This window comes from Bos taurus, chromosome 5, assembly GCF_002263795.3.
Source record: "Bos taurus isolate L1 Dominette 01449 registration number 42190680 breed Hereford chromosome 5, ARS-UCD2.0, whole genome shotgun sequence".
Taxonomy (NCBI): Eukaryota; Metazoa; Chordata; class Mammalia; order Artiodactyla; family Bovidae; genus Bos; species Bos taurus.
The window spans coordinates 103,214,429-103,273,581 of record NC_037332.1 but is presented as its reverse complement, the minus strand read 5'-3'; the positions used below and the strand labels follow the sequence as shown (position 1 = coordinate 103,273,581).

At 51.6% G+C, this 59,153-nt stretch overlaps 2 protein-coding genes and 1 pseudogene across 4 annotated transcripts; 2 read left to right on the top strand and 1 right to left on the bottom strand.

The window, feature by feature from the left end:
* Positions 1–16,637: 16,637 nt before the first annotated feature.
* On the bottom strand, positions 16,638–21,953 carry RBP5 (retinol binding protein 5). 3 transcript variants are annotated; one of them, XM_015471309.3, is made up of 5 exons: positions 21,725–21,953; positions 21,170–21,250; positions 20,687–20,865; positions 17,459–17,560; positions 16,638–17,004 (listed from the first exon to the last, which is right to left on the bottom strand). In XM_015471309.3, the coding sequence occupies exons 2-5, from the start codon at positions 21,240–21,242 to the stop codon at positions 16,951–16,953; spliced, it is 408 nt and encodes a 135-aa protein (XP_015326795.1). In that variant the 5' UTR covers positions 21,243–21,250; positions 21,725–21,953; the 3' UTR covers positions 16,638–16,950. The 3 variants fall into 3 exon arrangements, with proteins under 3 accessions (XP_015326795.1, XP_005207216.1, NP_001094662.1); XM_005207159.5 differs by having other exon boundaries at positions 21,170–21,292; positions 21,753–21,953; NM_001101192.2 differs by having other exon boundaries at positions 16,654–17,004; positions 21,753–21,920.
* A 1,031-nt stretch (positions 21,954–22,984) lies between these two features.
* Positions 22,985–52,930, top strand: CLSTN3 (calsyntenin 3). The gene is made up of 18 exons (NM_001075425.2): positions 22,985–23,307; positions 25,694–25,816; positions 26,253–26,448; positions 27,887–28,095; positions 28,352–28,501; positions 29,008–29,193; positions 30,332–30,613; positions 31,404–31,516; positions 34,602–34,764; positions 35,637–35,693; positions 36,380–36,537; positions 36,663–36,811; positions 43,497–43,723; positions 44,005–44,175; positions 45,166–45,311; positions 45,605–45,740; positions 51,762–51,964; positions 52,058–52,930. The coding sequence occupies exons 1-18, from the start codon at positions 23,244–23,246 to the stop codon at positions 52,196–52,198; spliced, it is 2,874 nt and encodes a 957-aa protein (NP_001068893.2). The 5' UTR covers positions 22,985–23,243; the 3' UTR covers positions 52,199–52,930.
* Positions 52,931–58,076: 5,146 nt separating this feature from the next.
* Positions 58,077–58,780, top strand: LOC112446624 (TP53-regulated inhibitor of apoptosis 1-like; annotated as a pseudogene).
* The last annotated feature ends 373 nt before the right edge of the window (positions 58,781–59,153 follow it).

Here is a 59,153-nt window from a genome sequence, read left to right as displayed (position 1 = left end):
GTAGGATGGCTCCTTCTGAGATAGCCTTTCGCCTTTAACCAGCAAGACTTCTCCCTCCCTGACCTCCTGCTCATTCTGTAACCAGCCAGCCTCTTGTACACATTGAACTTTATGACCACCCTACCTCCCGCCTCCCCAAACATGTCTGGGCGGGGGTGGGGGGCGCGCGCACTGAGGGAGTCCTTGAATCCCGCCCACAGGCCCCTGACACTGCTTGTCCAGCAGGGCGTGTCGTAAAGCTGATTCCTGGTAGGTCACCGCGCAGGGATTCTTCCTGTTAATTCAAATACCTGCAGGCTCCAAAGCTCTTAAAAACTTGAGGGGGTGGGGCAAAAAAAAAAAGTCTAGCGGAGTAATGGAATTTTACCTTTATGCTAGAAAGGAGAAGAGAGTCCCCAAAGTATCCGTCTGGTCTAACAAATAAACCACAGTCTCACAAGTACTTATGCTTTCTGGAAACGGAAGAGGTTAATTAGTTAATTTACTATTATTTTAGGGACCATTTTAAAAATCTTTATTGAATTTGTTACAATATTGCTTCTGTTTATGACTCAACTAGTAAAGAATCTGCCTGCAATGTGTAAGACCTGGGTTTGATCCCTGAGTAGTGAAGATCCCCTGGAGAAGGAGGCTACCCACTCTGGGATTCTGGCCTGGAGAATTCCATGGACTGTATAATCCATGGGGTCACAAAGAATCGGACACAACTGAGCGACTTCCACTTTCACTTTTCTGTTTTCTGTTTTGGTTTTTTGGCTGCAAAGTATGTGGGACCTTAGCTTCTGGACCACGGGTTGAACGTGCACCCCTTGCATTGGAAGGTGAAGTCTTAACCTCTGAACCACCAGGGAAGTTCCTGAAGAAGTTAATTTAAATATCGGTTTCAGAGGAATAAGTTATCAATGGCTGACCAGAGTTGCAGCCTTTCGTTTGTTTGTTTTGGGGCTGTGCTACACAGCAGACAGGATCTTAGTACCCCAACCAAGGCTTGAACCTGTACCCCAAGCAGTGGAAGCCTGGCATCTTAACCATTGGATTTCCAGAGAATTCCTGAGTTGCTGCCTTTTAAAGTTTATAGATGCCATTGCACTGTTCCTATTGCAATCATCTCTGAAGTCTGAATATCTTAAAAATATTCCTCCATACAAGTTACACTCCCAAAGATGACAGAAGTATAACAGAGAACAGGATTACCTATCTTCACTGAATGTTCTTGATTCACCCCTTTATCAGGATCAACTCTGTGAAGAAGAATCATGTCTGATTTTCTGCAACTCCAGGATAAGAAGGATTATACTCTCATCTTCCTGAGATTTATTTCATGAGCATTTGTGGGCTTGCTTTCTAAAACCAAGTACCAGCATTTCATTATAGAGTATTTAGAGGGGAAAAAAAGACAGCTTAACATGTTCAAAGGAAAAGAGAAAGTTAAATGGATATTGGACACACTGTGTTTTCCATCTTCAGGTGGGAGAATGGTCCTTTCCCTCCAAGCGGAATGTGAGGGCTTGGCCCAAGCGAGGCTGTGGGACTGTGTCTGGGGAAGGCTAAAGGAACAGGTACAGTGGAAAGTTCCTGGAAATATAGTGATCGTCAGCATGACCTTAAAAAAGTCTCTAGAGTAGATACTACTGCTGTCTGACTCAGGGGTAAATATTGGAGATGGTTTATTTTTATTCTATTTTTTGGCCCTGCAGCATGCAAGATCTTAGTTCCCCAACCAAGAATCAAATCCTGGCCTTCCTGGGTTGGAAGCTCAGAGTCTTAACTGCTGGAGCACCAAGAAAGTCCTGAAACCTGCCCTTTTATTGATATATAACTCTTAGGGTTACAAGGAGCACCTGGGAAGCCAGAGACACATCCACAGGCATGAACAACAGTACCGGCCCATGAGCCATCTGGTGGGAAGAAACCAGCTGAGGCTCCCGTGGGGGCTGGGGATCCTCCTCTAGTCTTCCTTTGGAGCGTCATTCCCTGTTCCCTTGGACAGTCTGTGTGGGCTGGGTTGTACTCTGCTCCTAAGCTTGTGCTCCCTTCCTAAGAGCAAGATTTAGTGGAGTACCTTGGTTAGCCCATCGTTCCTGGAGACATTCTGGAGGAGAGGAGGACAAGGCCCTTGAAAGAAAACCCCAAAGCAGGCAGAACGCCAATTTGCATGGGACTAAAAGCCTTCTTGGGATGTAGGGCTTTCAGTTTTAAAACTGGGGAAATTCTGGATGAACCAGGACAGCTGGTCACTCTAAATGGACAGGGGTAAAGTGCCGGGTGGAGACTGGGTGGGAAAGCGGGCAGGGGACCAAGAGGGTGGAGGGGAGTGACCTCTCCTGCAGCTGGAGTCTGGAGAGGCCCAGGGCCTGGACATAGTCCCCATTTTGGTGAATCTGACCCTTTGCACAGGAGAACCTGACCAGGGCCCACCTGGATAGTGCAGCGGTAGTGTGTGTTGGGGTCAGGGGAGAAAGCCACCAGGGACTGAGGACTGAGAAGGAGCCTCAGCTGGTGACTGCAGGCCCATGTGGGACTAGGGGGGCTAGTGAGGCAGGCCCATGTGGGGCTGTTGGGGGTCAGCAGTTCCCCAGTCCTGCTTCCAGGATCACCTCCCCTCTCTAGGGCCTCCTCTCCAGCTGGCAAGGAGATAGAAGCAGCTGTTGCTCTGCAGTTTGTAACCTGGGCAGAAGAAGCAGAAGTAGCTGTCCCATCGATTATAGCAGAGATTTAGGCATGGGGGGTCCTCAGGGCTAGGAGTGGGGAGGTAGGGGAGCCTTGGGAAAGGGAGCAGGTCTTAGGGAGAGCAAGCATGTTTATCTTAATTTCTGCACCACTGGGTGCTTTTGCTCACCTTGACCTGCATGTGGGCACAGGCTGTGTGAGGATAAGAGGTGGGGGCCATAGCACTGAGCCTGACCCACCTTCCTGAGCTCCAAGCTCAAGTGCCTCATTCTCTTGCTGTGTGATGCTTGGCTCATAATCTGGTTGTAAGCTACTTGAGTGTCTCAGATATTTCTACATCATTCCCCTCAACAATGGGTGCTTGGGGGCAGGCTCCAGGAAACCCAGCTAGGACTAAAAGAAGATGACTTAAATTTGGGCTATTGCTCATCTCAAGACAGTCTACAGGTTGAGTGAACCAAGTTAACTGCCTACTTGAAAAAAAATCAATAGTTTTTGGAGGAACATCACAGAACCCACAGACTTTTTAATGTCCAGTATATAATCCACTCCAAATAAGAAAAAACAGGAAAACACAAACTGCACTCTAAAGAAAGACAACAGACCAGCCACTGAGATGACCCAGATGGTGGAGTCAGAGCCCAAGGACTTCAGCACACAGAGATGCAAAGCTACAGTCCATTGGATAGCAAGCTATGCTCCTTTGAAAGAAAAAAGACAGGAACACAAGCAGAGAAACAGAAACTTAAAATATAAAGCTGCAGAGAGGCAGGATATGAAATTAAAAAAAAAATCACTGGCTTAATAGAAGGATGGAGATGGTAGAAGAGTCAGTGACCTTGAAGATAGATAAACAGAAATTAACAGATCTGAAGGACAGAGAGGGAAAAAAACTTTCAAAATGAGCAGAAACTCAGGGGGATGATATTAAAAAAAAACCCTTTAAGATATATATTCTTGGAGTCCCAGAAGGAGAGGAGAGAGAGAGAGTGAGGCAGCAAAAATATTCAAAGGAATAATGACTGGAACTTTCCGGCTTTTGTGAAAGGCATATATCTTCAGGTTCAAGAAACTTCAGAAACTCCAATCGGAATTGAAAGTAAACAAAAAGGCACATCAGAGTCAAACTGCTAAAAACCAAAGATAAGAAGGGAATCTTGAAAGAGGCTGGACAGAGATAAAGGACACGCTGCAAACAGAGAACAACATTCTCAATGTCACTGCTTTCTCATCAAAAACCACATAGAAGCAAGCAGTGTTGCAGCATCTTCAGAACACCAAAAGAAAAAAAGTCCTCAGCTCCAAGTTACTTTGCCAGTGAAAATGTTCTTCAAGATTGAAGATGAAATGAAAGCATTTTCAGATAAAAGAAAACTTCAAGACTTTGTCGTGAGCAGAGCTGCTGTAGGAGAGATGCTCCAGTTTGTAGAGTTATGGGCAGGAATCAAGGTGAATGAGCTACTGGAGGACAGATCAGGAGAGACGCTACCCTGATGGCTCAGAGGGTAAAGAATTGGCCTGCAATTCGGGAGACCTGGGTTTGATCCCTGGGTCGGGAGGATCCCCTGGAGGAGGGCATGGCAACTCACTCCAGTATTCTTGCCCAGAGAATTCCGTGGACAGAGGAGCCTGGTGGGCTACAGTCCATGGGGTCGAAAAGAGTCGGACACGACTGAAGCAAGTTGGCACATAGTTGATTTATAGTGTTGTGCCAATCTCTGAAGAAATTAAGGAAGGCTATCAACAAGGAATGCTAGTACTGCAAAAAGAAACTAGAAACTATAAGGAGGAGTCAAGGAAAATTAGAAAATTCATTTGCCGAGACAGAAGCTGAGTTAAAGGCCCTGAATAGCAGAATGAATAATGCAGAAGAAAGACGAAATGATCTCAATACTTTTCAAGGGTACAGAGTTTGAGAAAAGTTGCCTAGAGCAACCACCAAAAGTAAATTTAAAAATAAGATAAAAAAAAAAAAAGAAGGCAAAGAGGTAGAGCTGAGGCCAATCTATGGCTTGAAATGAAACTCTGAACTCTAACTCCATTTAGTTTGGGAAGACTTGCTTCTAGTAGGGTGACCTATTAGAAATCATCCTGGTTTGTCTGGGACACGGGGCTTTCAATCCTAAAACGGATTCAGTCCCAGGCAGACTGGTGATTTCTTGTCTTTCAATCATCTATTCTGTCCCCCTTCCCTTAGTCAAATGTGAGCCCCCAAAGAGTAGAAGCACATTTGCTCTGTGGAGGCCCCCTCCCTCAGCAGGAGAACTGAATAAAGAAAACAAACTATGAAATTCTAAGTATACTATGTCCACAAAAATAGAAAACACAGGAACAGTCTAAAATAAATACCCTCTAATATACAGGAATAGTATATTAGAGAATAGGGCTATGGATGGTTTAAAAAAAATGTTACTCTGTTTAGTGAAATTCTTGTAATGTTACTAAATGACTTTGATAATCACAAAAGGACTTGGTAATTATGGAAGGACTGATGCTGAAGCTGCAGCTCCAATACTTTGGCTACCTGATGCAAAAAGCTGACTCACTGGTAAAGACCCTGATGCTGGGAAAGATTGAGGGCAGGAGAATAAGGGAGTGACAGAAGATGAGATGGTTGGATGGTATCACTGACTCAATGGACATGAGTTTGAGCAAGCTGCGGGAGTTGGCGATGGACAGGTAAGCCTGGTGTATGGTAGTCCATGGGGTTACAAAGATTCCGACATGACTGAACGACTAGACAACAAAAGTGATCATTGTGACCAGACAGCCCTTTCTAAGCCAGATGAGATTAGAAGAATGAGGCCATGGATCCTGAAGACAATGATAGACCTTGGCTCTGGGGGCATCTTGAATCCATGGGATTAATGGAGAAGAACTTTTGGTCCTTGGCTACCAGCTCAGGCCACACAGATCCTTTCAGTCCTGGGAGCTTATGCGGTATGTTCAGTTGCTTCAGTCGTGTCCTACTCTTTGTGACCCCACGGACTGTAGTCTGCCAGGCTCTTCTAGGTTTCTCCAGGCAAGAATACTGGAGTGGATTGCCGTGCCCTCCTCCAGGAGTTCTTCCAGACCCAGGGATAGAACCTGGGTCTCCCGCATTGCAGGCAGACTCTTTATTGCTGAGACCACCGGGGAAGCTCCTGGGAGTTTATATCGCAAGGCAAATCCTTGAGATATATCCTGCTGTCTTTACTCTGCCCTTATCTCCAGTTCTCACTTACACCTTCTGAGCCAACTTCTGCGTCTACTGAGTTGTGTTTCTCATTAACTGAGGAAGGCAGAGGGCTGAGGCAGGGAGGGGGGCAGTCTTTAAAGCTGTGGTGGGGGATGGAGACAGAGCAGGGGGAGAACATGGCCACCAAGGCACTAAGTACAGAGACTCATTTTCAGTTTGGATTTTTATTTTTGCTTTTATTTTTTTAAGTAAATAAATAAATTTACTCATTTTTGGCTGTGCTGGTTCTTTGTAATAGTGCACGGGCTTCTCATTGCAGTAGCTTCTCTTGTTGCAGAACACGGGCTCTAGAGCATAGACTCAGTAGCTGTGGCACAGGGGCCTAATTGCTCTGAGGCATGTGGGCTCTTCCTGGATCAGGGATCGAACCTGTGTCTCCTGCATTGGCAGGTGGATTCCTAACCACTAGACAACCAGGGAAGTCCTTTGGTTTTATTTTTGCAATTCCTGTTGGTGCTGCCACCTGCTGTCCTGTGTGGGGAAGGGCCCACGGGGGCAGGGATGGCAGGGTGGTGGGTGGAGGTGGGGTGCTGGGTTTTCCAGATCAGGAAGGTTTTTCTGCAGCCTTCATTAGATCTCAGAATTTAAAGAGGGTTTTGCTGTCTCTTGGACTCCAAACAACCTCAGAACACCCTGGGCTAAAAGGGTGGGGCAGTTTCCTGTCTTTAGACAGCTCGCCCTGGGTCAGGACAGGTTCCATGCCCAGAGTCAGGTGAGGAGAGGTACAGGAGTGAGGTGGAGAGCGGATGGGGCTAAGGAGGCTTGAGTCAGGGATCCTGGGCTTCTGTCCTTAATGGTCACTATAGATGTGGGCAGACCAGGGATTTAGAGGTAAGAGTGACTCTGCTGGACATGGCAAACCGACTTATGGACAAGGGTTGGGGGGAAGAAGGAGAGGATGAGATGAATGAAGAGAGCAGTGTGGAAGCATATACTCTACCATGTATAACATAGAGAGCCAATGGGAATTTGCTGTATGACTCAGGGAACTTAAACCAGGGCTCTGTAATAATCTAGAGGGATGGGATAGGGTGGGAGGTGGAAGGTGGGAGGTAGGTCCAAAAGGGAGGGGACATATGTATAGTTCAGTTCAGTTGCTCAGCTGTATCCAACTCTTTGCGACCCCATGGACTGCAGCACACCAGGCCTCCCTGTCCATCACCAACGCCTGGAGTTTACCCAAACTCATGTCCATTGAGTCAGTGATGCCATCCAACCATCTCATCCTCTGTCGTCCCCTTCTCCTCCTGGCCTCAATCTTTCCCAACATCAGGGTCTTTTCAAATGAATCAGCTATTCGCATCAGGTGGCCAAAGTAATGGAGTTTCAGCTTCAACATCAGTCCTTCCAATGAACATTCAGAACTGATCTCCTTTATGATGGACTGGTTGGATTTCCTTGCAGTCCAAGGGACTCTCAAGAGTCTTCTCCAACACCACAGTTCAAAAGCATCAATTCTTCTGTGCTCAGCTTTCTTTATAGTCCAACTTTCACATCCATTCATGACTACTGAAAAAACCATAGCCTTGACTAGATGGACCTTTGTTGGCAAAGTAATGTCTCTGCTTTTTAATATGCCGTCTAGGCTGGTCATAACTTTCCTGCCAAGGAGCAAGCATCTTTTAATTTCATGGCTGCAGTCACAATCTGCAGTGATTTTAGAGCCCCCCAAAATAAAGTCTGCTACTGTTTCCTCATCTATTTGCCATGAAGTGATGGGACTGGGTGCCACCATCTTAGTTTTCTGAATGTTGAGCTTTAAGCCAACTTTTTCACTCTCCACTTTCACTTTCATCAAGAGGCTCTTTAGTTCTTCTTCATTTTCTGCTATAAGGGTGGTGTCATCTGCATATCTGAGGTTATTGATATTTCTCCCGGCAATCTTGATTCCAGCTTGCGCTTCTTCCAGCCCAGCATTTCTCATGATGTACTCTGCATATACATTAAATAAGCAAGGTGACAATATTAGCCTTGATGTACTCCTTTTCCTATTTGGAACCAGTCTGTTGTTCCATGTCCAGTTCTAACTGTTGCTTTATGACCTGCATACAGGTTTCTCAAGAGGCAGGTCATGTGGTCTGGTATTCCCATCTCTTTCAGAATTTTCCAGAGTTTATTGTGATCCACACAGTCAAAGGCTTTGGCATAGTCAATAAAGCAGAAAGACATATGTACACTAATTCATGTTGATTAGCAGAAATGAAACCATTGGCAGAAATGAAACCAACATTGTAAAGAAATTATCCTTCAATTAAAAACAAATAACATTTTAAAAAAGAGTGACTCTGTTGGAGTTGGATCTGTCCTTCTTGCTCCCCTACCCCTGAGTCATCTCTGGTTTCAAGCTAACTTCCATAGCCTAAGGGTATTTGGGTGGGATTGAGTCAATCTGAGAGCTTCCCAGGTGGTGCTAGTGATAAAGAACCAACCTGCCAATGCAGAAGACTTAAAGAGATGAGGGTTTGATCCCTGGGTCGGGAAGATCCCCTGGAGGAGGTCATGACAACCTACTCCAGGATTCTTGCCTGGAGAATCCCATGGACAGAGGAGCCTGGTGGGCTATAGTTTATAGGGTTGCAAAGAATTGGACATGACTGAAGTGACTTAGCACATGTGCACACACACACATACACACTCATGAAACAATCTCAAAGGCAGGTCTGCCACTAGCCTTGCCCTTCTTGTCCACCTTCCCTACTTTGTCAGCTGTCTGTCTACAGTATCCACTGATCACACTCCTCCCCAGTTTAAAACTTTTCAATGACTTTTCTCTCTGATCCTCAAGATGGAGACCAAGCTCTTTCTTTATCAGGGCACCTTATTCATTACAGGCCCACAGAGGTACCTATCTATATATGTGGATGAGCTCTTGCTGGGGGGCAGAGCAGGAGAGCAGGCGCCAGGTAGGTGTTGGAGTTTTCAAGGCAGGTGCCCAGGGAGGAAGGGAGGCCATGGTAGACAGGGGCGTCCAGGAGCTGGGGTTGGCAGTGGGGGCAGATGGTCAGGGAGAAGGTGCCTGAGCATCCTTCCTGTTCTGATCCAGCAAGGGAGGCTCACCTCCAGTGTAACCCCACGCCCTTCATTGCTCTGAAGTGAGAGTTCCAGCCTTTGTCATGAGACCCCACCCCTGAAGCTGAGTTGTTGTTTAACTCTTTGCGACCTCATTGACTGCAGCACACCAGGTTCCTCTGTCCTCCCCTGTCTCTTGGAGTTTGCTCAAATTCATGTCCATTGCATCAGTGATGCTATCTAACCATCCTCTGCCGCCTGCTTCTCCTACTGCCTTCAACCTCTCCAAGTACCAGCATCTTTTCCAGTGAGTTGGCTCTTTGCATCAGGTAGCCAAAGAACTGGAGCTTCAGCTTCAGCATCAGTCCTTCCAATGACTATTCAGGACTGGTTTCCTTTAGGATTGACTGCTTTGATCTCCTTGCAGTCCAAGTGACTCTCAAGAGTCTTCTCCAACATTCCAGTTCAAAAGCATCAATTCTTCTGTGCTCAGCTTTCTTTATGGTCCAACTCTCATATCCATACATGACTACTGGAGAAAACCATAGCTTTGACTAGATGGACCTTTGTCAACAAAATGATGTCTCAGTTTTTAGTATGCTGTCTAGGTTTGTCATAGCTTTTCTTTCAAGGAGAAAGCGTCTTTAATTTCATGGCTGCAGTGACAGTCCGCAGTGATTTTAGAGCCCAAGAAAATAAAATCTGTCACAGCTTCCACTTTTTCCCTTCCACTGCTGGGTACCTTGCCCTTTGTTAGAGAGAGCAGTATTGTGGATGGAGGGTGTCGTTGAGATGGCTCGGCAGGTCCTACCTGGTGGCCTGGCTAATATTCACTCTGAGTCTTCATTTGGTTGTAGCGCTCTGGCACCGTGGTGGATCTGGCCTGGTGAGTGTTCAGAAGTCACAGTGTGGCTGGCCAGGGGGCTGCCTGTAGTCTCTGACCTTTGGAGAGAATACAGGGAAACAGAGCCATTAAGACACATTCCCTAGTGGCCTCCTCTTTCCTGTCATCAGATTTGGCTAAACCCACTGGCATCTACTTGGAGTCTTCTTCTGCTCATGTTTCTCCATCTCACCCTCCCTCTTTTCAGCAAAGAAGCATCTGGCTCTAGGATCACTGTGCTGGCCCTTGTGGGCTGGGGAGGATCCCAGAGATTTCCTACTCGGCGAGGTATCCCGAGAGTCCAGGTGCAGGAATGGCTCTTCCCAGACATGTCTGCGTGGATACCACCCCCACCCCCACCCACATTGCTGCTGGTCTTCGGGTCCTTGCCTCTCTGTCCTCTGCAGAATTTGTCAATAAGCTTCCCACCAGCACAGACGTGACTCTAGCTGAGACCCCCTCCCTACCTCTGGATGGGCATGCTTTCTAATGACGTGAGACTTACCAAGGTGGATTATGCTGTGCTATTGAAACCACAGAGTAAGGTCACACACCTGTCAAAGGGGCAGGGTATCACCTGAAGATGCTGGATGTTCTTTGTAACAATTACCTCTGGAAGAGGTGGGTTCTCAGATAGTGGTCCAGCAGGTGGGCCTCTAAGAGGAAGAACAGACAGGCAGGTCACCTACCTCCACTCTTTCTAGACTTCTGAGGACTGGACACTGAGATGTGGGCCCTGGTTCTGGGTGCTCAGGTGTCTGAGCTTAGGGCTAGGATGGAAGGGCCTATGACACTGGATATGGATATGGAGCCATAGCTTTTTGTGGATGGACAGGTTTTTATTGCCCTAAATCATCTTCCCCCAATTCTTAAAAAAATTTTTTTTATTTTTTAAATTATGAAAGTATGATAGCACATTTATAGGAGACTTGGAAAATACAGAACAATGTCACATGTGTTGCTGTTGTTCAGTTGCTAAGTTGTGTCTGACTCTTTGCGACCCCACGGACTGCAGCACACCAGGCTCCTTTGTCATGGGATTCTTCAGGCAAGCATACTGGAGTGGGTAGCCATTCCCTCCTCCAGGGGATTGTCTTGACCTAGGCAATGGCACCCCACTCCAGTACTCTTGCCTGGAAAATCCCATGGACGGCAGGGCCTGGTGGGCTGCTGTCTATGGGGTCGCACAGAGTCGGACACGACTGAAGCGACTTAGCAGCAGGGATCGAACATGAGTCTCCTACATTACAGGTAAATTCTTTACCACTGAGCCACCAGGGAAGCCTGAGAAAGAGCAAAGTGGGGGCCCAAGTGGCTTAAATTAAAAAAAAAATTATTATGGAAGAGCTCTTGACCTTAGATGTACCCTCTTAACAAAATTTTAAGTGTACAAGGGTTAGCTATAGGCACAATGTCTCACAGAAAATCCGAAATGTCTTTTATAATCTGGCCTCGGAAGTAACAGAGTATCCCCATTGCCATGTTATATTGGGCCCACAGACCAACTCTGATACAATGTGGGAAGAGACAACTCCAGGAAGGGAATTCAGAGAAGCAGGGATCCTTGGGGGCCAGACTGGGGGCTGGCTATCACACAAGTAGACAGATTATTTCATTTTATGCTGTTTCTTTTTAAAAAATTAATTAATTAATTAATTTTGGCTGTGCTGGGTCTTCCATCGTTGTATGGGGGCTTTCTCTAGATATGGTGCCAGAGGTCTACTCTTCTTTGTAATGCTTGGGCTTCTGCTTGCAGTGGCTTCTCTTGTTACAGAGAACGGGCTCTATGACGTGTGGGTGTCAGTAATTGGGGAGCATGGGCTTAGTTGCCCTGCAGTAAGTGGAATACTCCCCACCCAGGGATTGAACCTGTGTCCCCTGCATTTGCAGACAGATTCTTAACCACTGGACCACCAGAGAAGTCCAGAAGTAGACAGCTTATTTTAGTACAATAAATGCAGAGGATCACCTAGCAGGATGTCATTTTTGCTACATATGGTTGTATTTTACATGCGGTAACCTGAAGTCAGAGTGCCTTTCAGGGCTCTGACCCTTTCCTTCTCACTCTTAACAACCAAAACACTCTTTCATCCACCCCATCAAGGACTGCAGAGATCAAAGTATGACCTACAGGGACCAAACATGAGAGGAGACGGGGCTTTGGGAAGACAGCCAAGGGTTAAAAAAGGACCAAGAAGCTGTTTAAAAGGAAAGGGATGGGTAAGGAAAGAGGAGCCCCAGACAGGACGCCCTTTCCAACCTTGGGAGGGTAAACATAGCGAGAATCTAGGACTGCGGTCCCCCGCCAGCAGATCGTCCAAAGAGTTCAGAGGCTGGAGGTTTCAGTTCCAAAGCTCTTACCCCCTTGGGGGCTTTGTGCTGACTCTCAAGCCTGAAATAAAGTCCTTTAGTGAAGGACTCTTTAAACATAGTGTGTATGTGCCTGGGTTGCTAATGGGCAGGCGGTTCTGCTGTAGCCAGCGCCATCCCTTCCTTTGACAATAAGGAGTCTGTGGGCAAGGCTGCACTTGGACCTCAGATGATCCACTTCTGTCATACTCTCTGTCCTAGCTCCTTTTGTTTTCTCCAAGACTTTAACAAACCCTTATTCCAAACAGTGCCCCTTGTTGCATCTGTGCTGCTCACAAAGAAAGGAAGGGAGGGGAGTGGCAACAGAGGCAGGGGAGCCCTCCCCAGAGGAGTTGGGGAGTGCTCTGTGACCTAGCTGCCCTTCCCTTTTTGGGGTTCTCTCTCCATCTGGGACCTCACACATTAAGAATGACAACAGGTTCCTCACAGGTGGGTCAAAGACAGCAGTGGGCAAGGTTTGTCTGCAAACCGCTGGGAGGAGAGAGGAAGCCAAGGGGAGAGGCAGGTGTGGAAGGCAGGATGGTAGATGTTACAGAGCATGGAGGCTGAGCGGACAGGTCCTGTGAAGAGACCAAGGCTCAGCAGTGAAATAGTTTGCCCAAGGTCACACAGTGAGGCAGTGACAGCACCTTGGAAAGCCATGCTTTTAGGTTTGTCTTGCCCAGAACATGGAAGAGAGAAGGGCTGGCTCCCAGCAGTCCTCTAGAATGTGGGTGACAGGCCACACAGATGGGAGTTCCCTGGTGACCCAGCTGTTGAGAATCTGCCTTGCAATGCAGGAGATGTGGTTTTGATCCCTGGTTATGGAACTAAGATCCTACATGCCTTGGGGCAACATGCCGAAGATACAGAAAACCCCCTGCCACAATGAAGAGCCTCACAGCCATCCTCCCCCACCCCCTACCAATGGAAAACACACATCCATGGCTCATCTGCCGGGCCTGAAGGACTGGGTAGGCCCAGCACAAATGGAGGGATGGCTGGAGCCTCCTTCCTTCAGAGGATAACATTTGAGGGGAGGGAATGGGGCTAGAACTCTGCTCTCTCTTTTGGGACTCCAGGGTTTGCAGTGGCCTCTAAGGGTCCCCTGACAAAGTAGGGGTCCCGCTGAGTTACGGAATCAGCTCCAGGTTGGGATGCCTTTGTGTTCTGCAGGTGAGGACTTTCCTGCTGCTCTTTAAACCTGCAAGTCTGGGCACATGGGGTAGCTGCATGGAGATGGTGGCTAAGGTGAGGGGCAACTTGGGAGATACACAGTTTAGACTTTGTCATTCCTGCCCCCTGTGGAGCCCCAACCAGAAAGCGGAGTCTGATTTCTTGGGCAACGTGGGATTGTCTGCTTCAGGGCACATGCCCACTCCTGACCTCTCGGCCAGGTTGGTCAGTTTCTTCTGAGCAGAGGGATCTGGACTGACCTAGGGTAGCTCAGCTGGTAAAGAATCCACCTGCAATGCAGGAGACCCTTGTTTGATTCCTGGTCAGGAAGATCCCCTGGAGAAGGGATAGGCTACCCACTTCCTGGGTTCAATCCCTGGGTTAGGAAGATCCCTTGGAGGATGGCAAGGCAACCCACTCCAGTATTCTTGCCGGGAGAATTCCCATGGACAGAGGAGCCTGGCAGGCTATAGTCCATGGGGTCACAAAGAGTCAGACACAACTGAATGACTAAGCATAGCACAGAGAATCATTTGAGGTTCAGTTGCTTGTGACCATTCGGTGCTATCTGGGCCTGGTGGATGGGGAGGGGTCAGGGGCCTGGCATGGGGCTGGGTTAGAAGGGTGCAGTCACTCTATGTCACATGGAGATAAACATCCTTGATTCCTGATCATTTCCCTGGGCGCTAAGACTCTGGTCAACAAAATTAAAGCTGGTCTTGGGATCCACAACTTTGTGATCCTGGAAAGGCTGGGGTGGGACCACTTGTCCATAGCTGTTTTGCCCGCATCCCAACCCTTGCCTTCGCATCACTCACCCATCAGCGCCCCTGGTGACTAACTCCTCCATCTGAGAGTGAGTGGTTCAGCCTGATTTGAATGAGGGGTAGGGCCTTGGCATAGTGAGCCCATGTGAGCTGAGAACTGGACTGTGTGTGTGTGTGTGTGTGTGTGTGTCTGTCTGTCTGTCTGGCCAGAGCAGGGATGGAGTGTCTATCCAACAGGGTGTTGGAGGAGGGACTGAATTTGGTGGGTAACTGGCTCCCACTGCAGCAAGCAGCGCCCCCTGCTGCCCACAGGGGAAATAGCAGCCCGAATCTGGGTGGATCCACTTCTACTTGGAGGTACCCCGAAGCCGCTCAGTCCATCCTCCTGTGGCTTGTGTTCCTTTGGTGTTTATAGGCCTCTTGTTACATTCTGGCTCCTGGAGGGGAGGGGTCCAGGGGAGGCTACAGACCCGCGGGTGGGGCGGGTGTGGGTGCTTGCATCATAGGAGTCCTGGGGGACGAGGCTGCTTCTGCTGGGGTCCAGTGGTCACTGGGGAAGCCAACGTGCTCCCAGGTCAGGCCCTCTGGAGAGACCCCAGCCAGGGACCGACATGCAGAGCACAGCGGGCAGTCCTGTGCATAGAGGCCTGGACATGCGCTGTGAGCTCCGAGTGGTGGGGACCTGGTGAATACACACCCAGAGCATTTTTCCCATGGCTTCCCTGAGCTCAGAAGGGAAAGGTAGGGTCCCCAGTTCTCGGAGGGCTCTCCCTTCCCCATTCTGCTGGAGGCCCTGCAAAGAGTCTGTGCAGGGAAGAAGAGGCTCAGGTCCGCTCTGAGTTCTTGTCCTTGTCTTTTCCAAATTTGTTCCAGGCTGGTGCGGGGGTTGAGTGCTGCAATCCTAGTTTGTGGCCAAGCCCCAGAGACCATCTTGAATGTGCAGGGGCCCAGCCATTGCAGGAAGAGGAGGCAGGGGTGGGCATCCAGTGAGCACTGGCCAGGGACTTTTCAGCAATCCCCTCCCCTGCCCCAGCCAGGCACTATCCTCACTCCACCTGAGCCTTCTCTCTGTGCTCTTGCCCCATGAGACTTTTATTCTGAAAGAGCCAAGGCCTCTGTAGGTAGGGAGGTGACCAGAGGCTGGAGTTGGCCTGGCCTCTGGACAGGCCCTACCCTTCTGGGCTGTTTTCTAGGGCAGTGATTCTGGGCCCCTATGGGAGGAGCCATGCTGTCTTCAGTTGTCCTTCTTACCTTCTGTCCCCAGCCTTGCTGGACTGTAGGCAGAGGGTCTTTGAGGCCTGTTGCCTTCACACCGACTATTGCCTTCACACCTTCATGTCCTTCATCTTTCAAGTCCTTGGCCTTGAACCCTCTGAGAATCGTAGTGCATGCCTGCTCAGTTGTGTCCGACTCTTTGCCACCCCATGGACTGCAGCCCACCAGGCTCCTCTGTCCATGGGATTCTCCAGGCAAGAATACTGGGGTGGGTTGCCATTCTTATCTCCAGGGGGTCTTCCTGACCCAGGGATTGAACCTGGGTCTCCTGCAGCTCCTGCTTTGGCAGGTGGATTCTTTACTACTGTGCCACCTGGGAAGCCCAGCCATATCATTAAACAAGGATGTCACGGCCAACATCGAGTCTGGCCCTCCAAAAGTGAATTTCTGAGCCCAGAGGGCACCCAGGAAGAACAACGCCTGCAATCCAGCAGCTGTCAGGCTGCAGTCACTCCTTACAGTCCATCAATTGAGGAACTAAGGATGTGAAAATCAAATCGAATCAAATCAAATTGCAGGATGCTGCCCCCAGATAGCTGAGCTGCATATGAAAGGAATGCTTTCAGTAAGCCCAGGCTCTTGCATCTTCCCATACATAGAAAAGGGCTAAATTCCTTAACTTGAGATATCTGATTTTCCTTAATTAACAATAATCTTTTGATGTTCAGACTACCTGCCCCTTGTTGCAAAACTTCTACATAACCTGACTGACAACCCCCACACCCAACAGTTTTCAGGGTCACCTAAGATGCTGTCTTTTGGGTCTGAAATCTTAAGAATTCTCACCAAATAAAACATAACTCTGAACTTTCAGTGACTATTTTTAAGTGGACACCTTCATCTGTTTTCCTTTTCAGTCCTTTTTGACCCTCTTGTTGCCTGTCCTTCCCAAAGCAGACGTGGAGACCAGCTCACTATTTAGAAACTTTCCACCTCCCCTGGCACCAGATAAAGGTCTCACCCTGACCCATTCCTCCTCCCCAACATGTAGGATGCAAGCATATGATTGGCAAGGCTCATTAGGTGTCAGTCAACATGTCTGTTGAACTCTGTGTGGCTGGGGCCATGCCTTGGGCCTGGTTCTATTCAGCCCAGGGAATTTCTCAAGAAGAAGGACAAGGAACTGGACAAGAGCCCCAATAGCTCCTGCTTAGATTCTTGAGAGTCCAGTCACTCTTTCTCAAAAGCCCCACCAGGATGGAGTTTCCACTAATGCTCCAGTGCATGAAGCTGAGTGCTTTCTTAGATGGAAAATAAGAGGCCAAACGAATGAAAGAGAGTGGAAGTCCGTTATTCTCAAAGGCTCTTTCCCTTTGTGTGTTTCTCTCATCCAGGAGGCAGACCTTGAGCTCGATATGAGGTCACTTTTGGGCAGTGGAATGTGAGAAGGAAAGGACTTTGGCCCGGGGGCTGCAAGTTATAGATTAACATGGGGCGGGGGAGAGGGACGCAGAAGCAGGGTGAGTGGCCTAGGACAGGGACTGCTGACCTGGGACCATCTGGGCTTGAAGGGGACACAGGAAAGAGGAATCTGGGGACTCTTGTGGTCCAGGAGGGGAGGGGGGCCCTCAGCTCCTCTCCGGCTATTTGACCTTCCTGAAGACACACTGGCACACTGCATCCCGTGCGGTCACTTCCTGGGGGCAGAGTAGGAATAATAAGGACAGAGAAGATTCTTACCAGCCACTCCCCTTTCTCAGTTTCTTGACCTCCACTGAATCCTTCAGGATACATCAGCTGGAGTGTGTGATATATGGGGAACTGTAACCTTTTTCCAAACCCTCAACTTTCCATCCCAGAGGAAGGAAGGGATCTGGTCAGGGAGCTGAAGTGGCTAAGTCTCCATGTCTCCGGTCATGATTTATGGACACGCATCGGACCTGCAGCCAGGGCCCACCATGGCCACTTGACTTCTTCCCCTCTCCACTCTTCCCAGGGCTCCCATGTTCCTTCCTTCCTTGCCTTCTTTGGCAGGGAGCGGGCTGGAGTAGTAGACTTACTTGATTTGGGCAAGGGAATGGGTCCTAGCTGGAGGCCCCCCTCCCAGACACACCCTCATGCATCTCCTCTCCCAGTCCCCACCCCTCTCACCTGATATAACATCTCTTCCTCCAGCCAGAGTCGCCAGCCCCGGTTAGGGACCTCTCCTTTCTGCACACAAACCAGCTGCTCCTCTTCCCAGGTGACTATGGTCTATGGAGAAAGCAGGAATAAAGGAAGACTGGGGGGGGTGTTGTAGGGTACCCCAAATGCATCGCCTTACTCTGCTGGGCTGCCCCCACGCCCTGCATCATAGCAGACGCTGTCTTGCTCCAGCCCCTTCCTTCTGAGTGACTCAGCAAAACTCCCCTCCCCTCCCACTCCTAAAGGCCACTGGAAGGGGCCCCACACTGTGTGACAGTGCCCATTTGGGTAGAGGGGGATGAAGCAGGATAATCTCGGGGTTGGGGGAGATGAAACTGGGGGTTCAGTGATGAAGAATGGAGAATTTGTCCTCTGATACTTCTGGCTGACCTGGAGGAGACTTTGGGAAAGAAGGGAGATTGGTTGGGAGACAACCAGGGAATCTCTTTTCTCCTCTTTCTCAGTCTCAAGGGCAGCTGCAATGTCCTTGAGACTGAAGGGTCAACTCCCCAAATCAGAGCTGAGTGGACCAGAGCTAGGCATTCCAAGCAGCGTTATTTGGACCCCCAATAGTCTATGTGTGTGCTTAGTTGCTCAGTCATGTCTGATTCTTTGTGACCCCATGGGCTGTAGCCCGCCAGGCTCCTCTGTCCATGGGACTTTTCGGGCATGACTACTGGAATGGGTTGCCATGTCCTCCTCCAGGGGATCTTCCCAACCCATGGATCGAAACCCCGTCTCTTGTGTCTCCTGCTTTGGCAGGTGGATTCTTTATCACTAGTGCCACCTGGGAAACCCCAATAGGATAGGCCCTACCCAAACCAGGAGTTCAGAATCTTATGTGTGTTTTTTTTTGCCATGGCTTGTAGGATCTTAGTTCCCCAAGAAGGGATGGAACCCAGGCCCTCAGCAGTGAAAGCTCGGAGTCCTAACCACTGGACCGCCTGGGAATTTCCAAGGAGCTCAGAATCTTGATCGGTTAGAGGAGAGGTCAGTAGGTATTATATCTGTGATGCCAACAAGACTGTTGGTGATGGGAGCAGAGAGGGAAGAGCTGAGTCTTCAAGGAAGGGAGTTAATTAGATTGGAGATAATGGGAACTTTCTAGCAAGTAAAGAAACAGAGGTAAGGAAGATGAGTAGATAGTTGTGAGGGGGCTCTAACCTAGTGTTTTTGTGGGGAGGCCCTTGGATGCTACGTGGAGCGTGTGAACCTTACCTGGAACATAGCAGGTTGTCTGAAAGGGTTTAAGTTAGGGAGTGACATGGTCACTTTTACATTTTAAAAGTACTGTGGTTATGATAGGCAGAGTGGATTAGAGGAGAGTCAAGAATGGGAACCAATTTGGGGCACCAGATGAGAAATGAGGGCCTGAAATAAGGTGGTGTTAGAAAAGCTAGGAAGAAACAGATGACAGCCGTGTAAACAACTGATTCTCAATAGAAATGTAGTGAGACCTAAATGCTAGCCACATATATAATTTTAAAAATTTCTAGTAGCCACATTAGAAAAGCAAAAAGAAACAGGTGAAATTAATTTTAGTATTCTATTTTATTCAACCTAAAATATTATAATTTTATTACATGTAATATATTATATATATATTTTAAACCTAAAATATAATATTTCAGCATGCAATCAATACACAATTTCTGATGTGTCTTATACTCTTGTTTGGTATTATCTTAAAAATCCAGTGTGTATTTCATACCGATAGCACATGTCAAATTTGGACCAGTTACATTTCAAATATCTTTATATGGTTAGTAGCTGCCATATTGGACAGCACAGAACAGTTATAAAGGCTTCTTGACTAATTACATGTGGTCCACATGTGCATGCATGTGTGTGTGTGTGTGTGTGTGTGTGTGTGTGTGTGTATACACTCATTTGTTGGGAACACAGAGGTAAGGGAACATAAGGCAAAAACTGTGACTCCCAGGCTTTATTCCTGCTGGTTGTTGCCATTGATGGAGACAGTAAATATAAAGGCAGGAAGAGGTCTGTGTAGGAAGATAATGACTTGGGCTTTGACCTTGGGGCATCCAGATGGAAACATTTTGCAGGCAGTTGAAACTTGGCCATGGAGCTCAGGTGGCACCTCTGACTGGAGAGTTTGTGTCTAGAGCAGTTTGTAGATTTCATTGAACACATGGGTGTATATGCTTTAGCCCATGGATAGTACACAGACAAGAGGGAGAAAGTCAAGACAAGATACTAGGGGATTGCAGCACTATTTGCAATAGCTAGGAAATAGAAGAAACATAGATGGCCATCAACAGATGAATGGATAAGGAAGTTGTGGTACATATACACAATGGGATATGACTCCGCTATAAAAAGGAACACATTTGAGTCAGTTCTAATGAGGTGGATGAACCTAGAACTTGTTATACAGAGTCAAGTAAGTCAGAAAGAGAAACACAAATATTGCATATTAATGCATATATAGAGAACCTAGAAAGATAGTACTGATGATCCTACTTGCAAGGCAGCAAAGGAGACACAGAGATTTTGGACACAGTGGGGGAAGGAGATGGTAGGATGATTTGAGAGAATGGCATTGAAATATATACATTGCCATAAGTAAAATAGATAGCCAGTGGGAGTTTGATGTGTGATGAAGGGAACCCAAAGCAAGTGCTCTGTGACAATCTAAAGGGGTGGGATGGTGAGGGAGGTGGGAAAGGGGCTTAAGAGGGAGGAAACATATGTTTACCTAATGTCGATTCATGTTGATGTATGGCAAAAAACATCACAATATTGTAAAGTAATTATCCTCTAATTTTAAAAAAAGATACTAGGGGAAAATCTCAGTTTAAGGGATTAATAGGGGAACGAGGGTCTGCAGAGGAGGTCAAAAGGAACACGAAAGAAGCAGAAAGGACAGCCTAGGAGCGGAGTTACAGAGGTTGAGAGAAGGGACTGTGGTGTCCACAGGGTCACAGGCTAGAGGGTGAGCACAGGCTTGCTCATTGGCCTGAGGGTCACCTGTTCCTGTTGCCCTTTTGGCTGGTGCTCAGAGTGGGCAGAGGAGACGCTGGAAAGAGTCAGGGATGGGTGGGTGACATCCCAGGGCAGGCTGCTGTGGTCATCGTTTCCTCTTGCTGCGACAGGTCATTTTATTTCACCCCCAGTTGTTGAGAGCCCCCATGCCCATCCACAGCCCCTTCCCACAGGCCTGAGAAAAGACACCTGGCATTTGCGTCCATCCACGGTCCTCAGGTCCTCCTCAAATTCCACTCCCACCTCGAATTCCAGAACGTAGTTCCGGAAGGTGCTGAGGGTTTTCACTGTCATGTGGTTGCCCCTCTGGTCAATCTCCTTGTCCGGCTTGAGCAGCAGGGCGATCTTCCGCAGAGCCATGTTGACATCTGTGGGGACCGTCTCTGAGCAAGGGTCTGAGTGAGGGTCCTTTTAGCGGGCCGGGGGCTTCCCCACCCACATCAGCAGCCTAGGGCTGGGAGCATCCCCTTGCCTGGGTCTAGGACTGTGGATTTACTCCCTCCTAGCAATGTCCCTGGCTAGTAAAGGGACCCAAGGCAGGTGCCAGCACCCCCTACCCCCTGCCTGTCTATAATGTCCAGACCCCAGCATCACCCCCTCCTCAATGGATTGGAGGCAGGAAGGGGGAGGGGAGGAGGGGAGTGAGAGGGTTGAGAGGGGCGAGGACATTACTCAGAGCTTGCAGGTAGTCCTCCAAGTTCTTCTGCGAGACAAAGCGGTAGTAGCCGGTGAGGTTGGGAGGCATGGTCCAGGCTGGCCAAGGTGGAAGTCAAGATTTCAGGAGAATGTAAGAGACTGGGGGAGGATGAAGCGGGTGTTGTCTGACAGGTGGGGCTGGGAGTCTCCCAGCCAGGCTCTGCACACATTGAGGCAGCCTGTGTAAGGTCCTAGCTACCAGGGTTTTTATAGCGCTGGGGGCCCTGCTGCAGTAAGAGCTCCTGCCAGACTTCCTCCCCCCTTCCCCTACGATGAGCGTGAGGCTGGTGTCCACAGCCCCAGAGATGGGCAGGGGACTTGGCAAGGCTGTGCTTGACCTCGGCTTTTCCTGAGGAAGGAACCTGGACCAGGACTGGGGGCTGTCAGTCAGGCAACACTTGAGCCTTTCCGAAGGTCAGTTCTGGCTTCCAGCCCAAGTGTGGAAGGCTTGGTCCGGAGGACCCCCGGGGCAGACTCCCCGGGGAGGGAGCCGACCTTACTGGATGGCGGGGAGGGACCTTTCGGACTCACCCAAGGATAAGTTCTAACAATGTCTCACCAAGGATTCCAAAAGGTATGAAGGGGAGGAAGAGGTGGGGAAAGAAGTGCAGACAGCCAGCTTGCCAGGAGCCCTAGTGAAGAAAATCCTCCAGCGCTGGCCCCCACAGCTTCGTTACACAGCTCTGCTGAGCTGGAGTCCCGACGCTGGAGCTCAGGACCCTGTCCTGCAGGACCGTGAGGAGGGAAGCAGAAAAACTGCAGAGGGGGCTGTCTGAGTTGCTGAGTTCAAAGTCTGGAGCAGAAGGTGAGGGAGGAGTTTGGCTGGCTGTTCTGGAGAACTCTACACTCTTTGGCTTGGGACCCAGGGATTTCCCCTCTCCCTCTGGAGTCGTGGATGGCACCATCAGCTACCCTCATTGCACAGTCCATGCTTCCCAGATGTGTTCCCTTGGAGGCGGAGGTGGTGTGCTCTAGCCTTACCCTCCCCCCTCCCCACCACACTACACCGCACTCTTCTCTGCCTCTTAGACCTACCAACTTTTCTGGCTTCTGAACCAACTAGGCTGGTTTGGGTCAATATGGTTTAAGATGAGAAATTTGGGGAGAGGGAGGCAGGCAGGGTAGACAGCAGGAAAAAATTCCACCTGGTGGTGAACTGTCCCGACAGGTGCCTGGGGGTGAGTGGGGGAGGTGGGGCACAGACATCTCGCTTTTCCTCGGGTCCCAGAGCTCGGTCCACCGACTTGCTGACCACCCCCTGGCTTCCTCAGAGACTCGGGGCTGGGACCTGAAAGGCTAGCATCTCTGGGGCTCAGGTTGTGGGTTTTACTTGGCGGTTCCCAGGAGGCACCCAGCAGGGTCCTGCTGATGGAATGGGCTGTGAAAAGAGGTTAATGCAGAGTTGGTGGTGGTGGTGGTGGTGGTGGGGTGACGTGGATACTTGTCCCTCCTCGCCTCCTTCAGATCTCCGTTTGACGTCTCCTCTTCCCACCCCCGGGCTTCTAGCTGCGCGATCCTCTCCCTGTCCCTCTTTTCCCCCACCTCCTCTACGGCTTTCCAGCTTCCTCCCCAGCCCCCGCAGTTCCCTTGCTCCCCCAAATTGCAGTCAGGGGAAAAAGCCCTAACACGTCCTCCCGCCCCTGCTCCCCAGTCCCATTGGCTCCCTCCCGCCCTGCAGCACCTGGCCCCCCCAGCCACCCGATTGGCCAGCGGCCCCATCAATCCTCGCCTGGCCGTGCTGACGTCATCCTGCAGTAGAGGGGATGGGGTGGGAATGAGAGAGAGAGAGAGAGTGAGGACGCCCGGCTCCAGAAGGAAGGAGCAGCAGCCACTGCCGGTTCCCCCCTGCCCAGCCGCCCAGGTTGGGGTCTGCCCGGGTCTGCCCTATGGACTAGGGTGGGCGGCAGGCTCCTTTCCATCTCTGCCCTGCTCTCTGCCCTCTCCCCTCCCCTCTTCGGAGAGCCCCTGCATCCCTTGCCCAAGGTGGAACAAGCAGGGCTCCAGGCTCTGGGGGCGAGCAATCGGGGCCCTGCCCTGCCTACACCACGCCATGACCCCCTTGCTGTTTCCCCTCTTGCTGGCCTCCCTGCTCCCCTCCAGCTCCTGTAACAAAGGTGAGTGTGGTGGTAGGGGGGTGGGGGCACAGAAGGAGGGGGTCTCAGGCCCCGCGATGTGGGGGTCGAGGCGGGCAGGCGCCCTTTAAGGCTCCCTGGGACACGACAGGTGGTTCTTCGCACCATCCCCCTTCCCATCCATTTTCTCAGACCTGTCCCCTTCTCTTCTCGCTGGCATCTCCAGAACCTCTCTCTGGTCCCTCCTCTCTGGTCCGTCTCTACCCATGTGCTTCTCTTGCTCCCAGGTTGGTCCCCATTCCCATCCTGGGGTCTGTATCTTCCCCTCCCCGCCCCCCCCCCCCCCCCCATTGCTCCCTGCTGGAGCGATCTCGGGTCTCAGAAGGACCTGTTCCTGAGAGGGGTGATGGACCTCTCTGGGCGGGTCCCCGTTTCACGGGGTGTGCCGGCGCTGAGGGTGTGTGGCCACATCCATCTGATCCCTCTCCATCTCATCCCGGGGAGGAACTGTTCCCACAGTTCAGCAATTCGGAGCACGTATGTGTTGGCGTGTTCCTCTGCATCCATCCCCTTCCGCCTGCATACAGGGCTGGGCTGAGGGTTACCAGAGCTGCCCTCTCTGGCAGACGGCTGATAAATTTAGCTGGGTGAGGCTGTTAGAGGGGCCAGGAGAGAGGGAGGGGGTGAGGGCCAAGGGTTTAGGTAGGTGAAGACAGCAGGAAAGGGCAGAGGTGGGTGTGTGTGTGTGTGGGGGGGGGGTGCTAAAGAGTGGGGAAAGGGGAAGGGAGAAGGAGAAGGGAGGTGAAGCGTTGGAGGAGATGAGCAGGGGATGGACCAGGGTCAAGGTGGAGGCAAAGGAGAGGGAGAGAAATCAGGAAGAACAGGTGAGGAGAGGGCGAGGGGAAGAGCTCAGGAGGGAGGAGGTAGGGAGTCCAGGAGTCAGTGAGAGGAGATGGACACAAGGAGAGAGTCAGGGGTCAAGAGGAAGGAAGTGGGAAGACACAGGGCGAGGGTGCAGGGTGAGGAGTGGTGGTGAGCTGTGTGAAGCCTCTCCATCTTCAGCTCAGTCTCTGACCTCAGCTGGGCTTCTTAGCTTCCCAACACATCCTGTGCTGCCTTCTAGGCACCATCTGTGGCTTTCTCCTCTGCCCCTAGGGAAGGGGGTTGTGGTGGTCCTCAGCGAGGAAGGGACAGGCATACCAGATACCAGAAGGCTTTGGGGGTGTCACTGGAGGAAAGAATGGAACTCAGGATTTCTCACTTACCATGACAAGCTGGGGATGAGTGTCCTTTGGGTGATTCAGTTTCTCTCTGATGATAAGTCTTCAGGTCTCAATGATGGGCCCTTGTGAATGTGCTTTGGGAGCTTGGTGCTTTGGCTTGATGGGATTCGATAGAGCAGGCAGTGGAAGTTTCGGTTGGGGGTGAAGTAGAGGGGGCTGGAGCCCACTGAGCCTTCCCCAGAGCCCCTCAGTGGTGAGTGGGCACTTGGTCCTGGGAGGAGACGGGATTGAGTTGAGTCTGGTAGTGGTTGAGAAGACATGGAGGCTGAGTGGGTTGCACTCCTGTCATGGATTGGCTGGTGGTTGAAGGGAATAGGGGTGGGATAGGTGAGAATTAGGACTCAGCCGTGACTCTATAAGAAGGGGGTTCAGGGCGTGTGGGGTTTGGTGGCCTTCTGGGGGACATAGGAGTCAGCTGGTTATGATTATGAGTGTGTTCTTTTGGGTGTGAGGGCGAGAAGCAGGGAGGGGATTTGTCGAGTTTCTAGGCCAGTTCGATAATCCCTGAGGATGCCAGCTCTGCTGGGCCCCATCGTTTGGCATTGATTCCTCTGCTCCATCCCTGCCCCTCTCTGTCCCCCTCCCTCTGTCCTATATATCTCCCTTCTCCCTTCTCTCCTCTTTCCTCTCCTCTGGGAGACTGGCCTTAGGATGGGGCTTAGCCAGGAAAAGAAGGGAACAGGACCAAAATGGGGTGGTGGTCGTGGTGGAGAGGATCAACAACCAGGACCTCAGGAAACATCTAGTCTTCTTTTCCTAATCTCCACTCTGCCCTTAATCTATCCCTTCCCTTTCCCAGGGCCCTCTAATGGCCCATTGCTGCTCCCTGGAGGCCCAACAGCCACACTCCAGCACTTGAAATGCCTAAGAAAAGTCTCTATCCTCTGACCAGCTTTCCCAGGGGAGATGGCAGGACCTCTTCCTCCCCACAGGGCAGGCTGTTGCCATGGAAACTGTCTATCCAGTGACCTCTGACTCCTTTCATGGCTGATTTCTTGCCCTCAGCCCTTCCCGCTGCGGGTGCTTCTGCAGGGGCTGAAGAGGGTGGTGAGCCTGGAGTGTGCTGTCTAGGTCAACAAGGGTTGTGTGGCCATGGAGGGCCAGCTCACAGGTGCTTCCTCTGCTCTCCCTGGGGGTGGGGTCAGCCAACAAGCACAAGCCATGGATTGAGGCAGAATACCAAGGCATCGTCATGGAGAATGACAACACGGTCCTGCTGAACCCACCGCTCTTTGCCTTGGACAAGGATGCTCCCTTGCGCTATGCAGGTAAGTGGGGCTGGGGCAGGGCAGGGTGGGTGGGACAGAGAGAAGTGGGCAGGAGGGCAGGGGCAAGGGAGGAGGGGGGAGGTCCTGGGAGGGAGAGCAGTACTTGGGCAAAGTGGAAGACGGAGGCTCCAGGAGGGAACCCGGCGATGGTGAAGAGCAGTGGCACAGTAAAGTGAGTCAGCGGAGGATGTGGGCAGGCAGGGGTTAACACACCCAGATTTTGCCAGCTCTCAGAGCTGGTGGCTCAGAGGTTGTGCTCAGGGAACCTGGGGTTGGAGTGAATGTTCGATAATTAATGCTTTTCCATGTGCAAGAAAAAGGACTGGGTCTGGGAGGAGAGGTGAAGTAGGGGCCTGGGGGGAGGTTGGCGAGTGATGGAAGGAGACCCTGGAAGTGGAGCAGGAACCTCATCCTTGTCCCCCCCGCCCCCGGCCAGGTGAGATCTGTGGCTTCCGGCTCCATGGGTCCGGGGTGCCCTTTGAGGCTGTGATCCTGGACAAAGCGACAGGAGAAGGGCTGATCCGGGCCAAGGAGCCGGTGGACTGCGAGGCCCAGAAGGAGCACACCTTCACCATCCAGGCCTACGACTGCGGCGAGGGCCCGGATGGGGCCAACACCAAGAAGTCCCACAAGTGAGGACGCCCTGCCCCTGCCCTTGCCCTCTGCTGCAGGTCCCCCCGCCACGGCCAGGTCCCTCACTTCCCTCTGTCCTCACCATCTTGACGATCTATCCCCTCCCCTCTCTGTTCATGAGGTTTAGGAGCCTTCAGCCAAGGGGGATAGGAGCATGTGGTGAAGCTCAGTGGGACCAGTCTGGGTTCTGTCTCTTTTGACCGTGGACAGCTTCTTAGTCTTTCTGGATTTGCTTTCGCTTGTCTGTAAAATGGAGCAATGATGATGCCTGCTTCTTCAGGTCACTGTGAAGATGAAAGGAGATGGTTTGTGTCAAAAGCAGGCACCGCAGTGCCTGCCAGTTGGGAGAGGATCCAATACACAGAGACAGGATGCTAAGAGAGCGAGGAGGAGGATGGCACTTCAGTACACACCCAGATTCCTTCCCACTGCCCGGCACTGTGTGTACCACACTCACACACAGAATGTGCACTATGCACGTGCACAGCAGTGGGTGAGAGTGGGCAGGAAGGAGGCTGGGACTCGGGACTCCTACCTCTGTCTGCTCCCAGCTCACTTCTCACTTGAGAATGGTGGGAAGGTGGGCGGTCTGGTCTTCCGGGCCACTGTGAGGCGCTGGATATAAACTGCTTTACGTGATGACTCAATTTCCCATTTGGAGATAGGACCTTTGCCTCTGGGCTTTGGGTGCCTGGATCTGGGCTGGGGGCAAGGCTCAGCATGAAGGGTTTAGCCCCAGCCCCAGCTCCTCTGCTTGCCCCATGGGGGCCGGAGTGGGGAGTGGCCACAGCTCACTGCACACATCAGATGACTTGAGACTTTGGTACAAAACCACTTCCCTGAATATGTGTGTGTGCTCAGTTGCTCAGTTGTGTCCGACTCTGCGACCTTATGGACTGTAGCCCCCCAGGCTCCTCTGTCCATGGGGTTCTCCAGGCAAGAATACTGGAGTGGGTTGCCATGCCCTTCTCCAGGGGATCTTTCAGACCTAGGGATCGAATCTGTGTCTCCTGCTTCTCCTGCATTGCAGGCAAATTTTTTACCGCTTAGCCACTGGGGAAGCCACTTCCCTGAATATGGTTGGTTTTATTTTGGCTTTTACTCTGCATCTGCCTTGATTGGACCTGATTTCATGAAAAAACAACCTGCCGGATTCAGAATCCTGTCTTATGCATCTTGCCATCCTATCCTTTAATATTCTGTACAGAAGTCATCAAAACCAGCCACTGATGGCCCCCAGGGTCATTTTCACCCTGTACATCAGTCACCCTTTCTCCTGAGGTTCCTCTCCCTTTGTGGTACCTGGTACCCCTGAATGGGGGACGGATGAACGTGACCAGGCTCTGGGTCACACTGGTTCCATCTCCTTGGCTTCTGGTGTGGACTCCCATCTGTGGCTGACCCTTCCTTCTTCTCTTTTTGCTCTGGCACCCGCAGGGCCACCGTACATGTGCGGGTCAACGACGTGAACGAGTTTGCCCCGGTGTTTGTGGAGCGGCTGTATCGCGCGGCAGTGACCGAGGGGAAGCTGTATGACCGCATCCTTCGGGTGGAGGCCATTGATGGCGACTGCTCCCCCCAGTACAGCCAGATCTGCTATTACGAGATCCTCACACCCAATACCCCCTTCCTCATCGACAATGACGGTGAGTCCAGCCTCTGCCACCCCAGCTGCTCAGCCCTGGGCGCCCACATCCTTCGTGATGCTCCGGGGCTGCGCCCTCCACTTGTTCTGCCCCTCACCTCCTCATTCCTCATCCTGCTTCCCAGACATGGAACTTCTTTCCCCAGATTCTTTCCTGCCTGCTTCCTGCTGCCTAATTCACCTGCCCTAAAGTTAGCTCCTGAGTCCTCCCCCGGACCTCCTCTAGTGCCCCTGATCCTCTCTGTCCCCTACCCCAGGGAACATTGAGAACACGGAGAAGCTACAGTACAGTGGTGAGAAGCTCTACAAGTTCACAGTGACGGCTTATGACTGCGGGAAGAAGCGGGCGGCGGACGATGCTGAGGTGGAGATCCAGGTGAAGCCCACCTGTAAACCCAGCTGGCAAGGTGAGGAACTATGCTTTGGGGCCCATGATCCATCCTTCACCTTGGTTTCTCTCTTCCTCCCTTCTGACAACCACAGGGGCCAGGCTAGGAGCTCGGGAGGGATATATGGGGGGCCACCTGATGCGAAGAGTTGACTTATTAGAAAAGGCCCTGATGCTGGGAAAGATTGAGGGCAGGAGGAGGAGGGGATGACAGAGGATAAGATGGTTAGGTGGCATCATCGATTCAATGGATATGAACTTGGGCAAACTCCGGGGGATGGTGAAGGACAGGGACGCCTGGTGTGCTACAGTCCATGGGCGTGGACACGACTAAGCAACTGAACGACAACATTTGGGGGGCGTGGACACGACTAAGCAACTGAACGACAACATTTGGAGGGCAGACTTGTAGCTGTCTCCCCTGGCTGGCCATTTTCATAGGAACCCAAGACCATCAGCAGAATGGGTAGGAGGGGCTGCCTTAACCGGCTCTGCTCCACTGCCTGCTCCCTTTCACCCCTGCAGGCTGGAACAAAAGGATTGAATATGCACCAGGCGCCGGGAGCTTGGCTCTGTTCCCTGGTATCCGCCTGGAGACCTGTGATGAACCTCTCTGGAACATTCAGGCCACCATAGAGCTGCAGACCAGCCATGTGGCCAAGGGCTGTGACCGTGACAACTACTCAGAGCGTGCACTGCGGAAACTCTGCGGTGGGTGTGATCCCCTGTGGCCCTCCCCCCACCCTCCCTGCCTGTGCCCATTGCCATTCCCCAGCCTTTTCCTGACCCTCCTCTACCTCTCTTAGGAATCTGTCGTGGGACTTCCCTAGCAGTGCAGTGGTTACAACTACATGCTTTTCATTGCAGAGGGCACAGGTTCAATCCCTGGTTTGGGAACTAAGATCTTGTAAGCCATGCCGTGCCACCAAAAACAAGAAGAATCTGTTTTACATCTTCCTTTGCCCATCCATAAGTGGAGTGAGAGTTGCTCAGTTGTGTCCAACTCTTTGCGACCCTATGGACTTTATAGTCCATGGAATTTCCCAGGCCAGAATACTGGAGTGGGTAACCTTTCCCTTCTCCAGGGATCTTCCCAACCCAGGGATCAAATCCAGGTCTCCTGCATGGCAGGCAGATTCTTTACCAGCTGAGCCACAAGGGAAGCCCAAGAATACTGGAGTGGGTAGCCGATCCCTTCTCCAGTGGATCTTCCTGACCCAGAAATGAAACTGGGGTCTCCTGCATTGCAGGCGGATTCTTTTTCAACTGAGCTATTAGGGAAGCCCATCCATAGATGTATATATATCAGAGCTTCCCAGGGAGCGCTAGTGGTAAAGGGCCCACCTGCCAATGCAGGAGACATAAAAGAGACTCATGTTTGATCCCTGGGTGGGGAAGATCCCCTGGAGGAGGGCACGGCAACCCACTTCAGTATTCTTGCCTGGAGAATCCCATGGACAGAGGAGCCTGGTGGGCTGCAGTCCATGGGGTTGCAAAGAGTTGGATACGACTGAAGCGACTTATCATAGCACACAGAGACGTCTATATCTATGGGGGTTGTGGCGTGTGGTTGTCTCTTGTGGCCCAAAGAGCACATAAACATGTGGTTGGCAAAGATGCATGATTATGGCCCAAGAAAATCACCAGATACAATACGGAACAATGGCAGGGAGCGATGAAGAGCTGGAGGAGCTGAGGTCACTGGAGAGCTATTCCTAGCCCTTCCTTTCTCGTCTGAGAGTCCAGAGGAGGTGGTGGAAGTAGCTGTAGGGGCTCTTTTCCTGCCCGCATCCCGTCCCCCATCTGCTGCCTCTCGGCTCCGACACCTGTGCTTCTGGGGCTCCTGCAGGCGCAGCCCCCGGGGAGGTGGATCTACTGCCCATGCCTGGCCCCAATGCCAACTGGACGGCGGGCCTCTCGGTGCACTACAGCCAGGACAGCAGCCTCATCTACTGGTTCAATGGCACCCAGGCGGTGCAGGTGCCCCTGGGGGGCGCTGCGGGGCTGGGCTCCGGGCCCCCGGACAGCCTCAGTGACCACTTTACCCTGTCCTTCTGGATGAAGCACGGTGTCACTCCCAACAAGGGCAAGAAGGAAGAGGAAACCATCGTGTGTAACACCGTCCAGAACGGTGAGCCTTCCTCGGGGCGCCCGTCTGAGCATGGGGAGGACTGGCTTCGTGTCCGGCCTCTGTCACTGTCCAGTTGGTGGCTGTGGGTGGGTCATTTCTCTCTCCCTTCGTACGTAAGATAGCAGTGCTTGTTTCACAGTCCCAGTAGGATGAGCTGAGATCCTACTGCTCTCTGCGTGATAGGACTGCTCACCGCCCTTCTCATTTGTAGCTGCCCAATCGCTTTACATCCCCTGTGTAGTAGACTGCCCCCCAGTCTGCTCCCTATAGAGCCCCCTATCAGAATGGAAGAGCCTGAGTAATGCTGTGCTTCATTCTTTCCCTTCCACCACCACCCTGGCCTCCTCCTATAAGGGCTCATGAGCTCCAGCCTCCAGGACCCCCTTCCTTCTATGGCAGGGGGATGTCCCTCTCAGGGGGGCTCGGCCTTGACTTACTCTTTCATTTCTGCCTCTTCTCAGAGCTCATTTCTCTTGATCTGAAAAGGATCAGTACCCATGAAGTTTGTATTAACCAAAGGAACAGTAAAGATCTGGGTAGGGACAGGCTGGTCACTGTCTCCCCTCAGCCAATCAGAGTGCCTGAGAAAAGCCCAACATTGGACTCTGTGTGTATGTGTGCGAGTCTCAGAGAGAGCTGGAGAGAGAGTGACAGATCCTGAAGAATTAGAGAGAGACAGAGAGAACCTGAAGGAATAAAGAGAATCCAGGGAGCCCTCCCTTCTGGCACTTTGAATCTGTTCTTGCCTCCAGTGCTGTGTTTGACTCCTGTCCCCATCCTCTGCCCCCAGAGGACGGCTTCTCTCACTACTCACTGACTGTCCACGGCTGCAGAATTGCCTTCCTCTACTGGCCTCTGCTTGAGAGTGCCCGGCCAGTCAAATTCCTCTGGAAGCTGGAGCAGGTGAGGCTGGAGCCAGGCTCCTGGGAAAGCTGGGTGGGTGTAACTTGCTTTCAGGGGAGGAGGTCCTAGGGCAGGGCTGGGCATTTTCTGGGTTGCCCTGTGCCCCTTTTTTCAATCTCCACTTTCAGTTCCTGACTATTCTTACATCCCCCTGCTCTCAGCCCCAGCTCCATTCTCTGGTTCTCTTTTCCTAAGGCTTGTCTCCTGCAGAAAGCACTCCTGGGTTAAAAGCACATAGGGAACAAATTACTACTAGCACCAAACCAACCAACCATCCATCTCGCTTGTTTTATTTCATCTCTTTCTTATCTGGAAACTTAGTAGTGTGGATTCCAAACTCTCAAGCAGTTAGCATGTTGTAATCAAGGAAATAAGTAACCTAGGGTACACAGATTGGGTTTTGGGCTTCCCTGGTGGCTCAGATGGTAAAGAATCTGCATGCAATGCAGGAGACCTGTGATCCCTGGTTTGGGAAGATCCCCTGGAGAAGGGCACAGCTACACATTCTGATATTCTTGCCTGGAAAATTCCATGGGCAGAGGAGCCTGGCAGGCTACAGTCCTTGGGGTCGCAAAGAGTAGACACAACTGAGCGACTGAACACATATATGTATATAAATTCTCACTATTATTCATGATTATGAGGGATAAATAAAATGAGCAAAAAAAGAAAAATCTTCTGAGCTAACAGTTGCAGCCTCTTCTTTATTCATCTCCAAGCTGACCACAGGGACCATAGGGACTAATTGAGTTTCCATCTCCTTCTGTTTTTCTTGTAAGCCCTGGTGGAGTGGCTGAGTAAGCAAATGGCTGAAAAAAGGCAGGAAGTGGAAGAGAAAGAAACGGGAATGAAAACCCACAAACTCAATAATTGAGGGCTACCTACAAAAGCTTCTGTTTTCTGTGGCACTCTTTTAAAGAGATAGTCTGCCATCTGCTTCTTCTTGATCTTTCCCCCGCATTGCTAATATTGGTAACATTCCTCTTCCTATTTTTATTTTATTTATCCTTATTTATTTAACAAAGATTTAGAAAATACAAGTACCTTGCCATTCTGCTAGGTTATGGAGATACAATGCGATCTAAGATGGAATGAAATCTCTGCCTTCATTGAGTTTACATTTTAGTTGGGGAGATAGATTTTTAAAAGTAAGAAGACATGTAGTAAGAGCTTCCCTGGTGGCTTAGATGGTTTAGAATCCACCTGCAACGCAGGAGACCCAGATTCAATCCCTAGGTTGGGAAGACCCCTTGGAGAAGGGAATGGCTACCCACTCCAGTATTCTGGCCTGGAAAACTCTATGAACAGGGAAGCCTGGTGGGCTACAGTCCATGGGGTCGTAAAGAGTCAGACATGACTGAGCAACTAACACTTTTACTTTTCAGACATAATAAAAATGATAAATTGTGCTAATGCTCTGAAAGAAGAAGCAAGGACCCGAGGTAGAGAATAGGAGGCAAGGAGAGGGGAAGTCATCTCAGACTGGACGTTCAGGGAAGGCCTGATGGAAGCGAAATGTAAGCTCATCCTGAAGAGTCCAGGTAGAGGGAAGAGCAGATGCAAAGGTCCTGAGGCAGAAAAGTGTTCAGCATGTTTCAAGCATGGGAAGAGGGCCAGGCAGTTAGAGCACAGTGAAAAGGGCAGACACCGGATTTGAGGCTGGTGAGTTGGGCAGCGATCAGGTGTACGGTGGACTTTGTTAGCTAAAGTCGTTTGGATTTTGTGCTATGAGAGATGGGAAGTCTTTTGAAAGATTTATAGCTGGGATGTGCCTGATCAGACTCACATGTTAAGAGGATCCTTTTGTATATGTATAACTACTTTACTTTGCTGTACACCTGAAACTGGGGCTTCCCTGGTGGCTCAGTGATAAGGAGCCTGCCTGCCAGTGCAGGAGACGTGGGTCCAATCCCTGGGTGGGGAAGAACCCCTGGAGAAGGAAATGGCAACCCTCTACATTATTCCTGCCTGGAAAATCCCATGGACAGAGAAGACTGAAGGGCTGCAGTCCATGGGTCTGCAAAAGAGTTGGACATGACTTAGCGACTAAATAGCAACATCACCACCTGAAACGAATGCAACATTGTAAACCAACTATTCTCCATATTAAAAAAAAGAGTTCTAAATTTTGAAGGTGTTGCTCCACCAAATTTGGGATGTATTTCTCAATTAAAGATAAATTTCTGTTGCAAAAATATTAATAATTTTTCTAATTATGCATCTGAAAAGATTGGTTACAAGTAATGTATTTAATTTGCAATTAGCTGTGATTTTTCTATAATTGTCATTTATATTTGGGAACATTTGTGAAGTGAGGAGAATCCAATCTTTTCAAGAATAATGACTTGTTAGTGAATACTGTTTGACAACATTAAATTTGGTAGTGATTTAAACGTTGGAAAAAGGAAGGCAATCCCTTTGGGAACTATGAGAGGAGGATATCAGAGAGAACTGAGTGTAAGTGCTCAGGTGAGGGTGTTGCAACAGTACACACAAAAAAGGTTGGGAGGACTTCCCTGGTGGCCGAGTGGTTCAGACTTTGCCTTCCAGCACAGAGGGTGCAGGTTCCATCCCTGGTGGAGAAGCTAACATCCCACATGCCTTGGGGCCAAAAAACCAAAACATAAAACAGAAACAATGCTGTAATAAATTCAATACAGAGTTTAAAAATGATCTACATAAAAAATAGTCTAAAAAGGAAAAAAAAAAAGAAAGACAGGATGGGAATGATGTGTGGACATGGAAACTGAAGAAAACTGCACAGAAACCCATAGCTTTTAGTTCTGCTGGACTCGGGATGGGCAGCACCTGCCAAAGGACACTGTGGTGCTCCTCTTAGGAATGTTGATGGAGTTAAAGGTTTAGAGAAAGAGTGGAATTTTAGGTAGTTTAGGTATGAGGTTGAGCCTGGTCCATTCTGGGCAAGGATTCCTTGAGCTGGGTCTGCAGCAATTCACTGCAAGCCCTGTTGATAGACCAGGGAATATGAAGGACTGTCTCCTGCCCCCCAGGGGATGGGGCAGTGCCTGGGGCTCCTTCCTGGGGATGCAGTAACCGAGGGCTTCCTGCCCTTCCCCGTTCCCAGGTCTGCGATGACGAGTGGCACCACTATGCTTTGAATCTCGAGTTCCCCACGGTCACACTCTATGCAGATGGCATCTCCTTCGACCCCGCCCTCATCCACGACAATGGTCTCATCCACCCGCCTCGAAGGGAGCCTGCGCTCATGATTGGGGCCTGCTGGGCTGGTAAGTCCCCCTGCCTCAACCCCAAGCTTCTCCACGGAGGCGCTCATGGTAGAGGGGCCCAGTGGTTGGTGGAGGAGCAAGGGCAGCTTGACCTTATGACCTCGTCTCCCTGAAGTGGGGCAGGGAGGCTGGGAAAGCTCTCCGCTGGAGGAGACCACCGCCCCTCTGGTCTCCTGCCTGCTGGACTAGTCATCCCCTCTGACTCGGCCATCACCAGCATCTCACTTTCTGTACCTGCAGCCGATTCATACTATGATCCGTCCCCGTCATAATTTCACAGCCTGTTCCTCTGCTGGAGGAGGAACCCTGCAGAGAGTCAGCAACCTTCCAACTTTTAAGCTGTTTCTTTCATTTTTTCCTTCTGGGATGGTGTGTGTGTGTGTGTGTGTGTGTGTGTGTGTGTGTATGCGGTGTGTGTGTGGTGTTTGTGTACATGTAGTGTGTGTGTGTATGTAGTGCATATGGTTTGTGTGTATAGTGTGTGTGTGGTGTGAATGTAGTGTGTGTGTGGTGTGTCTGTATGTAGTATGTGGTACGTTTGTGTATATGGTGTGTCTAAGTGGTGTGTATGTAGTGTGTGTATGTGGTATGTTCGTGTGTGTGGTGTATGTATGTATGTAATGCATGTGGTTTGTATGGTGTATGTGTGTGTGTGGGGGGGGTACCAGAGCCCTTGTATTTCCTCAGCAGCATATTTGGGTTTTGTCTACAACAGAGGCCCGAGATAACCTCAGACAAGACAAAAGAAGGGTTGGGACTCAGTTAGAGGTTCAAGTCCTACATGGCCAGGGGCAGCCCGAGGAAGACCTCCCCAGCCTCCCTGTCAGTCTGGCCCCGCCTCCTTGGGCTCACTGGCACTCTTTCTCCCCCAGAGGAGAAGAACAAAGAGAAGGAAAAGGGAGGTGACAACAGTACGGACGCCACAGCAGGTACTTCCGTGTGAGACCCGAGGCCGCCGAGCTCGCGTCTCAGCCTGGCGCTCTGGGCTCCGCGTCCGCGCGGTCCTACCCGGCCTTGCGCTTCACCGCCTCGTGCGCCACCGGGGTTACAGCCTCCGAGCGGCGTGGCCAGGCGGAGAGAGTGCAGCCGGATGGAGCCGGCTGGGAGCGGGTGTCCTCTTCTGTCCACAGAGTGACATCCAGGGTTCCCGTGCTGGCTTTCCGCGTGGCAGAGCACAGGGGGCAGGAGACGGCCACGCGGCCGGGAGAGCTGGGCATCCCTGAAGCTCCCACGCATCCCTGCCGGCGCCCCCCGCATGCACCGTGGAGACCCCCTCGCTTACTCTCCTCTTCCGCCTTGGGTCTCTTTCCTCCCTTTGGTCCTGCTTTCCTTCTTCTCTTTATCCTGGAAGCCTTTCTCATTCTGTGGCTTCTATTTTTCGCCTTCCGTCCCTCTCTGCCCCAGTTTTTATTCGTCTTCTCCCTCTCCCATCTTCCCTTAGCCTCACTTGCCTCTCATCCATCCTTCTTTTAGCCCTATCTGGCTTCTTTCTGTCTTCTTTCCCCAGCCTGCTGCTCTTTTTCTGTCTTGTTCTCAGCCTCTTCTACCTGGGGCCTCCTCCGCCCTCCCCTCTGACACCTCTTACCTCCCGTCCACCCCTGTGTTCCTGCCCTAGGAGACCCCTTGCCGATCCACCACTACTTCCACGGCTACCTGGCTGGTTTCAGCGTGCGCTCAGGCCGCCTGGAGAGCCGTGAGGTCATCGAGTGCCTCTATGCATGTCGGGAGGGGCTGGACTATAGGGATTTCGAGAGCCTGGGCAAAGGCATGAAGGTATCGCCCCTTCCTCTGGCCCCCTCCCTCCGGGCATGCTCCCTGCCCCCGCCCCGCCCCACCCCACCCCCTCGGCTCCCTTCCTCTCCGTCCTGCTCTCAGCCCTGTCTGTGTCTGGGGCCCAGGTCCACGTGAACCCCTCGCAGTCCCTGCTCACCCTGGAGGGGGATGATGTGGAGACCTTCAACCATGCCCTGCAGCATGTGGCTTACATGAACACTCTGCGCTTTGCCACGCCTGGCGTCAGGCCCCTGCGCCTCACCACTGCCGTCAAGTGAGTGTCTGGTGGGTGGGCAAGTCACAGAACAGAGCCAGACAGTGTCAGAACTCCTTGGCCTTAGATGCCACCGACGGCTAGGCACATAATGCATCCCCTCCCCTCTGGTTTTAGGGATGGAACACTGACCTTCCCAGTTGACACAGCAATGCAGCAAGAAGAGTGTGGACTAGACTCAGATTTTTCAACAATGAGTTCATTACTCTTTCCACTTGTTAGCTCAGATGGTGAAGAATCTGCCTGCAATGCAGGAGACCTGGATTCAATCCCTGGGTCAGGAAAATCACCTGGCGTAGGAATTGGTGACTCACTCCAGTATTCTTGCCTGGAAAATCCCATGAACAGAGGAGCCTGGCAGGCTACAGTCCATGGGGTCACGAAGAGTCATACATGACAGAGCAGCTAACACATACTCTTCCCACCAAAGCACACTTCCAGCATTTAGGAGTTTTAATCTCTATACGTCTGTGCTGATATTCGAAAGGGGACAGAGGAAGGTCCTGGATTGGGCGCCAGGAGTGGTGGTTTGATTGCTCAGTCGTGTCCGACTTCTTTGCAATGCCCTGGACTCAACCGCCATGTTCGTCTGTCCATGGGATTTTCCAGGCAAGAATACTGGAGTGGGTTGCCATTTCCTTCTCCAAGGGATCTTCCCAACCCAAGGATTGAACCCATGTCTCCTGCATTGGCAGGCGATTCTTCACCGCTGACCCACCAAGGAAGCCCTTAAGTATATTAGTTATTTAAGAATACAGATTGATTTAGGCTCATGAAAACACTAGAGTTATAGATACAGAGTTTTTACTTACTAGCTTTTTTAGTACCGAGAAAGTACCATCAAGTAGAGATACAGTAGAATCTAACTCATGGAATTGTGAGAGTAAATGATACGAGTCCAGATCAAATGCCAGCAGAGTGCCTTTTCTGCACACTTAATGAAAGTGAAAGTGCTCAGTCATGTCTGACTCTTTGTGACCCCATGGACTATAGCCTACCAAGTTCCTCCATCCATGGGATTTTCCAGGCAAGAATACTGGAGTGGGTTGCCATTTCCTTCTCCACGAGATCTTCCCCACCCAGGGATTGAACCCGGGTCTCCCACAATGTAGGCAGACGCTTTACAGTCTGAACTACCAGGGAAGATTATTACGTGAAGACATTTTCACCACTTATTACCTGAAGGCATTTTCGCCCTTTATGCTTGTAGGGAAGTTTTAAGAGCTACTGCCCTCTAGTGGCTGCATCACACAATGCAGGGGTCAGGGTTTCTGGGTTCCCTTCTCCACTGTTCTGCTGCTGCTGCTAAATCGCTTCAGTCGAGTCCGACTCTGTTCGATCCCATAGACGGCAGCCCACCAGGCTGCCCCGTCCCTGGGATTCTCCAGGCAAGAACACTGGAGTGGGTTGCCATTTCCTTCTCCAATGCATGAAAGTGAAAAGTGAAGTCGCTCAGTCGTGTCCGACTCTTAGCGACCCCATGGACTGCAGCCCACCAGGCTCCTCCGTCCATGGGATTTTCCAGGCAAGAGTACTGGAGTGGGGTGCCATTGCCTTCTCCGCTCCACTGTTCTGCGTTTGTTCAAAAGCTGTCTGAAGAGAAGCATCTCTGACTTGCCCTTATCCTGGCAGGAACGGGTTTGGAGAGAAGGCTCTGAGCCCCGGAGAGTGATGGGCATGGTTGTCAAGCCTCCCAGTTAAAGCTGTGGAAGACAGGGTCCGGTTTGGGGAATTGGACTACTGGTCCATGGTATGGTCCTGGTGTGGAGCTGAAGGCTATGGGCAGATGAGTTCTCATGGACAACGATCAGCGCTCAGGATGGGCCCCGCCAGGTTCCAGTGAGAGCTCTAGCTGTTAAAGGGCTCTCAAGGTGCCAAGGGCTTCATCCCTCAGGGACCAAGAACTGATCTCATCTCTTTCATAGGCTTAGGGGCCATGTCAGAGGGAGGGCTCTGTCTTCTGGCTTAGGATGGAGCTTCGCAAGGGGTAGCCCTACAAGGTGGGAGTTGATGCCCTCTTTGTTGACTGGCTCATCTGGATTCCTCTGACTTATTACCTGCCCAGGGAAGAGACTTATCTGAGGGTTGGGAACCTGAGCTCTTCCTTTAGTAGAGGGGAGGGGCCTTCTTCCTTTGTGAGGTTAAGAGGGAGGGAGGTCTCATTTTTCCGTTTCAGGGTTTCCATGTGGTTAGTGCTACACTAGCACCTCACTGAGGGGCTTCCCTGGTTGCTCAGCTGGTAAAGAATCCTCTTTCGACCCTGGCTCCATCCTGGGTGGGGCAGATTCCCTGGAGAAGGGATAGGCTACCCACTCCAGTATTCTTGAGCTTCCCTAGTGGCTCAGACAGTAAAGACTCTGCCTGCAATGTGGAAGACCTGGGTTCGATTCCTGGGTCAGGAAGACTCCCTGAAAGAGGACATGGCAACCCACTCCAGTATTCTTGCCTGGAGAATCCCATGGACAGAGGAGCCTGGTGGGCTACAGTCCATGGATCCACAGAGTCAGACATGACTGAGCACTTTCACATGCAACTGTTCAGTCAATGCAGATTTTCCCTAAGGTTTTTTTTTTTTTTTAACCTTTCTGGAATTCTTGGAAAGCCCATCTCCTCATGGCATTGACCACTGAACAGATGGGCACCACATCTTTTTCTCTAGCTCTGTTCGCTCTCCCTAGTTTTTGAATTTCTACGTGCTTGCTGTAATCTCTGTCTGGGAAGTTCTGCCCACACCTCAAACAAATGAGCTAAAGCTTAATAATGAACTTCAGTGCCTGAACCAGCCCTGCCCCCGAATTCTCTGCCTCTGTGGCGGTGTCTCTGTCCTTGCAGTCACCCTGGCTTGCAGCCTCTGACCTGCCTCGGAGCCCTCCCTGTGTTTATGCGCCACGCCCTGTCAGTCATCCGGTCACCCAGACCCCTTTCACTCGTGTCTGGTGTCTGCTTCCTCTTTCCCCATGTCTGTGTTATGGCTCCAGCAGGCTGTCATGCCCACTCCTCTGGCCTCTTGAGATAGCCTCCAAACTAATGACTGTCTAGTATTCTAACTTCAGTTCTGTCCCCACCCAAAGGCTAGGTTAGTGATCCAAAATCCAAATGTCCATCCTCACACTTCCCTGCTGAAGAAGACGTCTGTGGTTCCCTCCTGCCACTCACAAAAATTGCACTCGGAGCCCTGAACCATCTGTCCCAGCCTTTCCTGCTTCGTGTTCCTCTACTCCCCTCCGTGTGCTCCTCACCATCCACTCTAGGGTCAACTTTCTACCTCCTTCAAAGGCTGGGTCACTTGCTACTTTTTTCCAGTATTCTAACTCTCCCTGACCAAATACCCTACTCCCATCTTAGCCAGAATAACCTCTCCCACTTTGAACGCTCTTGGTTTTGTGTGTGCTCCATTTATGTGATGGTGACCACGTTGGCTCTTGTTTGAAGGTTTGTGTAGAAATTCTAATTTCTTGACCAGATCATCAGCGCCAGGGCCAGCCCCCTGGTCCCCTTTGGGCCTCTTTTGGATCACCCATCACAGTGGGAATATCTGCTGGAGGCTGTGCTTCCAGAGTCAGCTGGACTTATTTCCCAGGAGGCTTTGATTGGGGTTTCTCTGGGACTGTGCAGACCGTCTCAGGCCCTGCTCCTTAGGGCACAGAACTCAGCAGGTTGTGGGTTTGGTCCCTTCAGGGGCTCTGCATTCATGGTATCCGCTGAGATTATGCCTTCTCCCTGTTGGCTCCAGTAGTCAAGCTGCACTCAGTAACACAAATGACAATCCTTTTAGAAAAATAATTTCTCTTAGCTGAGGCAGGTGGACCACAAGCCCTGCTTTGGAATTACCACCTCCCCTGTGAAAACTGCATGTTCAAGGGGGGACTTTTTTTTTTTTTTGCTGCACCATGCAGCTTGTGGGATCTTAGTTCCTCAACCAGGGATTGAACCCAGGTCCATGGCTGTGAAAGTGCCAAGTCCTAACCACTGGATCGCCTCGGAATTCCAAGGAGACACTTCTTTATAAATAAATTTGATTTGTGCAAACCCAGGTTCCACATGGTGGCTGTGGGTTAGTGGGAAGGCGTGTACTTGGAATGAGAAGAATGGGTTCAAGCCTGGATTGGGATGCATATTTCTTATGCGGCCAAGATGCTTGACCCAGGAGCTTTGGCTTCTGTTGCTTCTTCCAACAGCAGTGAAAGAAGGTTAAGTGAAAGCATGTGGGCAAAATGCTTCACAAAGCAGCAAGTGCTCTGGGGATAACCCTCAGATTGGCTGGAGGAGATCCTGGGAGTGTGTTCTGGAGCGGCTGTGATGTTGGTTGGTCAGGACTTAGTCTTCTTGGGAGGGTTTGTCTGGCACCAAGGTCAGAGAGGCTTCATGGGATGGTGGATGCGGTCTGAGATGGTCAGATTAGCTTGCCTACCGAAGAGTGTTTCTCTGGTACTGGACGAAATGCGTGGAAGATGCACCTGGGAGGAGGATGTCCTTTTTTTTTTTCTTTTTTTTATTGTGGTTGATTTACAGTGTTGTGTTAGTTTCTGCTGTACAGCAACGTAATTCTGTTATACGTATATACACATACCTTTTTAATATTCCTTTCCACTATGCTTTATCATAGGATATTGAATCTAGTTCTCTGTGCTATTCGGTAGGCCCTTGTTTATCCATTGTGTATATAAAAGCTTACTTCTGCTAACCCCAGCCTCCCACTCCATCCTTGCCCCATCCCCTCTCCCTTGGCAACCGTCAGTCTGTTCTCTGTGTCTGCGATTCTGCTTCTGTTTGATAGATGGGCTCATTTGTGTCATATTTTAGATTCCACGTATGAGTGATGTGTGTGCGTGCATGCTCAGTCTCTTCAGTTGTGTCCAACTTTGTGCGACCCTATGGACTATAGCCCTCCAGGCTCCTCTGTCCATGGGATTCTCTAGGCAAAAATGCTGGAGTGGGTTCCCATTCCCTTCTCCAGGGAATCTTCCCAACCCATGAGTCAAACCCAGGTCTCTTACATTTCCTGCATTGGCAGGCAGGTTCTTTACCACTAGTGCCGCCTGGGAAGCCCATACATATAAGTGATATCATATGGTATTTGTCTTTCTCTTTCTGACTTACTTCACTTAGTATGATACTCTCTAGTTGCATCTGTGTTGCTGCAAATGGCATCATTTTGTTTTTTGATGACTGAGTAGTATTCCGTTGTATATATGCACCACCTCTAATTTATTCATTCATCTGTCAGTGGACATTCAGATTGTTTTCACATCGTGGTTATTGTGAATAGCGCTGCTATAACACAGGGGTGTATGTATCTTTTGAATTATAGTTTTGTGGACATCCTTTGACACACTTCCCACTCCCACCCCACCTTTGTTGTTGAATATTTTTTGACACATATCTACCAGTCCAGTAGTTAAGACTCCGAGTTTCCACTGCAGGGGTCATGGATATTGAGGAACCAGGATCCCTGCATGACTTGGTGTGGCCAAAAATATAAAAAAGAAGGTGATAGATTCCACATATAACTTATATATATGGTATTTGTCTTTATCTTATTTCACTTAGCATAACACCTTCAAGGCCCTTCCATATCATCACAAGAGGCAGACTGAATAGTATTCCATTGTATATATGTCATATCTTCTTGATCCATTCATCTATGGATGGACACTCTGGTGGTCTCTGTGTCTGGGCAACTGTGAATAATGCTGTGGTGAACATGAGGGTGGAGCCAGTGCTCTGAGATAGTGATTTCATCTTTAGTATATACCCATATATACTCATACTTGTTTTCTTTAGATATATAACCGACTCTTTGTGGCCCAATGGACTACACAGTCCATGGAATTCTCCAGGTCAGGATACTGAAGTGGGTAGCCTTTCTCTTCTCCAGGGGATCTTCCCAACCCAGTGATCGAACCCAGGTCTCCTGCATTGCAGGTGGATTCTTTACCAGCTGAGTCACAAGGGAAGCCCAAGAATACTGGAGTGGGTAACCTATCCTTTCTCCAGTGGATTTTCCCGACCTAGGAATTGAACCGGGATCTCTTGCATTGTGGGAGGCGGGAGGATTCTTTACCAACTGAGCTATGAGGGAAGCCCTCACATCCCCAGGAAGGGAATTGCACTGAATGTGTGCTCAATCACTCCGTCGTGTCCGACTCTTTGTGACCCCATGGTCTATAGCCCACCAGGATCCTCTGTCCATGGGATTGTCCAGGCAAGACTATTGAAGCGGGTTGCCGTTTACTTCTCCATGAGATAGTGATTTCATTTTCTTTAGATATGTACCCAGGAAGGGAATTGTACTGAATACACTTTTTAAAAATCAAAGAAACAAAAAAGCTCTTAGATGAAGAGCTGTGTATGTATTTACATTTCTGTATGTTCAGTTTGTAAAATACAGTTCTATGGTCTTGGGATTGGGCATTGGTGATGTCATAGGTCAGGGTTGCCTGACCTTTTGCCCCTGCCCCTTCTCTGCAGTGGCCTCCTCCTGGGAAAGGGAATCTCCCCCTCCAGCTTTGCTGTGTGTGTGGTGGGGTGGTCTGCAGAGACACTGTCCCCCTTTCCTCCCCTTTTTCTCCCTGACATGGGGGCTCTCTGCAGAGGTAGGGGTCCAGAGTGATGGCCAGACTACAGATTATCAGGGAGTGGTTGCTGGGCTCACAGGCTGCCTCCCTCCCCTCTCCTGATGCAGGTGCTTCAGTGAAGAGTCCTGTGTCTCCATCCCTGAAGTGGAGGGCTATGTGGTGGTGCTACAGCCGGATGCCCCCCAGATCCTGCTGAGCGGCACTGCTCACTTTGCCCGCCCAGCTGTGGACTTCGAGGGACCCGAGGGGGTTCCTTTGTTCCCTGACCTCCAGATCACTTGCTCCATTTCTCACCAGGTGGAGGCCAAAAAGGACGAGAGTTGGCAAGGCACGGGTAAGCATGCCTCTCAGGGAGGGGTCAGTGTCTGGAACCAACGTGAAGGAGAAAATCTGGAGCTGGACATAACAATGTCACCCCATATTCGCTTTTCGAGAATACCTGGCTATTGGGAAGGAGGGCCAGTGGGAGGCCCCCAGGTATAAGGAGGTTGTCAGGTAGCGACCTTCTTGACAGCAATGCTGGCAGCTCTCAGGGGATGACCTGGGAAGGGGAGGAGGAGTGGCCAGGAGGTGGGCCCTTCAGCTCTGACCCGGACCCGACTCCCTCCTGTCCAGTGACAGACACTCGCATGTCAGACGAGATCGTGCACAACCTGGACGGCTGTGAGATCTCCCTGGTGGGGGATGACCTGGATCCCGAGCGGGAAAGTCTGCTCCTGGACATGGCATCCTTGCAGCAGCGAGGCCTGGAGCTCACCAACACATCTGCCTACCTCACCATTGCCGGTCAGTGGAGCCCAAGAGCCGGTCCTCTTTTCTTGGGACGCCCCCGTCCACGACCGAGTCTCTGGGGAGCCCAGAGGGTCCTCCTTCAAGGCCCAGGAATGTGACCAAGTGTCCCCTTGCACCTTCTCCACCTGGGGTCCTCTGGCTTCCAGATTGTCCCTAGAGGCGGGGGCTGGGGCTTAGAATCCTGATGGTTCTTTCTCAGCGTCTCTGTCCAGCCCGGCTCACCTCTGCTCTGGGCTCCACTCTTCTCTGGCTCAGTCTCTGACTAGCTTTCTTATTCTCTGGCCATTTGCTACTCATTATCTTCTCTGTCTTCCATCTCACTGATCTCTGGGATTCAGCATAGCTTTTCTTGTCTTCTAATATTTATTTATGTTGCTGTGCTGGGTCTTAGTTGGTGGCACGTGGGGTCTTTAGCTGTGGCATGCAGACTCTTTAGTTGTGGCATGCGAACTCTTAGGTGAGGCATGTGGGACTTAGTTCCCTGACCAGGGATGGAACCCGGTCCCCTTCACTGGGAGCATGGGGCCTTAGCCACTGGACCCCCAGGGAAGTTCCTAAGTGCTCATCTCTTAATGTTTGGTGGTAATGACTTGGGAAGCCTGCTCCTCTCCAAAGGACCCTCTGTTGGGGAGAATAGAAGATGGGGTGGCCGGTCCCCTCCTGTTTCCATTCCCTTCCAGAGCCTCATGGAGGGCTTCTGTGTTTGCCCCTCACCATCTCCCCGCTGCTGCCTCCTCCCTCTGTCCTGCATGCGTCCCTGTTTTCCTTCTCTCCATCCCTCCTCAGCTTGCAGAGGAGGGCAAATGGAGCCTCAGTTTCTCTGTCCCAGTCAGGCAGAGCTGGCGGGGTGCTGGGGAGCCTCTCTCCCTCTGAGGACTCGGGTCACGCACCTGTTGAGTTGAGGGGCGTCAACAGGTGGGAGTTTGGGAGAGAGACCCCGGGCCTCCTCGCTGACTCCTGCTCTGAGCCGCCGCCGGTTCCCAGGGGTGGAGAGCATCACCGTGTACGAAGAGATCCTGAGGCAGGCGCGTTATCGCCTGCGACATGGAGCAGCCCTCTACGCCAGGAAGTTCCGGCTCTCCTGCTCAGAAATGAATGGGCGTTACTCCAGCAATGAATTCATCGTGGAGGTAACCCGAGCTCCCTCCCTTCCAACCGCACCCCACCTCCCCCCGCCCCGTCCCCTCCCCGGGCGAGGAGCCGGGATGAGGGAGCGGACTGAGCCCCCTGGTGGTTGGGGATGGAAACTGCAGCCCAGGCAGGGGACTCCGGGATCCGGGCTGTGGGTAGAGAAGGAGGGGAAGCTGAGGGGGGTGGGGGGTGGTGAGGTGGTGAGGGGGCAGGGGTGAAGAGATGGGCCTCCGAGGGCTGGAAGAGGACTGGGGAGAAGCGAGCGTGCCCACTGAGCCCGTCCTCGCCCCAGGTCAGCGTTCTGCACAGCGTGAACCGGGTGGCCCACCCCAGCCACATGCTCAGCTCCCAGCAGTTCCTGCACCGCGGTCACCAGCCACCGCCTGAGATGGCTGGACACAGCCTGGCCAGCTCCCACCGCAACTCCAGTACGTAAGGCTGGATGGGCCAGCGGGCAGGTGGGCACAAGCATCCTCCGCCCACCTCTGGGGTGGTGGGTGAGGAGGAAGGGATGGAGCCATGGATTCTGTGAAACCTGGCTTGGTTGACGGTTCCAATCCCTTCACCCCTGGCTCATTCACTTTCCCTAGTGGAGAGTGCGAGCCCTGGGTCATCACAGGGTCACTCATATCCCGGCTGATGGTCAGTGCAGGTTTAGTCTTTGTTGGTGCTGCCAACAATATCATGTCAGCCCCGGACTTCGGGATCCTCAGTAGTGAAGCTATCACGTATTAAGCACCTGCTGCTGCTGCTGCTAAGTCGCTTCAGTCGTGTCCGACTCTGTGCGACCCCATAGACGGCAGCCCATCAGGCTCCCCCGTCCCTGGGATTCTCCAGGCAAGAACACTGGAGTGGGTTGCCATTTCCCTCTCCAATGCATGAAAGTGAAAAGTGAAAGTGAAGTCGCTGAGTCATGTCCGACTCTTAGCGACCCCCTGGACTGCAGCCCACCAGGCTCCTCTGTCCATGGGATTTTCCAGGCATTAAGCACCTACTGTATACTAATGCTGTCGACAATATCATTAAGAATACAAACAATTATAAGGTAGATACAGTTTCTATTCTAAATAAGGTTGGTGCTATTGCCTGTCAAATTATGTGCTATCTATAAAGTCATAAGGCTATTTCTGAAACAAAATATGCAAACATGTGAAGTGTTACATCCAAATGGACTGATGCCCTTCAGAGCCATCTTGTTCTGTGGCCAGGGTTGCTTACTAGTGATGCAATTTTTAATTCATAATTTGAGCTGCTTAATTATAGAAAAATTAGAAACTGTAAGTGTAAAGAAGAAAAGTCATCCATAATTCCACCACAGTTGACCCATTGTTAATAGGGTCTCAACCCAGTTTTTGCCTATGTGACTGTTTTCTTTTCTTCTTTTAACAAACATGAGATCAAACTATTTTTTAACCTAATATTTACACCTAATATTATAAATTGAGTCTTCACATTGTTAAAAACTGCAATGATTCTGATGTTGCTGGAAATGATTTTTGGAATGCCTTTTTTAGAATCACTTTCGAAGTCAGTTCATGAGATGCATTTATTTTTGTTACTTTCAGGACATACCTTACTTTTGGCCTAGTTCAGTATTCCCCACATCAGAATCCACTTTTGTCAGAGTTGGCTCTGGATAGCATTTTGCGTTTGTACGTGTAAAACCCACTCTGGAAAGGCAGAGAGGTGTCACGTATTAGAAAAAGTCAGGGACTTCCCTGGAGGTCCAGTGGTTAAGACTTTGTGCTTCCACTGCAAGGGGCACAGGTTCGATCCCTGGTCGGAGAACTAAGATTCCACATACCACATGGCATAGCCAAAATAAAAGAGATTAAAAAAAAAAAGTCAAAAGGCGAGTTGCAGGCTCTGAAGGCAATTCCCTAAGGCGTTCCAAACACGCTTTCTTGGAACAAGGTCATGGTCACTCACTGAGCCCTACCCTGAAAGGACAGCTCTCTTGTCAACCATGTAATTATTAAGAATAGTAAGCACATTGGTGTGCCAAGCACTTTGCCCGTGAATTTTACACCTATTAACCCAGTGAGTCATTACAGGCAACAGATGAAATAGGCGCTAGAATGATTCCCTCTAAAGGCAAGGAAACAGAGACCAGAGAGGTTAAGTACCTTATCCAAGATCACACAGCAAAAATATGGTGGAACCAGGATTCGAGTCCAGCCAGCAGAATTCCAGAACCCGTGCTCTAGCCATCACACTTCATATCCTCTCCATGTTAGATGCTTAAACAAAAGTCTTACCACTTTATAGTTGCACCTAATTTGGGGGAGCCTTGAGGGCTTCCCAGGATGTCTCTGACTGAGACTGGCTCCTGGGTACCCCTTAGAATTTAGTCTGGTTTCCTCTCCTTGGGTAGCGGCCTCCACTGTACTGTCTCTTGTGTTTGCTTTTCCCTGGGACTGGCTCCCCTCATCCTTGCTCTCCCTGAAAACAACTGCAGACACCTTTTAATTGTTTTCCTGTGATGCCTACAGCAAAGCAGATGGAAGTAGGGGTGAGGAGGGAGTGTAAGGCATAAGCAAGTTGCAAGGTTCTAGGAAGCTTCACACAATCTTTAGAGACATGTGAGTGAACTCGACCTACTTTTGTTAAATAGACTTTTGAGGCCATGACTCCCTAGCTCTTCTTCCAGTTCTTTCCTTGGCAATCATTCCACTCAGCCTTGTTGGGGTTGGATACTGGGTCTACCACTCAGATTAGGCTCAAAGTGGGTCTTGGTTGGCATTGCTGTTGAGCTCGGTAACTCTCATCCTTGTTTTCTCTGCTTGCTCTGAGATCCCAATTGAGAGCAGCAGCCTGCTTTTCCTTTCCCCCGATTTTGGCCTGAGTAGGGTACAAAATTCATAGTTCACCCGAGGGCCTTGGTGATTGACATCTCCTGAACTTATCAGGAGATCCATTTTGTCCGTGTATCTTTCCTGACTCTTCAAAGTGTCCCCTCTCTCTCCCTTCCTTCCAGCCCTGAGAGTGGAGTTACAGAATTGTGGTTTAGCGATTTCAAAGTACTCTGACCATGCAAAAGAGGAAGAGATAGAATTCTCTCCAATTGGATGGGAGGTTCATTTCTCTGTAGTGCCTAAGTGCACCAGGAAAGAGCTCAGTGTGAACTGGCACAGTCAGTCAAGGAAGGTCTGCTGGCACATTCAGACCTTGACCTTGAACCTGGAGAGTGAAGGGAGTCTGGATGGACATGAGAGAGAACAAGAGTGTGAGAACTGGGGGTGGGTGGGTGGCTCCGGGTATTGTGTTTGGAGAGAACGAGGCTGCCTGAGAAGGGTAAGATGAATGATGAAGACAAGATTTATCCAGTCCTGCCAAATTTTGATGCATATCAGAATCACCTAGGAGCAGTAAAAAACCTTAGTGCCTCAGCCACATCCCATACCAATTCAATCAGAAGGTCTGGGGTGGGGAGCCAGGCTTCAGTGGGTTTTTAAAGATCCTCAGGTGATTCCAACGCGCAGTCAGGTTAGGAATTATTTCCTTGCTTTGTTACGTACAAGTATTTGAGACTTTGTGGAGAGACCCACAGTGCAGTAGGATGAGAATAGAAAATGAAGTTGGACGTGAGGCAGAAAGGACAATGATGGAAGAAGATGAAGCCAGGGAATAAGTCAGTTCATAAAACACATGCTGTGAGATTCTGCACAATTGCTTGAGTGGCCAGAATTTGGACCTGAGCTTCCTTGGAGCTGAAACGAGAAAAACTGAGCAGTTAGGAAAGTCATATGATAGGACCCACCAGTGCTTCCGGTTGGAGGTTTCTCCCCAGACTCTTCAGAAAGGGGGATCCACGCAGGGCTGTGGACAGGGCATCCACGGTGCCTTACACGAAGCCAGGAGTTTCACATGGGCTACTGGCTAGAACTCAAACACTCCTTCCTGGTGGCCTTGGAGGTCACTCGAGGCCAGAGTCAACTACTTGGAGCTAATGCAGTAGGAAAGGTTGATGATGTTCCCTAAACTCTTGGTTTCTGTCTGTAGCTAACTTAAAAATCCTCCCATCTCCCCGGCCTCCTGGCTCAGTTTAAACTAATTAACTGTACTTGTTTGCCTGCACATGCCGTGTCTGCACTTTGTCTTTCCTGTGGTCATTTCTGATGGCCGGCAGTCAGCTGGTCACTTCCTTCAACAGGCCAGGGGCTTGGAGGGACAAATGCATTTGATTAAGGCACAGAGCAGAAGCTCTGGCTTGTCATCATTGTGGCTGTGGAGCCAGTTCACCCGCTGTGGCCTCCACCCCAAGGAGGGGTTTCTACTTCTACAGCCTGGGCTTGACTACGGGGGCATTCTGCTGGTGGGGGTCACTGTTCTGGGATCCTGGCCCACCGACCTGGAGACCCAAGAGGGGCTTTTTCCTGCAGAGGAGCCGACAGGCCAGCTGGGCCTCCCCTCTCCTTCTCCTCCATCCCCGGCAGTTGAGAAACACTCTCATCTCTCCCCAGGCCCATCTCTCCCCAGAGCCGGCGCCCAGGGAGCCTGCCTCCCTTGCTCTGCAGAGTCAGTTGTCATTGGCCCCAAATGGGCTATGGGTCGGGTCAGACTGGGGACCGACTTGGCAGAGCACCACCAAGGCGGCCTTGGGGAGGCGTGAAGCCAGTGCGGCTGCTCCCACACCTGCTTATGTTTCCACACCTGGCTGGCTCTGGAGCGTGTGGCAGCGTGTGCGTGCACTCTCTGCTGGAGGACAGGTGTGCACCAGGGTGTACCCCACGCTGTGTGCTTCCCTGTGCTCTGCTCCGTCTCTGGCCATGTGAGTCTTGGAGGCTGTGGGTAAATTCGTGTGTGTGTGCGCGTGTGAGTGAGACGCATATACTAACAGCCCCTCAACAACGGGACTGCCCAGGGTGTGGGTCCCACACACCCTCTCTGGTCAGTGAGGCGCTGCTCCTACGTGGCTGGCAGGAGTGGGCACCCATGTGGGGTGTAGTCACCCAGCTGCCCATGAGGGCACTGGGCCTGGGGGCACGCCTGTGGGGTCTCTACCTCCATTTGCTGTCCGTGGGGCTGTGGGCTCCTCTGTTTTGCCTCCTGCTTCTCCGTGTGCTGTCCGTGTGTGTGCAGGAGGTGGGCAAGGCTGTGCTCACGGCTGCTGCCTCCGTGGCCGTCTGGGTCCAGGTCTGTGGAGGGTACATTGTCCTGCAGGGGCTTGCCTGGACTGCCCAGCTGGTGGGGAGCTGGGTGGAGCTGCACGTGTGGCTCTGCTTTGCCTTGCTGGAGACTCTCAGGCGCGTCCTTTCCATCCTGCCGTGTGAGAAGGCTGTCGGGTGGCTGATGCGGGCAGGCGTGCTGGCCGGCAAAGGCCTGGCGCGGGTGCGGGGCGTGGTGACCCTGGTCCGGGTGTGCACCCACACACTCTTCCTGGGCGTGTCCCTGTGTCTGCACATGTGCTTTGCCGCCATCAGCTCCAAGGTCCGAGTGAGGGTGCACGCCCCGCTCTGGGTCTCTCTGCCCTTTAGGGTCCATGCCCCACTGAGCCTGGGCTTCAGAGTGAGGCTGCAGGCCCAGAGGCATGACAGGGCCCAGGGGACGGGGGGTGCATCCCAAGGGCAGCAGAGCCCCCCAGTGTCCAGGACGCCCCCGGTGTCCAGGACGCCCCTGGTGTCCAGGAGGCTCGAGCCCACAAGGAGACGGGAGGCATCACGGAGCAGGGGTGAGCTCTGTCCAGGTGGGTACTTGAAGGGGCTGCTTTCTACCTCTTGGTCCTGTCCCCAGCCTTGGGTGTCAGGCCATGCTTGGAGCCCACTTCTCCTCTTCAAATGAAGGAGAACATTCTCTCCTCTTGTATCATCAAGCCTGTGTGGCCACCTCTCTCCTTTCCCCTCTGGGCTCCCAGGACCTCCTTCCTGGGCTGCATGGTCCCTGGGAAAGGCGCAGGCAGAGGACCTGGGCAGAGTCCAGGCCTTGCCCTCTGTCTGCCGAGCACAGAACCGCTCAGGGCAACGTTGGGCTGAGGGCCCTTTTCCCCCTGCCCTTCCTCCTGTGCAGACCTCCTCCCTCCCTTGGGCTCTCAGTCCCTCCAGCCGCCCCCTTCCCTCCCCGTCTCTGCCCTTCTCTGGGTGAAAGTGAAAAGAGAAAGTGATAGTCGCTTAGTTGAGTCTGACTCTTTGCGACCCCTTGGACTGTAGCCTGCCAGGCTTCTCTGTCCATGGGACTTCCCAGGTAAGAATACTGGAGTGGGTTGCCAGTTCCTCCTCCAGGGGATCTTCCCGACCCAGGGACTGAACCCTGGTCTCCTGCATTGAGGGCAGATTCTGTACCCTTGGGACTCTGCTTCTCTTCCAGCTTCTACAGTGGAGACCTCTATTCCGGGCCATCATGGACCCTCTCTTTTGCTCAGGGATGCCCTGTTCCCAGGCCCCTGACCGCCTCCTGCCATCCCCCTCCCCCGCCAGCAGAGTTGGCTCAGGTGTGCCTGCCTCTCTCTGCAGTGGTTCCCAGTGCGGCGACCCTCATCATCGTGGTGTGCGTGGGCTTCCTGGTGCTCATGGTCGTCCTGGGTCTCGTGCGCATTCACTCACTGCACCGCCGCGTCTCGGGGGCCAGTGGGCCTCCCGGGGCCTCCAGCGACCCCAAGGATCCCGATCTCTTCTGGGATGACTCAGCTCTCACCATTATCGTGAACCCCATGGAGGTGAGTGGGGGGCCTGGCAGAGTCAGGGTGCAGCTGGGACACACTCCCAGCAGGAAGACTCCCAATGAGCACCCCCTCGCCACCCTTCTCCAGTCCTACCAGAGCCGGCAGGTCTGCGTGGCGGGCGCTGCAGGCGGCCAGCAGGACGACGAGGACAGCAGCGACTCGGAGGCGGCCGACTCACCCAGCAGCGATGAGAGACGCATCATCGAGACCCCCCCTCACCGCTACTGAGGCCTCCGCCCCTCCCCAGACAGAGAATTCCATCCCGGTGAGACAGACACACCGAAGATACAGAAGGACCTTCTTAGAGGAGAGAGACCCGGTGGGGTGGAGGAGAGAGCTCTTAGAAGAGTCCTCTCCTAATCTCAGAATCGGGGGGCCCACCAGAGCCCGACCCTCCCCCTCAGCTCCCAGCCCACCCCTGCTCCATGCCTCTGGGCTCCTACTCCCGGGTGGGGGAGATTCTGGCTGCCTTCTCTGTCGCCAGGCAGCCACCCCCTTTGCTGACCCACATCTGTCTCTTCCCCCACCAGCCATGTGCTATATGGTGGGGGGGGTACTGAAGGAAACCTGGTCCCCTGCCCTTACCTTCTCTCCTGTCCATGGAGCCCCCTGGCCAGGCATTCTCTGCTTCTCTTAACGAGCCCCCCCTTTCCATTTCACTCCGGGGATCCCCTCCTCTCCTGGCCCCCTTCCCTCCTCTTCCTCTCCTGTCCCCCCCTCTCCGAGGCCTGGCTGTGGCTGGGTTGTAGGGGTGGGAGTGGGATGGGGGCCCCAGCTGGATTATACATAATGTATATTTTTTCATGTCGTCGTGAGCGCAGCCCCTGTGTTCCTTGTGCAGCTCACAACCTTGTGTGCGTGTGGCATTGTCACGTCCTGGGGTGGGAGTGGGGGTCGGGTGGTGGGTGTGTGAGGGAGGGGACACACCCTAGGGTTTTCAAATAAAACAACTGGAAAAAAGCCTGGTCAGCTGCCTCTGGCCTGCTTGATCCCTGGTGGGTGCTCTGTGGGTGGCCGCTCTGGGGTCTCTGAGCTGAAGTGAGGGGCAGGGCTGGTTTTCTGGGTGCTGTCGCCAGGATCAGATGGCTTCCACTGCACCCCGGGAAGAATACAAACAATTGAGGGGATGTTGCATACGCCAGGGCTTTGTGGAGGACATTGTTATCACCCCCATGTCTTGAAATTTTTCACCTGGGGTGCCTGTGTGCCCAGCCCCAGGGGAGTCGAGGGGGAGAGGGCAGGCAACTCTGCTATTTGTTTTTTAAAAAGGGGTTTTCCTTTTAAAAATTAATTAATTGATTAATTATCGGCCATACCTTGCGGGATGTGGGCTTAGTTCCCCCACCAGGGATTGAGCCTGTGCCACCTGCAGTGGAAGCACAGAGTCTTAACCACTGGACCAGCAGAGAAGTCCCAGTCCTGCTGTTTGTAATAAGAGAGAACGGGCTCTGAGAGGTGTTCCCCAGGTAGAAGGGGCAGGAACCAGATGGGGTTATTTCAGAAGAGTACGCTGTAGACGGAGCATCCTTCCTATGGTGTCCTGGCCCCAGGGAATACCAGGGACCCAGGTCTTAATTACTGTGTGTGAGATGAGGGGCTTAGAGTATCAGTCATGTTACCTCAGGTGGCACAGTCAGTAAGGAATCCACCTGCCAATGCTCTCGGGTTTGATCCCTGGGTTGGGAAGATCCCTTGGAGAAGGAAATGGCAACCTACTCCAGTACTCTTGCCTGAGAAATCTCATGGACAGAGGAACCTGATAGGCTATAGTCCATGGGGTCACAAAGAGTCAGACATGACTGAACACATATGCGTGTGCACACACACACACACACACACACACACACACACATGTTATCCCTACTTCTCGGTGGTCCTTGTGGACGCAGTGGGGTTGGGGTGGAGCTTACTGGCCCACTGCTCTGCCACCCATGCCTGGTCTTACCTCTGCCAGGCACCCATCCTGGCCCCTGGCTTCAGCTACCGGCCATGTGTTAATGTCCATGTAGACCTCCCACCCAACTACCTGTTGGCAGCTCCACTAGGGCATCCTGTACTTCAGATGCAACCTTGGCCCAGATTCTGCTCTGTGCATTTCACCTTTCTCCCCGTTACCTGAGCCAGAGACCTGGGAGTGGGTTGGGATTTCTCCCTCTCCCTTAACCTCATGTCCACATGGTGACTAACCCTCTCATTTTTACTTTTTACCCCTTAAAATCTCTCAAATGTCTTTTTCTCCCCAGCACCCCATTGCTGGTGCTGCCTTGGCTTATATCTTCAGTATGTGCCTGGTCTGTTGCAAGAACCTCTTATGTGTCGCCTACCTGTTGCCTACCTGTCACCTACCTGCCTCCTACCTCTCCTCCTTGCCCCCAGTGTTTTACTCCACTCCACTCACCTCTGGGTCGGAGTAGCTTTTCTAAAGTTCAGGTTCTCCTCCTGGAACCTTCCCTACTTCCAAATCACTGTCAGGGTCAAGTTTGGACACCTTGAGAGGCCCCCTCAACCCCCCTCCCCCACCTCCCTGGTCCTCCCTGCCACCACCCCTGCACACCTAGGTACCAGTCACACAAACCACTAGTCTTTCCCCAAACCTGCCCTGCTGCTTCTTGTCTCTGTCTTTGCACATACCGTTTGCTCTGTCTAGTGTGCCTAGCCATTTTGTCCTTATCACTCAGGATGCAGCGTTGCCTCTTCCAGGAAGTCTTCTGTGCCCTGGCACCTCTTGTTCACGCCTCCATCACAGCCTTCTTCACTACCTGATGGTTCACATCTGTCTCCACTACCAGACTCTCCGTGTCCTCAGAACTCACACAGGGTCTGGTGCGCAGTAGGGGCTCTGAAGGATGAATGAGATGCGTGTGGCTCTCAGATTGATTCTATGAGAAAAGATGAATTGGTAGGAGGGGAGAGGGGGGCTTCTCTGGTGGCCCTCTGGCCTGGGGGCGTCAGTGCACAAAGGACAGATGTGACCCAGCAGGTGCCTGCAGAACCCTCTCCTGGAGGGGCCCTTGTGGATGCCAAGGTCATGTTTCAATGTCTGTGGCAATAACACGTGGGAGGCAGCCTGCCTGTTCTCCCTGGAGCTGCTCAGAGCAATGGCTCAATGGGCAGAGCCTTCAGATATCGAAGCCTCAGTGCTAACAAGGTGTGAGAGTAAGATTTTAGTCTTTGGTCTTAAGCTTCAGGGAGCTCACCCCTCTCCTCTTACTGTCCCTCCTAGTCCTCACGCACCCCTGGCCTCAGGGTCCACAGCTTCCCACACAGAGCAGTGGAGCCAAGTGTTTGCCCTTGCGCTCAGTCACTCAGTCGTTTCTGACTCTTTGCGACCCCATGGACTGTAGCCTGCCAGGATCCTCTGCATGGAATTCTTCAGGCAAGAATTCTGGAGTGGGTTGCCATTTCCTACTCCAGGGGGTCTTCCCAACCCAGGGATCAAACCCGCATCTCCAGATTTTCTGCACTGGCAGGTGGATTCTTTACCATTAGCGCCACCAAATGGGAAGCCCATTTGCCCCTGGAGCCCCCACAGTGTGGCCAAGACTCAGGACCCGGAATCTTCATTCAAGTTCAAGCCCCAGCTCTTGGGAGCAGATGGGGCAAGTAAACACGTCGGCAGCACAGAGTCCATCTCGTAGCGTCTGCCCAGTCCCGGCCTCCCTGGATCATCCATCTCTGGGACCAACCAGGGTTTCTTCTGAAATGCACCTTTCTGCATTCGTTTCCTGGGGACTCTCCAGGGTCATGGATCACTGATTGTGTCTTACCGGTGCAGCCTTTCCTGTCCCTCCTGTTCATCCGTAGCGCTGACACCCCAGATGCCAGCCCATGGCTGCCGGAACCTCCTGACGTGACAGCTGGGCAGGTGGCCATGTCACCATGGGGTGGGTGGGTCCTGGAGAAGACTTTGAAGCCCATGTGCCCCCACATTGCCCCAAGTGCCCACTCTTGCTTGTGGACTCATTCTCCTCTCTCAGTCTCTCTCTCTCTCTCTCTCTCTCTCTCACACACACACTGGAAATGGGAATCAGGAGTGAGGCAAGATGCTGACTCCCATTGTGCAGAGAAGGGGTGGCAGGCAGGAGTCCAAATGGGTTTCTATTTTGTTGCTCAAGATCTCCTGGAAAGTTCCCCAACCTCCCTCACAGAACCTCCCAAAGCCTCAGGACGCCAGGACTTGGGCAGGGCTTCCCATTTCTCTCCTCATGTAATTTGATACAGCAAACATCTCCTTTGGCCTCATTTGGACCTTCTGTTTCACACTGAAAGCCTGTTTTCCTCTTAAGTCCATTCTCTGCAGTGAAAACTGATGAGCTTCCTGAAAAGTGCATGATGGAGAGCCAGACCCTTGCGAGAAGCTGTAGAGGCAGAGACAGTAACCAAGTGATCAAGAACCAAGTGTCTGCATCCTATTACTAGACCAGAGACCTGAATGCTCACCTTTGTGTCTTCTGGGAAGGTGGACATTCATGCACACACACACACCAGGGCTCTGACCACATCAGGATTCCACCACACTGCAACCTTTCCACGATCCTAAAACCTGCATTTCGGCAGCTGCCAGCCCCTGCCTTGGGGGCTTTGCTGGGACACGTCAGGCATGACATGTCTGCTCCCAGTCGCCTAGCACCCGTGGAAGAGCTCATATTACCTTCTCTGCATGTTGTCCCCCCAAAATATGTCCTCTGGTTCCCCTCGGGGTTCCTCTAGACCAGTCGACTGGTGAATCACCTAGACCCTGGCCTTTCCTGGTGGCTCAGATGGTAAAGAATCTGCTTGCAATGCATTAGACCTGGGTTGGATCCCTGGGTTGGGAAGACCCCTTGGAGGAGGGAATGGCAACCCACTCCAGTATTCTTGTTTGGAGAATCCCATGAACAGAGGAGCTGGTGGGCTACAGTCCATGGGGCTGCAAAGAGTTAGAGACGACTGAACGACCAACACACACACACCCAGACCCTAGGACCTTTCCAGGGTGCCTGTAGCATGAGCTGAGCTTGCATCCTCAGTGCTCCTCGGTGCACTGTGGGCTCCGGGCGTCCTGGACTCTGCCTCCCCTGAAGCCCTCTTCTCACCCAGCGACCTGCTGAGGCCTCCTGCTCCGGGGCGCCCCCTCCTGGAAAGACAAGGAGCGGCAGGAAGGGAGCTGGTGCGGAGAGAGATGGGTGAGTCCAGGCCGGCAGGCAGGCGCATCTGAGAGACGGGAGGAGCTGGCACGCTTATTTTCATCGCGCTGGTGTCGCTGCGTCTCCCGCGGCACCACGCTGCTGTCGCTCCCTAAAATAACCTCGTTCTACAGGAAAAGGACAGATGAGGTTTAAATTTAGCAACGGTGGGTGGGAGGGGGTGGGGGAATGCAGACTCTGGGATGTGATGGGGCTGGCTTTGTCATTGAAGGAATTGGAAGCCGGTGATGCCTGCCTGAGGATTCTCACCCACAGGATAAGGGAACGTCCAGCCCGAATACAATGTCCAGTCTCGAAGACCTGCCCTAAATATCCGAGGTTCTCACCCCAAGTCTTCAGTCCCACCCACCTCCCCACCAGACATGATCTTTTCCCTTAAACAGCTGAGTTGGGGTTACGTTGCCATTTCTCCATGGGCTTCTGTGTGGCTGGTTCTTTGGGAAGAGGCTAAGGGCAAAAGCAGAAGTTGAGAAAACCCCTGATTTTCAGTTAGCCTAATAAAGGGAGAGGAGTCTTCCTGTCCTCAGGGCGCCACAGACAGGGAGAAGTCCAAAAGGCACAGGAGCTGTGGAGAGACGGTGACGTCACTTGCAAACGACAGAAGGGCAAAGGCCCAGGGTACCAGGCCCAGGCGACTCAGCTGCCTAGTCCCCCTGGAAGTCCGGCGGCCCCCCACAGACCACCCAGCCAACGACCCTCCACCTCGGGGCCCTGCTCTTCCTGCATCATCTTGCTGTTTTGAGGAAATTCCAAAGCACAGGGGGCACTCCTGCCAGGGATTGGATGGGGAGGAGGAGTAAGGGAGGAGGGAAGAGGGATTGAGGAACCCCCACCCCCACCTCCCACCCCCATGTTCACATCTCAGCAACTTAGTGTTCAGCCTTGGTCTTCAGCTTCTCTAAGTGATGGCTCATTGGCTGTCAAAAGAATTGCTTACTCCAAGGGTTCAGTGAGGCTTCAATAGGATCACTTTTTCTGGCCCACGCCATGAACAGCCTAGGGGAGGCTTGCACCAACATGAAATGCGTGCACCCACCACTGCTTCAGTCACTGGTTTGCCAAGAAGTTCCTCAGGGCGCACTGCTCCAGGGACCCATGCACTGACCTCTTCAAGCACTACCATCAGTGTGTTCAGATCAGAAAGCAATAAAGGAGAAGGAGATTCCTGCTGAAGGACTGGAGTTCATGGGTCATGGCAAAGAAAAGCCTGAAAGCTCTTCTTGACTTTGACAGTCACCTTGAAAATGGACATCTCAAATCAGGAAATTGAGGACTCTGGTTCTTGTCAGAACTGAAGATAGCATTGATTTGATTAATTTAGGAGGGAGGAGTTTCCTTTCCTCCTTGATATTTTTCTCTCACTTGTAAAAGATGATAAACTGTCACTCTTTGCTTTGAGATTTCTGGCTTTGGCATCTCAGCAGGAACTCGGTGTTCTAAATAATGGGATTTTGGGGGATTATGGTTGTAATACTTGGTCTGGGGTTAGTTTTAAATATGTCTTGTATGAAAAGACTCGTAACCTTATCAGGATGTCTAAGATTGCCTGACCCTGAGTCATTCTTTGAAGGACATTACAGACACTCTACTGGGGTTATTTGTTCTTGGAAGTAACTGGTTAAGATCTCTTTTCTATGAGAGAACTAGTGCTCCAGAAAGGGTTCCCAGCACAACAGTTGCAGTCAATGCTTGGGAGCGCCGTTTTATTTTTATATAGTAATTTAACTGTTAAGGTTGCTGGTGGACTGGGTTAGCCAAGAGGAAGATGGATTTCAGTCTTCCTGTTAAGACAGTTCCCTATCTTAACAAGAGGTGTCAGAGCTCATATTAAGATGTAAAAGCTTCATGAATGCTGCATTTCAGAGTTCATGGTGTAGTTCAGGAATTAAAATTCTTGAAGTGGCTATGGAGAAAGATCCTAAATTACAAAGATTTGGTGCTGCCAGCTTCCAACCTATGTCAATGAATTAAGTCCAGCTGTATATCGTAAAAATGCC

Excerpts from the sequence above, each read along its gene's own strand:
- CLSTN3 (NM_001075425.2), top strand. The coding sequence starts at position 23,244 with ATGACCCCCTTGCTGTTTCCCCTCTTGCTGGCCTCCCTGCTCCCCTCC. Across the intron at positions 28,096-28,351 it reads CTTCCTCATCGACAATGACG|GGAACATTGAGAACACGGAG; the intron begins GTGAGTCCAGCC and ends CCCCTACCCCAG. Across the intron at positions 36,538-36,662 it reads GCCTGGGCAAAGGCATGAAG|GTCCACGTGAACCCCTCGCA; the intron begins GTATCGCCCCTT and ends TCTGGGGCCCAG.
- RBP5 (XM_015471309.3), bottom strand. The coding sequence starts at position 21,242 with ATGCCTCCCAACCTCACCGGCTACTACCGCTTTGTCTCGCAGAAGAAC. Across the intron at positions 17,561-20,686 it reads TGGATGGACGCAAATGCCAG|ACCATAGTCACCTGGGAAGA; the intron begins GTGTCTTTTCTC and ends CTTTCTCCATAG. Across the intron at positions 17,005-17,458 it reads AGGAAGAGATGTTATATCAG|GAAGTGACCGCACGGGATGC; the intron begins GTGAGAGGGGTG and ends CTCTGCCCCCAG.